This window comes from Natator depressus, chromosome 27, assembly GCF_965152275.1.
Source record: "Natator depressus isolate rNatDep1 chromosome 27, rNatDep2.hap1, whole genome shotgun sequence".
NCBI lineage: Eukaryota > Metazoa > Chordata > Testudines > Cheloniidae > Natator > Natator depressus.
The window spans coordinates 5,545,656-5,617,244 of NC_134260.1; the positions used below are offsets into that span (position 1 = coordinate 5,545,656).

Sequence of the window (71,589 nt, forward strand, 5' to 3'; positions counted from 1 at the left end):
AGTAGGGACTGTCTCCCTTTGTTCTGTGTTTGTACAGCACCTTGCACGCTGGGGCCCTGCTCCCTGACTGAGACTAGCTGCTACCACAATGCAAATAGTAAATAATAATAAAGGGGCATTTCTCGCCCTGGAATAAATCCTGCCTGCCTGCTGGCTGCAGCACAGATGTAAAGAGAAAAAAACCTCAATTCACTGGATTTGCTTCATGCCTAAAGCATGTGTGTGAATTTCAGAGGGGTGAAATCCTGGGCCACACCTGGGCCACACCATTCACCTGAAGTTAATGGTGAAACTCCCCTTGGCTTCAGTGGGGCCAGGATCTCATCCTGGGATGTTAGAAAGCCCCCAAAGGAAATGTATTGCAAAGCCAGCTGACTTAGCTCACCTCAAACCCCTCTGATCAGCTCTGTCCTCTTTTCACCCCCAGGAGCTGAGTCCGGGGGGGGGGCCACCCACCAGTGGTCCCCACAGCCACCACCTCCGGAACCTCACCAAGTGGGTCACAACAACCAGCTCAGCACAGAACACCTGGGCCGAGGGAGCCGGCGGGACAAGGTCTCCTGCTCCGTTGCACAACGGAGCCTGTGCAGTTCAATACGTTGAGCTGGACCCCACTTTTGTCTTTAAGGCAGGAAGCAACACCAGGAGTTGATGCAGAGGAAGGGGCATTTTGTTGCAGGGATAGGGTGTCAAGATGGGCAGGGAAAAGGGGAGACAGAGGCTGGGCAGGGGGGAGATGGAGGCAAGACACTTCCTGTCCTGAGCTAACCGCATGAGCTGCTGCAGTTTGAGCTAAAGCTAGCTAGCTGTGTCTGTAACAGGTACCCCGCTTCTCCGGCACGGGCACCCTCGCCAGTATGTTACACCCGCACCTTCCTGCAGGTTACTCATGCCCCTGCTTCTGAACTTGGACTCCCCCATTCCAGACAACCCCTCCTAAAGCTGATTCCCCAAGGGGCTGAAACCCTCCCCCCGGGACAGCATTAACCACGGGAACTCAGTGTTCTGGTTTATCACCCTGGGTGCTGTGGTAATAAGGGTGTGCCCTGAAAAAGCCATAACACTTTGCACGGCTTGAGCTGGCTTGAGGATTGGGCCAAAAGAAATCTGATGAGGTTCAACAAGGACAAGTGCAGAGTCCTGCACTTAGGACGGAAGAATCCCATGCACCGCTACAGACTAGGGACCGAATGGCTCAGCAGCAGTTCTGCAGAAAAGGACCTAGGGTTACAGTGGACAAGAAGCTGGATATGAGTCAACAGTGTGCCCTTGTTGCCAAGAAGGCCAATGGCATTTGGGGATGTATAAGTAGGGGCATTGCCAGCAGATCGAGGGACGTGATCGCTCCCCTCTATTCGACATTGGTGAGGCCTCATCTGGAGTACTGTGTCCAGTTTTGGGCCCCACACTACAAGAAGGATGTGGAAAAATTGGAAAGCATCCAGTGGAGGGCAACAAAAATGATTAGGGGACTGGAACACATGACTTATGAGGAGAGGCTGAGGGAACTGGGATTATTTAGTCTGCAGAAGAGAAGAATGAGGGGGGATTTGATAGCTGCTTTCAACTACCTGAAGAGGGGTTCCAAAGAGGATGGATCTAGACTGTTCTCAGGGGTAGCAGATGACAGAACGAGGAATAATGGTCTCAAGTGTCAGTGGGGGAGGTTTAGGTTGGATATTAGGAAAAACTTTTTTACTAGGAGGGTGGTGAAGCCCTGGAATGGGTTACCTAGGGAGGTGGTAGAATCTCCTTCCTTTGAGGTTTTCAAGGTCAGGCTTGACAAAGCCCTGGCTGGGATGATTTAATTGGGGATTGGTCCTGCTTTGAGCAGGGGGTTGGACTAGATGACCTCCTGAGGTCCCTTCCACCCCTGATATTCTATGATTCTATGAGCCCCTCCAATCCAAGGATCTCAGAGCACTTTACAAGAACAGGCCAGCGAGGTGCTGTAGGTATTAGCTTCTCTGCCTTGCAGACAGAAACCTGAGACTCGAGGGCCCAGCTCCTCAAATATTTAGGCACCCAACTCCCATTGACATCAGTGGGAGCTAGGGGCCGAAATACCTTTTCAGCTCTGGGACTAGGAGTTTAAGTGACTGGCCCAAGGTCACATGCAGCGTCAGCGACAGAGCCGGCAAGAGAATGCCGGAGTCCTGTTATGTAGTCCCTTGTGCAAACCACACTCTCTGATGAGAGTAGTTCATGGAGGCAAATGGCACCGGAAACCTCTGCACCGGAGAGCGCACACCAGGGCAGAAGGTACCTGACTGTCCAAGTGAGCCAGCCTCCCCCCGCACACACACCATACAGTCCCTTGCAACCAGGAAATGCCTCCTACCCTGCAGGCTGGGAGCCGTGATAGACACATATCACAGCAGTTCACAGCAAGTCACACTGTCTCGCAAGGATCTACCTAGGCTACCCACATGGCCCCCAGTACCCCTCTGCAATGTAACACTCCGAACACCCTGGGAGGCAGGCAGCATCTTTAGCTGGACATAGAAACTTTTAACATTAGATATCCCAATGTAGTGTGATAATAAGGCAGATCTTTAGACCCATGGAAAAAAAACCCCAGCAGATTCAATTATTTTTCTAGCAACTGGCAAATCCAGAAGGAAACCAGCCAGGCCTGTCAAATACTGGCCAGATGGTAACCCTACCATCAGAGCACAAACCCAGCCCTCTCTGGAGGGCGCCTGCCTTATCCGCTGCACAAAGCTTTTTACGGCAGCCCCATAGACTGTGTATTATAGGCAGTAGGGGTGAAAACCCAAGACTTAAGCGCTGCCTCGGGCCTGCGCTCTGACTCTGTGCAAGGGGGAATTTCACCCTAAATTAAGTGTCACCAATAAGGAGCTCCTCTGTGACACACCCCATCAGAAGGCTCCCCTGCCCACTCAGGGCTCAGGGCACCAACAAGCTCCCTTGTAACGACGGCCCATGCTGTAGCAAGCGCTCCAGAATGATACACACAGCCCATCGCCAGCTCTGTCTTGGGGGCAACCAGCCACTGCTTTAGAAACTCTCTGCTGTGGCTTGATTTCCTCACCCAGCAGCCCAGCTGTTGCTGTCCCAGCTGATTGACCGAGGAGGGTGGCCATGAGGAATGAGGAGGCAGCTGCTGATCAGACCCCTGCTGTTGATTTGTGAGGGGGATTTGAAAAGCATGGGGCAGAGTTACCTTCTTTGTTTCCAAACCTTTCCATGGGTGTGGCCAGACGACCTCCTGGATCCGCCCCATTTTTCTCCCCACCCATCTACCAGGAGTTTTAGTAGTGGGGGGTTAGCTTTGCAGGCCAGAAGGCTGGGGAAAGGGCCTTGCAAAAGCCTATGTCTTGTTATACAGAAGCAGTTGGGAACTAATAAAGAGTGTCTCTTTCAAGCACCGAACACCACACTAACTTCCTCCCTGCCTCAGTCTCCCCAGTGATAGTGTGAGCACTTTCTCCTCTACAGCTTCTGCTGTTCGGAACCATTTCTCTTCCCCCCTGACTCTCCATGTGCTTTCCGATCTCACTTGCAAACCTCTCTCTTTCCCAACTGCTGTGGTAGTGGCCTGATGAGTTATTGCTTTCATTTATTCCCCAAAAGCTGCCTTTCCCATCCTGTATTCCGTAATTCATACCATTCGCCATCTGCTGCCTTTTATTATTTAACTATGTACAGTGCTTTGGGGACAGTTTGCATAAAGAACGCCAGGCAGCCCTCTGCTGGGTATGTTTGCTGGGCTGTTCTCAGTTGTTCATAAGGTCTGCTTGCTGGAGAAGTGGGTAGTTTGTGGGGATTCACTAGACAGCCATAGGACTAGAGAGACAACTGCCTAGTATGCGCATGTGTGCTCGCACGTTTTCACACTCGTGCACCAGTATTATCTACTGGATGGGAACGGGAACGGCTGACCTGGACCCCTAAGAGGCAGCGGAGGTTTTGCTTTAGCTACCCTGGGAGGGATGGGTGTTTGAGGACCTGCTGTTGCCATGAGGTCGCGGCGGATGTGGTGTGCAGCGTATGGACAATGGCTGCGACAGCAGGAAGGATGGGGTAGTGGTCAGGGGACTAGCCTGGGACTTGGCAGACCCAGGTGCAATTCTCTGCTTCCTCAAACAATTCCTCTGTGACCTTGATCAAGACCCTTAGCATCTTCAGCTGTGTAATGGGTTGAACAGCGCTGCCGCACAGGGTGCCAGGGGGTTAAACACACTAAAGGGTCTGACATGTTCTGACACTACATCAATGGGGGCCAGATAAGCCTCAGTGCTAGCTCTTAGTGGCCATGTCCTTATTACACAACCTTCCCATGATGCAACTTTTGTGCCTGGGAGGGGACAGCAGGGCAGTACCGGCTGAATCAGCAATTTGCCCCACATGTGAGGTTAGCTAGGCAGGTGCCTCACACTCCTTGAGTCTCAATCAACTCTTCTCAGTAAACCAGGGAGACCAGTAGACGTCTCGGTAGGTGCATTGTCTAGGCAGTTTTCTCTCTAGTCCTATGGGGAAACAGAGAATAAGCGTGCCTCGGAAAGTCTCCTCGTCTTCCTCCCACGCAAAGGAGAGGCTGGGGAGCAACAGGGCAGGGAGCTGATCAAGGGAATATTAAAGAACAGATTTGAAGGAAGAGATTGTTTTCCCTCTGGTGTTTCTGCATTGAAAAGACCTCTCCTGCCCTCTAGCGTCTCAACCCACCCCTGCTGCTCTTGGAAGGAAAGCTACTTGGGGTGTTTATAAAAGTATGAAGAAAAAGACCTCAATGGTTTGCGTTTTTTTTTCCTGGACTTTCTCTGTGCTTCTTTGCTCCCAAACAACGGTGAAAGTTCTGAGCCATTGTCACTTTGAAACACGTTGAGAGTGAATGATTCGAATCTGGCTGGGAACAGGATCATCTAGTCTGACCTCCTGCAAACCCAGGCCAGGGAACGTCCCCTAGAGAGATTCCTGCATCAACTCCATAACTTGGGCTTGAACCAAAGCAGGTCATTTAGAAAGACAGCCATACTGGATTTAAAGGCTCCAAGTGTGGAGAATCTACTACACGCTTTGGTAAATTATTTCAGTGGTTAATGACCCTCACTACTAAATACGTACACTTTATTTCCTGGTTGTGTTTGTCAGCCTTCAGGCTCCAGCCACAGATCTTGTTCTGCCTTTGTCTGCTAGACTGAAGACCTCGCCCCACATATTTCAGATGTCTTCACCCCACATAGGTGCTTGCAGACTGTAATGAAGTCCCTACTGAACCATCTTTTCGATATGGCCAATTGACTGCGCTTCTTGAGTCTCTCACTGTACGACAGGTTTTCAAGATCATGCTCTTCTCTGAAACGTCTATAATTTTATAACAGCCATTTCAAAGTGAGGACAGCAGAACTGGCCACGAGTCCAATAACGGTCTCACCGGTGCTGGATTCAGAGATAATATCACCTCCCTCTCCTCCTCAATATTCCTTCGCTTTAAGCCCTTTTTGCCACACATCACACTGGGAGCTCAAGTTCAGGTGGTTATCTACAATGACCTCTGTTGGAAGGCCTTTCCAGAGTCACTGCTTTCCAAGATACAGTCCCTACTCCTGTAAATGTGACCTGCATCCATTGTTCCTAGATGCATGACCTTGCAGTTGGCTGTATTAAAACACAAGTTGTATTAAAACCCAATTTACCAAGCGATCCAGACCCTCTGTATCAGAGATCTGCCCTCAACATTATTATTTTAAAGAATCCTTATTGAGATTACAGGGACAAACCATCCTGATGTGTAGAAAGAATAGTAAATATGGCAGGCGACCAGCTTGGCTTAACAGTGAAATCTTTGCTGATCTTAAACACAAAAAAGAAGCTTACAAGAAGTGGAAGATTGGACAAATGACCAGGGAAGAGTGTAAATATATTGCTCGGGCATGCAGGAGTGAAATCAGGAAAGCCAAATCACACCTGGAGTTGCAACTAGCAAGAGATGTTAAGAGTAACAAGAAGGGTTTCTTCAGGTATGTTAGCAACAAGAAGAAAGTCAAGGAAAGTGTGGGCCCCTTCCTGAATGAGGGAGGCAACCTAGTGACAGAGGATGTGAAAAAGCTAATGTACTCAATGCTTTTTTTGCCTCTGTCTTCACGAACAAGGTCAGCTCCCAGACTACTGCACTGGGCAGCACAGCATTGGGAGGAGGTGACCAGCCCTCTGTGGAGAAAGAAGTGGTTCGGGACTATTTAGAAAAGCTGAACGTGCACAAGTCCATGGGGCCAGATGCGCTGCATCTTAGAGTGCTAAAGAAGTTGGTGGATGTGATTGCAGAGCCATTAGCCGTTATCTTTGAAAACTCATGGCAATCGGGGGAGGTCCCAGGCGACTGGAAAAAGGCTAAAAAAGGGAAGAAGGAGGATCCTGTAGAAGGAACTACAGGCCAGTCAGCCTCACCTCGGTCCCTGGAAAAATCGTGGAGCAGATCCTCAAGGAATCAATTCTGAAGCACTTAGAAGAGAGGAAAGTGATCAGGAACAGTCAGCATGGATTCACCAAGGGCAAGTCATGCCTGACTAATCTAATTGCCATCTATGACGAGATAACTGGCTCTGTGAATGAGGGGAAAGCAGTGGATGTGTTGTTCCTTGACTTTAGCAAAGCTTTTGACACGGTCTCCCATACTATTCTTGCCAGCAAGTTAAAGAAGTATGGGCTGGATGAATGGACTATAAGGTGGATAGAAAGTTGGCTAGATTGTTGGGCTCAACGGGTAGTGATCAATGGCTCCATGTCTAGTTGGCAGCTGGTATCAAGTGGAGTGTCCCAAGCAGTGGTGAGCTGGAGCCGGTTCGCACCGGTTCACTAGAACTGGTTGTTAAATTTAGAAGCCCTTTTAGAACCGGTTGTTCCGCGATGGAGAACTGGTTCTAAAAGGGCTTCTAAATTTAACCGGCCCAAAGTGGCGCCTTAGGCGCTGACTCCACGGGTGCTCCAGCCCTGGCGCACCCAAGGGGAAAATTTTGTGGGTGCAGAGCACCCACTGGCAGCTCCCCGCCCCACCCCCGACTCCAGCTCACCTCACCTCCGCTCCGCCACCACCTCCTCCCCTGAACGCACCGCCACACTCTGCTTCTCCGCCCCCCCAGGCTTCCCGCGAATCAGCTGTTCATGCGGAGCGATGCGTTCAGGGGAGGAGGCGGAGCAGAGGTGAGCTGGGGCCGGGCGCGGAGCAGGGTGGGGAGCTGCCGGTGGGGGCTCTGCACCCACCAATTTTCCCCATAGGTGCTCCAGCCCCGGAGCACCCAGGAAGTTGGCACCTAAGGCGCCACTTTTGATGTGATCGGTGGGGGGAGCGGCTGCTCCCCCTGCTCCCCCCCAGCTACGCTCCCCCGTCCCTAGGAGCCAGAGGGACCTGCTGGATGCTTCCTGGGAGCTGCCCCAGGTCAGCACCACCGGGACTCCCCACCTCGCCCCCCGGCAGGTGCCTCTGGCTCTTAGGGGTGGGGTGGGCACGCAGTACGGTGGCCCACGAGACCCTCCTGCCTGGTTCTGGGGGCAGTTAGGGGACAGGGGAGGGGGTTGGATAGGGCAGGAGTCCTGGGGGCGGGGGTGGGCAACGACCCCCTCGTGGGGTGAGGAGGGAACCCGTTGTTAAGATTTTGGCAGCTCATCACTGGTCCCAAGGGTCGGTCCTGGGACTGGTTTTGTTCAATATCTTCATTAATGATCTGGAGGATGGTGTGGATTGCACCCTCAGCAAGTTTGCAGATGACACTAAACTGGGAGGAGAGGTAGATACGCTGGAGGGTAAGGATAGGATACAGAGGGCCCTAGATAAATTAGAGGATTGGGCCAAAAGAAATCTGATGAGGTTCAACAAGGACAAGTGCAGAGTTCTGCAGTTAGGACGGAAGAATCCCATGCACCGCTACAGACTAGGGACCGAATGGCTCGGCAGCAATTCTGCAGACAAGGACCTAGGGGTTACAGTGGACGAGAAGCTGGATATGAGTCAGCAGTGTGCCCTTGTTGCCAAGAAGGCCAATGGCATTTTGGGATGGATAAGTAGGGGCATTGCCAGCAGATCGAGGGACGTGATCATTCCCCTCTATTTGACATTGGTGAGGCCTCCTCTGGAGTACTGTGTCCAGTTTTGGGCCCCACACTACAAGAAGGATGTGGAAAAATTGGAAAGCATCCAGCGGAGGGCAACAAAAATGATTAGGGGTCTGGAACACATGACTTACGAGGAGAGGCTGAGGGAACTGGGATTGTTTAGTCTGCAAAAGAGAAGAATGAGGGGGGATTTGATAGCTGCTTTCAACTACCTGAAGAGGGGTTCCAAAGAGGATGGATCTAGAGTTTTCTCAGTGGTAGCAGATGACAGAACGAGGAATAATGGTCTCAAGTTGCAGTGGGGGAGGTTTAGGTTGGATATTAGGAAAAACTTTTTCACTAGGAGGGTGGTGAAACACTGGAATGGGTTACCTAGGGAGGTGGTGGAATCTCTTTCCTTAGAAGTTTTTAAGGTAAGGCTTGACAAAGCCCTGGCTGGGATGATTTAGTTGGGGATTGGTCCTGCTTTGAGCAGAGGGTTGGACTAGATGACCTCCTGAGATCTCTTCCAACCCTGATATTCTATGATTATTTACCAGCCCCGATCTTAGTTGTGGGCCCTACGTGTTACTAGTAATACAGATAATAAATCCTATATTGTTACAAGGACATCACAGGTGTTCTTTTTGCTGGCATTTCTGCAGAGTCCAAGGACTGAGTGGCTCCTGGCAAGGATCTCTCCTATTCCTAGCATGGGTGTCCCCCTGCCCAGAGCAAAGTTAATAAATATGGTGAACCCCAGATGAATAACGGGACCCCAGAGCACCAAGGGAACACTGCTGCTGTCGTCCAGAAGTGAGTCCTCTAATGGCTTAGTGTAATATGCCAGGAAGAACCAATTCCAGAAGAGGTGACCTGAATTATTTGCTCAGGATTAATCTAGGTATCTAAACACGTTTGGAGATCGGGGTGTCAGTCTCTCTACTACCAGTTAGCGCCAGCGGTGGTGCCCATTTTGGTGTCATTCACCCTTGTCCACTCAGAGCTGGACTGAGGGTCCCCCAAACTCATGTCACCTACAGACACCCAACAGCCTTCAGGCAGCATTGCCGCTCAACCCGGTGCCCTAGAGGTGACAGAATCTTTATAACTCAGTGTCATTCCCGTCCCTGCATTTTTATGAGCCTATGTATGTGTGGGAGAAAGATTTAACCAATTCAAACGCCAGTAGATCTACCAGGCCATTTCATTCCATCCAAACGTAGCAAGCGGCAATTTCTCACGCTACACTGTATTGATTAGCTTCCTGCAGCTGCACTTGGCTACTGTCGTTTATTTCAATGTTCGTACATCAGCGGGGAATCATTTCAATGCACATCTAGGAAAGGCAGCTAATGGGACAGAGCTTTATTTAAAGAAGGCCTGCAATCCCCAGCTCCTGAGCAGTTCAGGGCTGTATTTTATGGGGACAGTTTTAAGAGAAGATGCCATCATATGACATGATTAGATCTGCCACTGTGCAATCAGGGTGGTGAAAAACAACAGGCAAAGCCCATTGCAGACCTGCCGAGTTTAGTGTCTAGTGATTAGACCAGAGGTCTGGACATAAGAAGTCCTGGGATCTGTTTGCTCCTCTATCTCTGAATATTGGGGGGCAATTAATTTAGGCCCTGCTCCTCAAAGACATGTAGGTGCCTATCTCCAATTGATTTCAATCAGGATTAGACACTTCAATCCCTTGGAGGATCTGTGCCTTAGACAGTCTGCTCTGCAGTTTCCCCAGTCTATTGAAAGGGGCTAATAGCCCCTTCTCAAAAGGGGGACTGCAAGGGTTAATTAATGCTGGTTCAAGGGTGTGAAGACCTGCCCCTGAAGCTGCTAGACTGCATTACAGGGTTGACTCTGCTGCGGAGAGGCACTGCCTAGGCTGATGGAACCGAGCATCTCGCTAATTCCTTTCTCCATAGAATTTTCACTTTGAGTTTTTAGCGGATTTAGAGCTGCTGGAAAGTGCCAGGTTCACAGGCCGGGAGAAGGAAATTCTGTCTTCTCAGAAGCAGTCCAGCACAGGCCTATCCCAATACATCTAAAGAGAGATTGCATCTCCGTGAGTCATTTTGTCCTTGCCCTCTCAGTTGAGACTTCAGCAAAGGAGGCCTCTGAGTGCAATGAACAGCTGTGGTTACTCTAATGTTACTAGTATTGATCATTTGTGTTACCGTCACACCTGGGAGCCCTCATCATGGACCAGGTCCCCATTGGCCCGGGTGCTGTACAAAAAAAGAACAAAGAGACAATGAAGACTTGTCCCCTGGCAATTGGACTGAGCCCCCGCCAGCCTGTTTGCGGAGTCCACCAAACAGCCATCAGAGAGATGGTAAAGTTTGGGGTCATTAATAATCACAAACAAATGATCTAGCTGTGAAAGGCTCTGCATCCCGCTACGAAGCCCCTGAGCCATCAGGAGCTCTATCATCCTTCCTTTGGCTATAGAATCATAGAATATCAGGGTTGGAAGGGACCTCAGGAGGTCATCTAGTCCAACCCCCGGCTCAAAGCAGGACCAGTCCCCAACTAAATCTGCATATTGAACAAATGTGTCTGCTACAGAGCTGAGCAAATAACTGAGTTTTCAGGTCAGTGGTAAAAAAAATCCTATTCAGTTCAAATTGATTCTGATATTTGTCTGAATTTTCAATGTCCATTTTGAAGCTGGTTCAGAGCAAAGATTTGCACCTGGACTCCCAGACCCCTGGTGACCCCCCTAACTACTGGGATGAAGGCTATCGGGGCATGGGGGCAGTGCCACCACCTCTGCTGGACGGTTTGGAAATGGCTGAAATGATCTATGATGATTCTTCACACAATACACAGTCAACCTGTGGCACTCTTTGCCAGAGGATGTTGTGAAGGCCAAGACTACAATAGGGTTCAAAAGAGAACTAGATAAGTTCCTGGAGGATAGGTCCATCAATGGCTATTAGCCAGGATGGGCAGGGATGATGTCCCTAGCCTCTGTTTGCCAGAATTTGGGAATGGGCAACAGAGGATGGATCACTTGATGATGACCTGTTCTGTTCATTCTCTCTGGGGCACCTGGCATTGGCCACTGTTGGAAGAAAGGAGACTGGGCTAGATGGACCTTTGGTCTGACCCAGTATGGCCATTCTTATGTGTCAAATTTGTGAATAGTTTCAGGTCAACCAAAATTAATTTTTTTGTGGAATAAAACTAGACATGGAAGGATTCCATTTTATTCAGTAAATGTTGGTAAACATCAATTTCAAGGCGCACACATAAACCAATGAAAAACTATCTCCATCAGCAATAATCGTAACCTACAGACAGGCACAGTAAGAAATATGCTGCTTGAGAATTTATTCGAATGAGATTGAAGGATATTTACGTTGTATGTTTTGCCATGTGACGGTGACAGTTTGCTGAACCATTATAAAGCTTTAACATTTTGAAATCAGCATATCCTGTCATTAAATAATTAGTCTGATCCCCCCCACCATGAATTCCCACAGCTGCGAAAATTAAAATAGATTAAGAAGTGCTTTAAACATAAATCTGTATATTATCCATCCAAATTAGAAAATCAGAACTCTGCCAAGCTGAAATAAACAATTAACTATGAATCCAAAAAGTTACACCCTGCTCTACATCTGCTGTTCTGACTGGGTAGCATTTCACGCCCCAGCAGCCTGGAATGGGCTGAAGGATCCCTGCCCATCCCATGGCTGGGAGAGGTAAATGAGGAAGGGGACACTGGCTCCGGAGGACAAGTCAGTGTCCTCTTCCCCCAGCTGGTGGAGGCAGGGAAAAGCTTCTGGGAACTGTCGCCCCTTGGCCATGCTCATTGGCTCCCCTTCCTTGGCTGGGGGAGACAGAGCGAAGATTTCATTCCTGCTTCATGCAAGTGTGAAGGAGTCACTTCACAAGGGGCCAGGTGGGGAAAGGTCGGGGCCTATAGGGGTCATTTCTAGGCTATTGAAGGGTTGGAGCAATGTTTAAAAGATTCTTTTCCTTGAATTAACTTTAAAATCGACCCCTCCAAAGACCTTCTCTTACAGCAGAGTGTGTGTAAAAAGCATCCAGAGTCATGCCAGAGCCCATCATTGTAGTGTCAGATCTTCTCCCAGACAACAAGAGCCATCTCGCACACGCTGCTTCCCTGCCTGGAGGAGATTGCCTAGTTAGCTTATTGTGGGAGGGGGTTGTTTGTTTTTGGTTGTTTGTGTGCATGTGGGTGGGTGGGTGCTGTGCATGCGTGAGTGGGCGGGTGTGCTTTGTGCGTGTGCAAAGCTGACAGCAGCTGGCACTCTCCCATATATATCTGAATTCTTTCCATTCCAGCAATGGACGGGGTTAACAACACAGGTGCTTCCAGCTATCCTGTCAGTGCCCTTTGAATAGTAGCACTTCCATTCATTGACATTAATTCCCAGAGCGAGTTTCTCTTTCCATTCTGAAGACAAGGCAGTGGAGGGGCTATCTTTGATTGGACAAACTTCTGTTAGTGGACGGGACAAGATTTTGAGTGCTACCGAGCTCTTCTTTGGGTCTGGGGAAGGTGACGAGGGTGGAACATATACCACGTTAACACATGGTGCAAGAACTGGGGAGGGATAGCTCAGTGGTTTGAGCATTGGCCTTCTAAACCCAAGGTTGTGAGTTCAATCCTTGAGGGGGCCATTTAGGGATCTGGGCCAAAAATTGGGGAGTGGTCCCCCTTTGAGCAGAGGGTTGGACTAGATGACCTCCTGAGGTCCCTTCCAACCCTGATATTCTATGATTCTAAGAGACCAGAGTTAACACCTCTGCAGGCATAGGACAAAGGAGGGATAGTGGGTTACAGATTGTTGCAAAGAGCCATCAATCCAGTGTCTTGATTAAGTCTGGCCTGGAAGGCGGTACATGGCTGATGTACCATGCTCAGTGGCACTGCCAGAGAGGTCTAAAAGACCCTCACCCAGACAGGCACATGAAAGCTTGGCCATTTCACCTCCATTCTTTCCCATTAAAAACCCAAATTGATTATTCAGTATGAAAAATGTCCTGGGTATTTCAGTGTGACTATGGCAAGGGACACAATAGGCCAAGTCGGGATTCCCAGGAGGAGCAATATGAGCATGTTCACTGTCAAAGCAAACTAGTGCTCACACCCCCAGTTCAGATAGAGCAAGGAATTCACTGGGTTTGGAGGAAATCTGGGCGACAAACTGGGAAGGGCATGAAAATCAAACCATTTCCACCCTGGGTTTCAAAGGACAACAAAAGAAATATGGCCCCAATTATCTAAACCTAGTAAATATCCCAGCTTGGAGCACAGGGGCAGCACCAGATAGCATCCCGGATGCTCCCTATGGTCCATCAGCCCCCAGACGCGACACTGCATTGTTCAACAGCTGTTCTTGGTACATCCCTGTCCTTGCTCCTCAGGGCATCTCGCTCAATCCCATCTCTTGGGTGGTGCTCTCAGCCTTGGATTGCAGGTTGCGCTCAGCCTTTGGTCCCTCCTGCAGCATGGTCAGCCACTGGCGGAAGCCGCTGCCTGTTGGGGCCAGTACCAGCTCATTGAGAATGGCCGCAGCCAGACCCCCGCCAAGTGGGCCCAGCCAGAAGACCTGCACAGAGAGCCGGAGCACAGATGTTAATGAGAGTGGGCAACTCTGGGCCTGCCTGGGCTGGGTTGCTTGCAGGGGCACCAGAACGGGGGGATAGGGCTATGCCCTCCCACTTTTTACCAGCCATAAGGGCAAGCAACGAGGGAAGGGGAGGAGAGGAGTGAGCAGGGGGCAGGGCCTTGGGGGGGGAAGAGGCAGTGCTGGGGCGGGGCCTTGGAGAGAATGGGCAGTACAGAGGCAGGGCCTCAGGGAGAAGGGGTGGTGTGGCACGGGGGGCAGGGTCACAGTTCAGGCACCTGTGGCCCCCACAACTTTTAGGGCACTTCCGCTGCTCCTGGTTGCTTGCCTGGAGCAAACTGTCCAGGTTGCTAAAGCAACCTCTTTCTCTGGGAGCAAACTGGTGTAGGATATTCTCAAATGCATTGACAGTTCAAACTCATTCACAATAGAATCTTAGTGGATAACTCATGGTCTGCAGCAGAGCTGCATGAATAAAAGACGTTTTGATTTGCTGGCAATTCTGAAAAATTGGGGAAAAAAACCTCAACCCCTTGTTTCAGGTCGAACAGAAAACAAATCTTTTTCAAAATTTTGGTCAAATCAAAAGGGAAAAAAAATTCATTTGGGGTCAAAATGAAATGTTTTGTTTGATCCAGAATCCAACATTGCGGTTTGATTGCAAGCATTTTTAAATGTTGTTGAGTTTTTCATTTAAATAAAATGAAATGCAATTTTGAAAGAAAAATCTTTTCAAACTGGAAAATTGAAATGTTTCATTTCAAAAATGTCAAAATGAAATATTTCAGTTTTTCAGAATTTTCTTTTTTGTTGGGTTTTTTTCAATTAAAACAATTTTGTGAAACCAACAGAAAATTGCTAACAGTCTCAGTGTCAGTGAATCTCTCTATTCACCAAACATTTGTTTGGTATGAAAAATGTCACCCCTCTCTCAAAGGTGCTGGAGCTAAGGGTGCTGGGGGCTGCTGCACCCCGTGGCTTGAAGTGGTTTTCACCGTATACAGGGTTTACAGTTTGGTTCAATGGCTCTCAGCACCCCCACTATAAAAAATTGTTCCAGCCCCTCTGCCATCTCTAGACCACAGCCAGGCACTGAGAAGATTGGGACTCAGAAATCCAAGCAGTGGTGTCTCGTTTGGATTGAACCTACCCATCTATATTAGAGGCAGAGATGCTAGCAGTGCCTATAGTTAAGGTTGTCTGACACTTTCCATTATAAGACCCTTTAGTGGTTACTGTTGCTTATATCTTTACCAAACATTAACTGTTCATGCTGACATTCCCCATGTAGGACGGCTGCCTCAAGCTGAATTTTTGGGGGAAGTTTCAGCAAAAATGGTTCAGCCCTTTCTAAGAATGAGATTAGGGGAAAACACATTGCTCGGACCACGTTAAAACAATTCCCAGCACCGTCTCATTGAGAAGCTCCAGCGCCTCCATGCTTTGGAGCAGGGGCTTGAAATGGGCACCATTTAATGTCCTTTTAACATAGATTTCTGTGTGTAATTGTGGCTCCTACAAAGGCCACAGTCGCCATTGAGGTAGCACCCAGAACCATCAGCACTGAAAACACGAAGCAAGATCCCCAGCCAGTGTAGATTAGCCCAGCTCCGTGAAAACAAATGCAGAGGTGTCTATTTGCATGGGCTGAGGCTGCAGCCCCCAGGCATCTACCACTTTAGCAGACGGAATTGCTCTGTTTCTCCCATTAAGTAAAATTGCTCTGTTTCTCTCATTGTAGTTGTTTGGGCCAACTCCTAGTGGGAAGTATAATCACACCCACAGGTCACTTTGTGAGGTGTTCCCCAGCTCTGGAAGTTCCTTCACCTGTCCCCGACTCAAAAACATTGTCAATAACAAAACTCCCATGGACCCATGGAAAAGAAGCCCTTGAGGAATTCCACCATGATTTCAGCAATTTCCATCCCACCATCAACCTCAGCCTGGACCAGTCCACACAAGAGATCCACTTCCTGGACACGACTGTGCTAATAAGCGGTGGTCACATAAACACCACACTATACCGGAAACCTACTGACCGCTATACTTACCTACATGCCTCCAGCTTTCATCCAGACCACACCACATGATCCATTGTCTACAGCCAAGCTCTACAATACAACCGCATTTGCTCCAACCCCTCAGACAGAGACAAACACCTACAAGATCTCTATCAAGCATTCTTGCAACTACAATACCCACCTGCTGAAGTGAAGAAAGAGATTGATAGAGCCAGAAGAGTACCCAGAAGTCACCTACTACAGGACAGGCCCAACAAAGAAAATATCAGAACGCCACTAGCTGTCACCTTCAGCTCCCAACTAAAACCTCTGCAGTGCATCATCAAGGATCTCCAACCTATCCTGAAGGACGACCCATCACTCTCACAGATCTTGGGAGACAGGCCAGTCCTTGCTTACAGACAGCCCCCCAACCTGAAGCAAATACCAGCAACCACACACCATACAACAGAACCACTAACCCAGGAACCTATCCTTGCAACAAAGCCTGTTGCCAACTGCGTCCACATATGTATTCAGGGGACACCATCATAGGGCCTAATCACGTCAGCCACACTATCAGAGGCTCGTTCACCTGCACATCTACCAATGTGATATATGCCATCATGTGCCAGCAATGCCCCTCTGCCATGTACATTGGTAAAACTGGACAGTCGCTACGTAAAAGAATAAAAGGACACAAATCAGACGTCAAGAATTATAACATTCAAAAACCAGTTGGAGAACACTTCAATCTCTTTGGTCACTCGATTACAGACCTAAAAGTGGCAATTCTTCAACAAAAAAACTTCAAAAACAGACTCCAACGAGGAGTCTGAATTGGAATTAATTTGCAAACTGGACACGATTAAATTAGGCTTGAATAAAGACTGGGAGTGGATGGGTCATTACACAAAGTAGAACTCTTTCCCTATGTTTATTCCCCTCCCCCCCGGCCCACTGTTCCTCACATGTTCTTGTCAACTGCTGGAAATGGCCCACCTTGATCATGACTACAAAAGGTTTTTTTTGTTTTGTTTTCGTTTTTTTCCTCTCCTGCTGGTAATAGCTCACCTTTCCTGATCACTCTCATTACAGTGTGTATGGTAACACCCATTGTTTCATGTTCTCTGTGTATATAAAATCTCCCCACTGTATTTTCCACTGCATGCATCCAGTGAAGTGGGCTGTAGCTCACGAAAGCTTATGCTCAAATAAATTTGTTAGTCTCTAAGGTCCACAAGTACTCCTTTTCTTTGTGTGGATACAGACTAACACGGCTGCTACTCTGAAAACTCTCCTTGAGTCCAGTGGGGTCAGGATCTGAGATTCTCCGAAAAAAGACAATGAGATTCGCAACAATTGGGTCTTTTGCTTTTTTTTTTTTTTTCTAATCCCTCCAATGCCATTACAAGTTGAGTCTCTTTATGGAGACATGAATAACCGGGGAAGCCTGCACAGGATTGTGCTCTGCACGTATCCTGATTGAGAGCTTTAATAACCTGCCATGCGGGATGTACTTTCTGTTGCACTCATAAAGCAAAGAAGGAAATTGGCATCATCAGTCTCAAACAGAGGAAGAAAAGGCAGAATTGTCAGCAGTGGTACTAAAAACGCCAGGCTTTGCCCCAAGCAGTGGCAATGTAAACACAATCCTCGCTGAAACCAGCTGGCATTTCATCTCCCAGGGAGCTGGGGCCTGATTATAAATCAGGCATAACCCATTGGACTAAGTGGAGTGACACTGGTATGGAACTGGTGTGAGATCAGAATCAGGCTCTGCGCTGAAGTTCCAGCTGTGGTTATTCTCTCCAATGGACTTGATTCTGCCACCCCGCCCCCCTCACACAGAGCACGCTGTCTGCTGAAAGTGGTAAGATTGCTCTTTACTCCTGTTAGCGCTGCAGAAGCCAGGACAGCTATGTGGAAGTGAGCCAGCCCGAGTCTGTTCCAGCTTGTGCATCACCAACAGGATTGGTTGCTAATTACCTATGTTACAAATGTGCCATTGAAGGCCATGGGCTGCACAGGGTGTCAATGGAAGCAGAAACTGGTCTTCAGGACCTTTATTACTGGGGATAATGCATGAAAAGGAGAGGGCCAAGCTTGACCCTCAGATCCCAGGAGGATCTAGCAATTCTGGTAGCTAGAAATTACCTACCATTGTACTTGGAACATGGGCACACTTGATCTGAGTAGGCAATAAACCCAGAGACCCCACAATGCCATTTGTACAGTCGCTTGCTGGAAAAGAACCACACTTGAAGCATTACACAGTCTAAACCAGGCTTGGAAAGAGCTCACTTACCCAGTGATTAGCAAATTCAAAAGTAATCAAAGCAGGGCCCAGTGACCGGGCAGGATTCATGCTGCATCCGGTGTAACCGATCTGAAGAGAAAGAGTGACAGAGACACAAGATAAACAGGGAGGCTGCAGAAGTTGTCAAAGGGGGGAAGCGTAGGGATCCCAAGTAGCAGGATAACTTCTGCAGATGCATCAGCCCGACTCCCTAGGGTATGTCTACAATGCACTTAACCCCCGCAGCAGGCCTGCGTCTGCTGACTCAGGCTTGGACTGCAGGGCTGTAAATTGTGATCTAGACCTTCGGGCTCAAGCTGGAGCCCAAGCTCTGGGCCCCATGTGAGCGGGGAGGGTCACAGAGCCTGGGCCCCAATGTCTACATGGCAGTTTTACAGCCCTGAAGCATGAGCTCTGAGAGTCCAAATCCAAAGACTCCCAAAAGAGTTCTGCCCAAGGGCAGCCTCCAGGACCAGGCTTCCTGAAAGGGATGAGCTGCTGCTAGCTTGATGTGACCAAAGTACTCACGGCAACCAGGTGCCCCAGCATGACAGAGAGCCCGATGACCAGGTGCCTGCCCTTGGAAGGGTCTCTCTTGCTCCCGGACGTGGCGAGGATGCAGAGGACCAGCTGGAAGGAGATGATCACCTCTATGCTGAGGGCTTGCAGGAGCGTGACCCCCGGAGCCAGCTGTGCTTTCAGAAGCAGAGACAAAACAACAGCGTTACAAGGTGGAAAGGTTCCGCGGGGGCCAGGACCTGGCCTCTGCTGGGCTATGGGGAATGGCATGCACCAAGTGCAGATAATGCCTCGGGAGCGTTCCCGGCTCCGGAGCAGGGCTGGATTACTCAATAGGCAGACTAAGCACATGCTTGGGCACCAGCAAAGCAGGGGGCACCAAAAAAAAAGATTTTTTTTGAAAAAATATGATTTGATATTTCAAAAAAAGCATCGAAGTAGTCATGATGGGAAAAATCAGAACTTTGTTAGTCTTCCTTACACTCCACTCCACACTCTTCCCCCGTTTTTCTGTTCTCTTTTTATTACTTATCCCCACCTAAACTAGGGGGGCATCCTACTAACGTGGATCAAAATAATGCAAGGAAATCAGATCCTGTCATGTATTGCAATAAATTTATGTTTTATTATTGATATAGTCTTCTGAGTTATATATACTTGTATCATACTTATCCAAGACAATATGTGATGAACTCATTGGTCTAATGAGTGACAATGTTCGTTCAGCTATTGTGGATGAAATAAGTACTGCTGGGTACTTCAGTTTATCTGTTGACTCTACACCTGATCTTTCACATATTGATCAATTGAGCATTGTACTAAGATGTGTCTCCCACAGATGGAAAACCAGTTGAACGATTTATAACATTCCTCAATTTGAAAAGCTACACTGGTGAAGAAATGGCAAATCAAGTACTGCATTATCTGTGCCAAGTTTGCAAAATAGATTTCTCAAAGCGCAGAGGTCAATCTTATGACAACGCTGCCAACACGTCAGGGCGTTAGCAAGGAATGCAGAAGCAGCTTTTAGAACAGAATAAACATGCCATATTCATACCATGTGCTGCACACTCTCTCAATCTTGTTGGCCGCAGTGCTGTCGATTGTTGTCCGGTGGCAGTAAGTTTTTTCTCAACAGCCCAGTTCCTTTCTCGGCCTCAACACACCGATGGGCAGTTCTTAAAACATATTTGGGCAATGATCGTGTGTGTTGAAATCTCTTTTTAATACTCACTAGCAGGCACATGCAGTGGCAACAAGTGCAATTCTGGAGTCCTACTCAAAGATTGTGGATGCATTAGAAAGTATAGCTGAAGACCAATCACAAAAAGGAGAAACTATATGAGAGGCAGAAAACATTGCAAACAAGACGCAAGAACTAGAGTTTGTATTCATGTTGACCATGTGGAATGAAATTTTACAACACTTTGACCACACAAGTCAAGCTCTCCAAGAAAAAGAATTGGATTTGAAAACATGCGCAGACCTCTGTCAACCATTAGCAGACCATTTACACACTTTGAGGAATGATTTCGAAAGATTTGAAGACATCAAAAGACATCTTGCCTGATACTTACTACAAAGAAGCCCAGTCCCGCAAGCGAATCAGGATAAAACAAGCAAATGATTGCAGTGCAACAGAAACAGCATTGAATCCTAGAGACAAATTTCACGCATCTACTTACTACGCTATAATCGACACACTTGAAGCTCATACGAAGAGGAGAGCTGAAGTGTACAAAGTAGCATCAAGTAGATTTTCTTTTCTAAACGATATGGCCTTATCTGACGAACAATATTCACAAGGTTCCCAAAAGCTAGTTGACTCATACACTGTTGACTTGAACATGAATCTCTGTGGAGAAGTACGGCAGTTCCATTGTTATATGTGTGCAAAGTTTAATGAAACAGGAAAAATGAAATTCAGTCACATTGAGCTTCATGACACAATATTGAAAGACGGAATACGATGCGTATTTCCAAATGTAGAGATCGCACTATGGATTTTTCTAACATTGATGATTACTAACTGCTCCGCAGAATGCTCTTTTTCTCAGCTGAAAAGAATAAAAAACCCTCAGAGAAGAACAATGTGTCAGGACAGGCTTGATTCACTTTCCCTAGTGTGTATGGAAGCGGACATGCTTCGTCGAGTCAGCTTCGATGAACTTGTCCAGAATTTTGCAATCAGAAAATCTACAAAGATGCTATTTTAATTTCAGCATACATATAAGTTGTGTCATTTCAAAAACTAAAATTTTATTTTACGGGATAGTATTGTTTTTATTTTGAATTACATATGGGGGGGCACCATAATCTTTTCAGTGCTTACGGCCTCTAAAGGTCTTAATCCTGCCCTGCTCAGAGGTGTTCACAGCACAGGAGGACAAGGCAGGCTACCACAGCACAGGCAGCTGCTGGGCAGAGGAATTTCACTGGTGGTTCCATTAAGGCCAAAGTCCTTCATGCCCTGGGAGCAATGGTGGGATGTGGCTTACTGTCACTCTTTTCTTCCACCATCATTTACAAACAGGGGCGAGGGCACTGGACTGGCACGCAGAGTTCAGTTCCCTGCATGGCCACTGCCACCCTTCAGCAAGTCACTTCGCTGTTCTGTGCCTCAGTTTCCCCATCTGTACAATGGGGATAATGATACAGACCTCCTTGTAAAGGGCTTTAAGCTGTACTAATGGAAAGCCCTAGGTATTATTATTATTAATTATTATTATTATACCCAGAGAGGTTTGGCAACCTGCACCTATGTGTGAACACACACACACACAAACCTGCTTACAAGTGTGCAATCACATAACACCTCCCCTCCATATACTGCAGTTCCACACTCACTGGCCCCATGCTCTGACACACAGGCACATACACACCCTCAGCCATGCACACACCCAGCCACACACACACACACCACTACCCCCAAATTCACACACACACGCACCCCAGCTCTTCGCCCAGAACTGTATGGGCACACTAGGCCAGCACCTTTCCTTGCACCTGATCACAAACACACCACATTCTCTATCCCTCCCCTTTTTTAAATTCTTACTCATGTTTATCTCATCAGTGCCTAAGGACATGTGTAATGCTGACAGACCCTGGTCGTTGGCAGGCAGGATCGAACCGGGGACCTCTGGAGCTAAGTGCATGAGCCTCTACCGCATGAGCTAAAAGCCAATAGGCTGATAGCTAAGGCTGTAGAGCAGACTCATTTTATCTCTCTCCCTCTAAGTGGTCTCGGTGCCACTAGATGGGACAGAACACCACACCCAGGAGGTGTGTGGGTTACACATGAGAACGGCCAAACTCGGTCAGACCAAAGGTCCATCCAGCCCAGTATCCTGTCTTCTGATAGTGGCCAATGCCAGGTGCCCCAGAGGCAATGAACAGAACAGGTAATCATCAAGTGATCCATCCCCTGTTGCCCATTCCCAGCTTCTGGCAAACAGAGGCTAGGGACACCATCCCTGCCCATCCTGGCTAATAGCCATTGATGGATCTATCCTCCATGAATTTTTCTAGGGTTTTTATTGATCCCCGTTATAGTCTTGGCCTTCACAACATCCTCTGGCAAAGAGTTCCACAGGTTGACTGTGCATTGTGTGAAGAAAGACTTCCTTTTGTTTTAAACCTAATGCCTATTAATTTCATTTGGTGACCCCTAGTTCTTGTGTTATGAGAAGGAGTAACTAACACTTCCTTATTTACTTTCTCCACACCAGTCATGATTTTATAGACCTCTATCATATCCCCCCTTAGTCATCTTTTGTCCAAGCTGAAAAGTCCCAGTCTTATTAATCTCTCTTCTGACAGAAGCTGTTCCATACCCCTCATCATATTTGTTTCCCTTTTCTGAACCTTTTCCAATTCCAACATAACTTTTTTGAGCGGGGCGACCACATCTGCACGCAGGATTCAAGCTGTGGGCGTACCAGGGATTTATATGGCGGCAATATGATATTTTCTGTCTTACTATCGATCCCTTTCCTAATGATGCCCAACATTCCCTTAGCTTTTTTGACGGCTGCACATTGAGTGGATGTTTTCAGAGAACTATCCACAATGATTCCAAGATCTTTCCTGAGTGGTAACAGCTAATTTAAACCCCAACATTTTTTATGTATAGTAGGGATTATGTTTTCCAATGTGCATTACTTTGCATTTATCAACATTGAATTTCATCTGCCATTTTGTTGCCCAGTCACCCAATTTTGTGAGGTCCCTTTGTAACTCTTCTCAGTCTGCCTGGGACTTAACTATCTTGAGCAGTCTTGTACCATCTGCAAATTTTGCCACCTCACTGTTCACCCGTTTTTCCAGATCATTTATGAATACGTTGAACAGTACTGATCCCAGTACAGATGCCTGGGGGACAACACTATTTACCTCTCTTCATTCTGAAAACTGACCATTTATTCCTACTTTTTGTTTCCTAGCTTTTAACCAGTTACTGAACCATAAGAGGACCTTCCCTCTTATCTCTTATTTTGCTTAACAGCCTTTGGTAAGGGACCTTGTCAAAGGCTTTCTGAAAATCTAAGTGCACTGTATCCCCCTTTTCCACATGCTTGTTGTCTCCCTCAAAGAATTCTAGTAAATTGGTGAGGCATGATTTCCCTTTGCAAAAACCATGCTGACTCTTCCCCAGCAAGTTATGTTCATCTCTGTGTCTGATAATTCTGTTCTTTACTATTGTTTCAACCAATTTGCCAAGTACTGAAGTCAGGCTTACCGGCCTGTAATTGCCAGGATCATCTCTAGAGTCCTTTTTAAAAACTGGCATCGCATTAGCTATCCTCGAGTCATTTGGTACAGAAGCTGATTTAAATGACACGTTATAGATGACAGTTAGTAGTTCTGCAATTTCATGTTTGAGTTCCTTCAGAACTCTTGGTGAATACCATCTGGTTCTGGTGATTTATTACTGTTTAGTTTATCAATTTGTTCCAAAAATCCTTCTAATGACACCTCAATCTGGGACAGTTCCTCAGATTTTTCACCTAAAACAGAAGAGCTCAAGTTGGGGAATCTCCCTCACATCCTCAGCCATGAAGACGATGCAAAGAATTCATTTAGTTTCTCCACAATGGCCTTAACATCCTTGAGTGCTCCTTTAGCATCTTGATCATCCAGTGGTCCGAGTGGTCGTTTAGCAGGCTTCCTGCTTCTGATGTACTTAAAGAAAATTTTGCTGTTACTTTCTGAGTCTTTGCTAGTTGCTCTTAAAATTCTTTTTTGGCCTTCCTAACTATATTTTTACACTTCACTTGCCAGAGTTTATGCTCCTTTCTATTTTCCTCAATACGATTTAAATTCCTTTAAAAAGGCCTTTTTGCCTCTCACTGCTTCTTTTACTTTGTTGTTTAGCCATGGTAGCTCTTTTTTGGTCCTTTTACTGTTTTTTTTAATTTCTGGTATATATTTAATCTGAGCCACTATTATAGTGTCTTTAAAAAGTTTCCATGCAGCTTGTAGGGATTTCACTTTTGCAGCTGTACCTTTTAATTTCTGTTTAACCAGCTTCCTCATTTTTGTGTAGTTCCCCTTTCTGAAATTAAATGCTACTGTAGTGGGATACTGTGGTATTCCCCCCCGCCACCCCCGAGAGGTTAAATTTGATTAGGTTATGGTCACTATTACCAAGCCATCCAGCTATATTCACCTCTTGAACCAGAGGACTAAATCAAGAATTGTGGGTTCTATGGGGGGGAGGGATAGCTCAGTGGTTTGAACATTGACCTGCTAAACCCAGGGTTGTGAGTTCAATCCTTGAGGGGGCCATTTGGGATCTAGGGCAAAAATTGGGGATTGGTCCTGCTTTAAGCAGGGGGTTGGACTAGATGACCTCCTGAGGTCCCTCCACTCAGGGCATGACTGCAGCCTATTTCCCTGCAGCCTTTCCAGCAGCAGACCCCTAAACATGCCTCCCTCATCCAGAAAGTGATTACCCCTTTTTCAGCAGCAAAGCCCCTACCTGCAGCCAGCTACCTGGCTTTATACAAGCCCTGCCTGTTCGTGCACAGGTGAGTCTACTCCTATTCTGTCCTTTCTTCCACAGGACTGAAGTGACTTTGTCTGTACAAAGTGCAAGCTGGTATCCATATTGGAAGAGAAGATTGAAGGTCTGGAGCAACAGATATCGACCCTGCGTTGCATATGAGAATCTGAGGATTTCCTGGACAAAAATCAGGATATGCTTCTACGGGCACAAAGCTCTAAAGATTTAGAGCAGGTTGCACGGCGGAGCCAAGAGGCCAGTGAAGAAGCTTGGCAACATGTGACCTCCAGAAGAAAAAGGGGGAATGTCCGGGTACCAGCAACGCAGACACAGGTAAGTAACCGTTTTCATGTTCTCTTCACAGGTACCATTGCGGAGAGTGGACCAGATGATACGTCTGGGGGGAGAAAGCAGAAGGAGACTCCGCTGGTTGGAAGGCATGAGATGCGCTGTCCTGATGTTGGGGGTTCCACGACCACCACTCCCAAGAGAAGGAGGTGGGTGGTGGTGGTCGGGGACTCTCTCCTCAGGGGGACTGAGTCATCTATCTGCTGCCCTGACCGGGAAAACCGAGAAGTCTGCTGCTTGCCAGGGGCTAAGATTCGCGATGTGACGGAGAGACTGCCGAGACTCATCAAGCCCTCGGATCGCTACCCCTTCCTGCTTCTCCACGTGGGCACCAATGATACTGCCAAGAATGACCTTGAGCGGATCACTGCGGACTACGTGGCTCTGGGAAGAAGGATAAAGGAGTTTGAGGCGCAAGTGGTGTTCTCGTCTATCCTCCCCATGGAAGGAAAAGGCCGGGGTAGGGACCGTCGAATCGTGGAAGTCAACGAATGGCTACACAGGTGGTGTCGGAGAGAAGGCTTTGGATTCTTTGACCATGGGATGGTGTTCCATGAAGGAGGAGTGCTGGGCAGAGACGGGCTCCACCTAACGAAGAGAGGGAAGAGCATCTTTGCGAGCAGGCTGGCTAACCTAGTGAGGAGGGCTTTAAACTAGGTTCACCAGGGGAAGGAGACCAAAGCCCTGAGGTAAGTGGGCAAGTGGGATACCGGGAGGAAGCACAGGCTGGAACGTCTGGGAGGGGAGGGCTCCTACCTCATACTGAGAATGAGGGGCGATCAGCAGGTTATCTCAAGTGCCTATATACAAATGCACAAAGCCTTGGAAACAAGCCGGGAGAACTGGAGGTCCTGGTGAAGTCAAGGAATTATGACATGATTGGAATAACAGAGACTTAGTGGGATAACTCACATGACTGGAGTACTGTCATGGATGGTTATAAACTGTTCAGGAAGGACAGGAAGGGCAGAAAAGGTGGGGGAGTAGCACTGTATGTAAGGGAGCAGTATGACTGCTCAGAGCTCCGGTATGAAACTGCAGAAAAACCTGAGTGTCTCTGGATTAAGTTTAGAAGTGTGAGCAACAAGAGTGATGTAGTGGTGGGAGTCTGCTATAGACCACCGGACCAGGGGGATGAGGTGGACGAGGCTTTCTTCCAGCAACTCGCAGAAGCTACTAGATCGCACGCCCTGGTTCTCATGGGTGACTTTAATCATCCTGATATCTGCTGGGAGAACACTACAGCGGTGCACAGACAACCCAGGAAGTTTTTGGAAAATGTAGGGGACAATTTCCTGGTGCAAGTGCTGGAGGAGCCAACTAGGGGGAGAGCTTTTCTTGACCTGCTGCTCACAAACCGGGAAGAATTAGTAGGGGAAGCAAAAGTGGATGGGAATCTGGGAGAAAGTGACCATGAGTTGGTCGAGTTCAGGATCCTGACACAGGGAAGAAAGGTAAGCAGCAGAATACGGACCCTGGACTTCAGGAAAGCAGACTTCGACTCCCTCAGGGAACTGATGGGCAGGATCCCCTGGGAGAATAACATGAGGGGGAAAGGAGTCCAGGAGAGCTGGCTGTATTTCAAAGAATCCCTATTGAGGTTACGGGGACAAACCATCCCGATGTGTCAAAAGAATAGTAAATATGGTAGGCGACCAGCTTGGCTTAACAGTGAAATCCTTGTGAATCTTAAACATAAAAAAGAAGCTTACAAGAAGTGGAAGATTGGACAAATGACCAGGGAAGAGTATAAAAATATTGCTTGGGCATGCAGGAGTGAAATCAGGAGGGCCAAATCACACCTGGAACTGCAGCTAGCAAGGGATGATAAGAGTAACAAGAAGGGTTTCTTCAGGTATGTTGGCAACAAGAAGAAAGCCAAGGAAAGTGTGGGCCCCTTACTGAATGAGGGAGGCAACCTAGTGACAGAGGATGTGGAAAAAGCTAATATACTCAATGCTTTTTTTGCCTCTGTCTTCACGAACAAGGTCAGCTCCCAGACTGCTGCGCTGGGCAACACAGCATGGGGAGGAGGTGACCAGCCCTCTGTGGAGAAAGAAGTGGTTAGGGACTATTTAGAAAAGCTGGGCGTGCACAAGTCCATGGGGCCGGATGCTTTGCATCTGAGAGTGCTAAAGGAGTTGGCGGCTGTGATTGCAGAGCCATTGGCCATTATCTTTGAAAAATCATGGCGATCTGGGGAAGTCCCGGACGACTGGAAAAAGGCTAATGTAGTGCCCATCTTTAAAAAAGGGAAGAAGGAGGATCCTGGGAACTACAGGCCAGTCAGCCTCACCTCAGTCCCCGGAAAAATCATGGAGCAGGTCCTCAAGGAATCAATCCTGAAGCACTTAGAGGAGAGGAAAGTGATCAGGAACAGTCAGCATGGATTCACCAAGGGAAGGTCATGCCTGACTAATCTAATTGCCTTCTATGATGAGATTACTGGTTCTGTGGATGAAGGGAAAGCAGTGGATGTATTGTTTCTTGACTTTAGAAAAGCTTTTGACACGGTCTCCCACAGTATTCTTGTCAGCAAGTTAAAGAAGTATGGGCTGGATGAATGGACTATAAGGTGGGTAGAAAGTTGGCTAGATTGTTGGGCTCAAAGGGTAGTGATCAATGGCTCCATGTCTAGTTGGCAGCCGGTATCAAGTGGAGTGCCCCAAGGGTCGGTCCTGGGGCCGGTTTTGTTCAATATCTTCATAAATGATCTGGAGGATGGTGTGGATTGCACTCTCAGCAAATTTGCGGATGATACTAAACTAGGAGGAGTGGTAGATACGGTGGCAGGTAGGGATAGGATACAGAGGGACCTAGACAAATTGGAGGATTGGGCCAAAAGAAATCCGATGAGGTTCAGCAAGGATAAGTGCAGGGTCCTGCACTTAGGACAGAAGAACCCAATGCACCGCTACAGACTAGGGACCGAATGGCTAGGCAGCAGTTCTGCGGAAAAGGACCTAGGGGTGACAGTGGACGAGAAGCTGGATATGAGTCAACAGTGTGCCCTTGTTGCCAAGAAGGCCAATGGCATTTTGGGATGTATAAGTAGGGGTATAGCCAGCAGATCGAGGGACATGATCATTCCCCTCTATTCGACATTGGTGAGGCCTCATCTGGAGTCCTGTGTCCAGTTTTGGGCCCCACACTACAAGAAGGATGTGGAAAAATTGGAGAGAGTCCAGCGAAGGGCAACAAAAATGATTAGGGGTCTGGAACACATGAATTATGAGGAGAGGCTGAGGGAACTGGGATTGTTTAGTCTGCAGAAGAGAAGAATGAGGGGGGATTTGATAGCTGCTTTCAACTACCTGAGAGGTGGTTCCAAAGAGGATGGTTCTAGACTATTCTCAGTGGTAGAAGGTGACAGGACAAGGAGTAATGGTCTCAAGTTGCAGTGGGGGAGGTTTAGTTTGGATATTAGGAAAAACTTTTTCACTAGGAGGGTGGTGAAACACTGGAATGCGTTACCTAGGGAGGTGGTAGAATCTCCTTCCTTAGAAGTTTTTAACATCAGGCTTGACAAAGCCCTGGCTGGGATGATTTAATTGGGGATTGGTCCTGCTTTGAGCAGGGGGTTGGACTAGATGACCTCCTTAGGTCCCTTCCAACCCTGATATTCTATGATTCTATGATTCTATGATTCTAATCAGCTGCCTCCAGCCTAAAGCTCCCTTTGTTTGCAGTCTCATTAGCTGATTGGGCCCAGTTGGCCTAAGTCAGATCTTGCTGGGCTAGTGTGGGGGAGTTCAGCCATCACAAACTGGGGGGTGAATGAGAGTTATTTACAAGCTGAAAGCAGGTAAACACACACACACACACACACACACACACACACACCAATGAGTTACAGGTTTATGTTCCAAAAGGTGATAGTAGCGGCTGTGTATGTGCTTTAGGGCTAACCTAAACTAACCAGCTTAGCGATCCCTCACTTATGCTTGGAAATATTGCCCTCTGCAAATCCCAAGCATCATTGTGATGATAATTTCTCTTTAACAGGCATTTTTATTCCCTTTCCCCAGCTTTCAGGCTGTGATCGGATGAGATCTTGTGCACAAACTCTCTTCATGGATGTGTGTGTGTGGGAAATCAACAAAGTCTTTTATCCCCTGATGTTCCACAGTGGTTTGTCTGGTGTCTCTAGGCCTTCGTTTGTTGGGGAGGAGATGACACCTCTTGTGGTGAACTCGCATTTCACACTCACTGATGCTTCTCTCCTGACTGTGGGGTTTTACAGTTATAGCAAACACTTTCCTAGTTGCAGAGCAAACACTTAAATATTACCTAGCAGCATGGGATACAGCTCGATTAATACATGTAGCATCCTACAAGCATTTCATAAAGTCTAAACATTAAACATATTCTTATAACTCTGTCAATTTTAACAATACTAACAGACAGGCGAGCCAGACTGGTTTCCAGCTATGCTCAGCAAGGCCCAGGGACCTTGGCATCAGCTGGTCTGCCAAGGTCACAATGTTTACTCTACAAGCGCTGCAGTGGCACATGCCACCTCTAGGGGTTTTACTTCCTGTTGTTGGGGACACTGGGGCATGGCCACTAGGTAACTCGAGGGGATGGAAGACCACGAGTGTCGATGAAGCCCCCTCGCACTAGGCCCAAGTGTCCTTGGCCCTCCGGCCTGGAGGCACTCGCAGCAGTTATGCTGAGGATCTGCAACAATATGTTGCAGAGTCAGACTGCCTGAAACTAAAGAAGGCCAAACAGGGCAGATATGGAAGAAAAATGCTGAATAAAGCAGCTTTATGTATGGTTTAACAAATGATACAGAGAACAAGGGAACTAGCTGGGAACTGGATTGGCTGGCTATATGGATACTTAGGGCAGCTTGCTATTGGATAAGTATGCTGAAGAAAGGATGTATAAAAGCCTGTGTAACTTCCTGCTCTGGGTGCAGGATTTGAGATTCTATTTTCCCTGTACCTTTTTGCAGCTGCAAATAAAATTTTCTGCTTCTCCACCCCGTCGTGATTATTGGGTGAAGCACACCGGGTAGCCAACCAACCCCTGCTGTTGTTTTGCCTCTCGGCACTGGGTGCCGGCAACAGCTTTTGGCGTCCATGGGTGGGCGACGAGGCTGCTATTTAGCCTTACCCAGACCCCTCCTGGAGGTCGAGGATTGCAGCGAGAACCGACGCCCAGTGCGCACCGGTGAGTTCACCGGGGCCTCGGAGGAGATACAATTTGATCGACCCCGGAGGGCACAACGGTGCAACGCACCCATATAGTGGAGAAGCAGCTGTGGGCAACGGTGAGGAACTGGTCCCTTAGACATGGGGGAGGAGCAGCTGTGGACGACGGTGAGGAACCGGTCCCTTGGATAAGGTAGGAACATTTTGAAATCTGGATTGTATGCTCTGTTGGAACCTGGGGACGCCCAGAGTTACCCTGTAGGTATGGGACAGGGACAGAGCTCAGGGGTTAGGGCACAGTGTACGCCCCTAGAGTGCATTCTAGCAAACTGGAAGGTATTTGGTGCGGATCCGATGACTAAGAGCCAATTAAAACGATTCTGTACAGTTGACTGTCCTCAATATCAACTAGAGGACCAGGAGTGGTGGCCAACAGGAGGGTCAATTAATTACAACACGATCCTTCAGTTACTCCTGCTCTGTCAGAGAACAAGGAAATGGAATGAACATATGTATGCGCATTTGTTTCTGACTTTATGTACTCGACCAGATATTTTACAGCGCTGTAATCTGATTCCGACTGGTTCGGTAGCAGCTAATGTTAGTCCCCAGACCCCCACCCCCACTGTAATGGCAGAGCCGGTGTCCCCTTCGCCCCCTACACCCACACCTTGTAAGTCCCCAATGGTTGGCCTATACCCCTTAATCACCGAAACTAAAGTCGCCCGGTCTGGATCGGACAGGCGTCCGGCCACGACTATGCAGGTTTATACTCATGTGCCCTTTAATCCTGTGGATTTGGCTGCTTTCAAAGCACAGGCAGGAGAGTTTTCCACCAACCCAAGCAGGTTTATATCAGTCTTTGAGGGGTGCCTCAGTAGTCACAAGCCGGACTGGGATGATTGTAACATCCTCCTGCGAACCCTATTGTCTGAGGTTGAAAGACAACAGGTTGTGTCCAAAGCAAGGGAGGAGGCGCAGAAATTGTACGACCGGGATCGTATTAATGTCCCTGACCCGGATGCACAAGTCCCCCAAGCAGACCCCAGGTGGGATCCAAATGATCATGGGGATATGACCCGCCTTACTTCCTATAAGGAGTTGCTTTTGCATGGACTCCGTCACTCAGCTGTCCGACATAATAATTGGGCAAAGCCATATGAAGTAATGCAGGATTTAAAAGAAAGCCCAGGGGCCTTTCTACAGCATATTTGGGACACAATTTGACAGAACACTAATGCAGACCTCGATGATCAGGCAACTGAGTCAATTATTAAGGGAATTTTTACAAGCAGAGCAGCCCCTGGTATTAAGAGAAAGTTACAAAAAAAGGAGGATTTAATGGGCATGACCATGGCACAAATCTTAGAGACTGCAAACCGAGCTTATAGTCTGAGAGAGACAGAGAAGGAGAGAAAGCAAGTGAGACTGATGGTAACAGCGGTACTGGCCGGCACTAAGGGAAGTGGCTGGGGAGGAAGGGGCCATGGACACTAACGTCCGGGCTCGCAGGAGAGACGACTGGGTCGCAACCAGTGTGCCTTGTGTCGACAAGAGGGACACTGGAAAAATGAGTGCCCAAAGAGGAAAGAAAAGGGGGGGAGCCTCTATGATGGCAATGGCGGAGCAGGAATAGGGGAGACGGACCACCCTACCCCCGGAACCCCGAGTAAAGATGCGGGTGGGAAGCTCAGAAATAGATTTTTTAGTGGACTCTGGAGTGGCACGAACTGCTGTAAATTGACCCCTTCAGTTGCCAGTAGCAGATTCCCTTACTGTGGTGGGAGCCGCAAGCAGGGACACCAAGTGCCCAGTGTATGCCCCAGCGGAATGCGCTTTGGGAAACAGGACTATATCCCACAAGCTGGTATACCTCCCTGAGAGTCCAACACCTCTGCTGGGACGGGATCTGCTTTGTCGCCTCGGTGCCACCCTGCATTTTACTGAGGACGAAATAACCCTTACCTTACCCCCTGAGAACGCATGGATCATGACCCTTGCAGTTGAGCCCTCAGCCATGCAAGCCCCAGAATGGAGCCCGTGGGAAGACCAGGTGTACCCCCTCGTATGGGCATCAGGGATTTCAGGAAAGGCCACCCACCAGACCCCCATTACTATTCAGCTCATACCAGGGAAAGGCCCAGTGCAAGTAAAACAGTATCCAATCAAGAGGGAAGCCAGAGAAGGTTTACAGGAAACTATAAATCGATTCCTAATGTATGGTATTCTCCGGGAATGTCAGTCAGCCTGGAACACTCCCATTCTACCCGTACAGAAGCCTGATGGCACGTATCGGCTGGTACAGGACCTAAGGGCAGTCAATGAACGGGTTAAGACTTTGCACCCTCTTGTCCCTAACCCGTATACCTTATTGGCTTCTATAGCGGGACAGTATACCCATTTTTCAGTCCTCGATCTGAAAGATGCTTTCTTTACCATCCCAGTTGCCACCCCGTCACAGGAGATCTTCTCCTTCAAGTGGGAGGTCCGAAAAAGGGTTAAAAAGCAACTTTGCTGGACAGTGTTGGCCCAAGGATTTAAAAACTCCCCCACCCTCTTTGGCCAGGCTCTGGCCAGGGACCTAGAGGAGTGGGATAATGAGGAGGCCCTCCTTCTGCAGTTTGTAGATGATTTGTTAATTGCCACTGTGGGCCAAACCCCCTGCCTTAAAGCCACCGTGAGCCTCCTGAATTTTATTGGACTCCAGGGATATCGGGTAGCACGGAGTAAGGCTCAAATCGCCCTCCCAGAGGTACGGTACCTCGGGTTTCACATACGGCAGGGGGAGCGTCAGCTTTCAAGCGAAAGAAAGGAAGCTATCTGTCAAGTTCCTACCCCAAGTAATCGTATGCGGCTCAGGTCATTTCTGGGTATGGCAGGCTTTTGCAGGATATGGATCCCAGAGTTTGAACTGTGGGCTAAACCCCTGTACAACTGTGTAAAAGGAGCAGATCATGACCCCTTCTATTGGACCCCAGAGGCTGACAGGGCATTTAAAATCCTGAAAAGAAAACTGATGGAAGCCCCGGCTCTGGGCCTGCCGGATCTCTCTAAGCCGTTTGAGTTGTATGTACATGAACGAAAGGGGGTGGCCCTAGGAGTGCTCACACAGCTGTTAGGAGCATGGAGATGTCCCGTGGCTTATTTTTCTAAGCAACTGGATCAGGTTGCAAAGGGTTGGCCGGCATGTTTACGGGCAGTCGCAGCTACTGCCCTAGTGCTAGAGGAAGCCGAGAAGCTAACATTGGGAGGGGTTATGCAAATCTATACTCCCTATATGGTCCGAGCCTTATTGGATGCAAAGGGAGGGCTTTGGCTCACCCAGGCTTGGATTGCTCGGTACCAGGCTAAGCTGTTAGAGAACTCTGAAGTCACCTTACAGCCTTGCCCCTCCCTTAACCCAGCCACTCTCTTGCCAGAAACAGAGGAACAAAAACATGACTGTTTAGAGATCATAGATGCCCAGTACTCCAGCCGTCCGGATTTAAAGGATGTACCCCTCCCAATTGCAGATTATGAGTGGTACACTGATGGTAGCAGTACTGTAATAGATGGGCAAAGGAGGGCGGGTTATGCTGTTGTGACCCTCCATGACACTGTGGAAGCTGAAGGTTTGCCTGCTGGGACCTCTGCCCAGCTTGCTGAACTAATAGCCCGGACCCGTGCACTTGAACTGTCAAAAGGAAAGCGGGTCAACATTTTTACTGATTCAAAATATGCTGGGGTGCTACATGCTCATGCTGGCCTATGGAAGCAGAGGGGAATGCTGACAGCCCAAGGCTCCCCAGTCAAGTATGGGCCCCAAATCCTCCGGCTCCTAGAAGCCGTACAACTTCCCTCGGAAGTGGCGGTGGTACGCTGTAATGGCTCCATTCTCCAGAAGGGAAGGTCCTCTTACCAAAGGGCCTGATCCGGCCAGTGCTGCAGAAACTACATCAAACCACTCATGCTGGCAGGGAAGCACTTATCCAGCTAACGGGAAAATACTTTATCCCTTCCGGACTCCGACTCCTGGCTGCCCAGGTACAAGCGGACTGCTTAGTCTGCCAAAAGAATAACCCCCGACCGGGACATCCTGTGCCACCAGCTGCACTAGAACCCACTCCGGGCCCCGGACAAGTGTGGCAAATAGACTTTACTGAGTTTCCCCAGACCCAAGGTTCAAATATCTCCTTGTCATAGTGGATCGGTTCAGCGGATGGCCAGAAGCCTTCCCATGCCATAATTGCACTGCCAGAACCGTGGCCCTCAAGTTTGTTAAGGAGATCATTCCTCACTTTGGACTCCCCTTGTGGATGGAATCTGACAACGGGACACATTTCATGTCAAAAATCATTCAAAGCATCTCACATGCCTTACAGATCCCCTGGAAACTCCATACGCCCTGGAGACTGCAAGCCAGTGGGGTAGTGGAGCGTACCAATCAGACCCTTAAACGGCATCTCTCAAAAGTGTGCCAAGAAGCCTCACTGCGATGGCCCGATGCTTTGCCCCTCGTCCTACTTCGTATCCGCGTTCTCCCTAAGGGTAGATTAGGGCTTGGTCCCTTTGAAATTATGTTTGGAAGGGCATGGCCTATGAATGGCACCCCGGTTCTGTCAGGGGAATGGGAGCTGGGTAATGGTTTTTTGTCACAGTATATGTGTTCCCTGTCTGCTGTTCTCTTGTCTCTTCACAGGTATACCAAGGATTCCCAGCCTCTCCCCTTGGACTCCCCTGCCCACTCCTTGCAGCCCGGTGACTCTGTGCTTGTTCATACCTGGAAAGAGGAGCCTCTCCAGGAAAAGTGGAGAGGACCTTATACCATCCTGCTGGTCTCCCATACAGCGGCAAAGATCAGGGAAACAAGAACTGGATCCATCACTCTCGTCTGAAAGCAGTACCCGCCCCCTCGTCAGCAGAACAGTGGACCGTCCAACCTGCTGACTCCTCATCTAGTGACGATCTCAGGCTAAAGCTACTGTTTAAAAGACACAAATAGCGGGCACCTTTACGCTAAAATGGGCCCACCCAGGTACTGGAGACCCTGGGTTGGGAAGACTCTGGTGATAATTAATTGGGTAACATTGTTATTCTCTGTATTGGTATTTCCAAACTGTGCATATCGGGAGCATAACTCCTTTCTTTTGCTTGCGCACCATGTTGCTACTTTAACAAACCAGACTGATTGTTGGGTGTGTGCTCCAACTCCACTATCCCCCAAACAGGAATGCCCCTTGACATGCTGCCCCTGACCCTGGCAGAATTAGCCGCCACCAAAGAGCAGGAAAGAACGGACTCGCCGTTCTGGGACAAGACCTCTTTACAGCAGGCCACCTATCAGGACCAGGCGTATTCAGTTGCAGTACTCACTGAGGGAGTGTTATGTTTTACCCGAAACCAATCTGATCACTGTGGGCGTCCTGTGGGAAAAAGCTCCTGTGTTATCACACAGTGGGCTGATGGGTGTTGGATAAAGACCGAAAGGGGAGGCCAACAGTGCGGGTGTAATGGTTCCTCCCCTTTTAGGGAAACTCTTACAAATAATCTTACCACAAAAAAAAAAAGGGTTTGGAAATATAACTTGCCGTCCAGTTAATATCTCCAATGTAGCAAGCCAATGGTGGGTTTGTAGTGGTCCCTATGGCGAGTGTAATTTGAATGGAACAATTAGAAACGCCCCCACTTGTACCCAATCAGGAGGATGGGATGCCCCCTTAGGGGCATATGAACTGTTTGGAAAAGCAGCCAAGGCAGCCTTAAATATCCTAGGAATCCCCTTAAGAAACAGTCCTTACTGGGCCCTACAGGGTCACTATTTTGTATGTGGCCAAAAGGCTTACAAGGTGCTGCCAGCCAACTGGACAGGTAGCTGTTATATAGCTCATGGAGTTCCTCATCTTTCCATAACTGCCACACTGCCCAAAGGAAAGATTAGAAATGCCCGAGACACCTCTGTTGAGTCACAAGAAAAGACCCTGCGGCGACTGACTATGGCATTGGAGGGCAATATGAAGAATTCCCTCACAACCGAGAAGCTTGTAGGGTGCTCTGTACTGGAAATAGCGCCACTGTTTACCGGGCCAGCCATGGCATGCATAGGCCGTTATACTGTAAGGCTGCAAATGGTACTTGAGAAAGTTGCCTTAGAGTTGGAGGACTCGGTTAGTGATTTAGGGTCAGCAGTAAAAACGTTAAATAAAGAGGTACAGCAGCTCAGGACGTTTTCCCTCCAAAACAGGCTGGCTTTGGACTATCTCTTGGCATCCCAAGGAGGGGTTTGTGCCCTCATCAGGTCCCGATGTTGTGTATATGTAAATGATGGCAGTTATGAAATCTATGAAAAGGTGGTACAGGCTGAGGCCCATGCCCGAACTGGAGCACAGGCTGCCTATACTGCCCCAGAGAGCGATTGGTTGCAAACCTTGTTTTCAGGCTGGGGTTTGTCGTCTTGGCTTGGTGGTTTATTTAGCCTGTTATTGAAACTTCTCTTTCTTGTATTGCTTGTATTAATGGTATTATGCTGTGCAGTATCATGTGTTAGGGCCCTTTTGCAAAAGTTAATAAGTCATTCTCTTCAGGGCTACCACAAAATGCTTATGCAAAGTCCTATTGTAAAGAAATAAGTAGCCCAAGTGAGAAAACTCAGAGCCAAGGCTGTTGAGTGTTCTCAAAGGAGGGAGTTGTTGGGGACACTGGGGCATGGCCACTAGGTAACTCGAGGGGATGGAAGACCATGAGTGTTGATGAAGCCCCCTCGCACTAGGCCCAAGTGTCCTTGGCCCCTCCCCTCCCGCCTGGAGGCACTCACAGCAGCTCTGCGTACTAGGCCCAAGTGTCCTTGGCCCCCCCACCTGGAGGCACTCGCAGCAGTTATGCTGAGGATCTGCAACAATATGTTGCAAAGTCAGACTGCCTGAAACTAAACAAGACCAAACAGGGCAGATATGGAAGAAAAATGCTGAATAAAGCAGCTTTATGTATAGTTTAACAAATGATACAGAGAACAAGGGAACTAGCTGGGAACTGGATTGGCTGGCTATATGGATACTTAGGGCAGCTTGCTATTGGATAAGTATGCTGGAGAAAGGATGTATAAAAGCCTGTGTAACTTCCTGCTCTGGGTGCAGGATTTGAGATTCTATTCTCCCTGTACCTTTTTGCAGCTGCAAATAAACTTTTCTGCTTCTCCACCCCGTTGTGATTATTGGGTGAAGCACACCGGGTAGCGAACCAACCCCTGCTGTTGTTTTGCCTCTCGGCACTGGGTGCCGGCAACAGCTTTGCTCTTAACTTTAGGGCCTTTTTGACTAACCTTCTCATTGTATTGCAATCTTCCTTCCGTACGGATCAGAGCTCGGTTTCTGACGTGTGTTAGCAACTAGTCTTCTGACCACATGGTGGATTCCTCTCTCAGTAAGACACATGTTGCGACAGCCCCTTGCTCCCACTGTGATGATGTAGGCAGGAACTCTGCATTTTAAACACAGGGCCAACCTAGCAGAAGTAGGCCAGCCACCTGCCTGCTGCAGGAAGGACCAACCAAGCTTGAGGCCCCATTGTCTTATGTGCTGTACAGAGTAGTAGATGGGCCCTGCCCTGAATATCTTAGAATCTAAACAGACATGCCAGGCACAGGATGAGGGAAAGAGGCAGATCACTGGCTTCACCGCCTTCTCCCACTCTCATTCACCCCGATGCACTGGGTGCTCTGCGGCTGGTCATTATCACTAGTAGCTAACGCCACCGTCACTGAGAGCTCAGTGCCAAGTGGTAGCAGAATCAGGGTGCTGTCACGGAGCAGCAAACTCATGCAGTGCATGTCAGTCAGCACCATGGGCTCCCCCATTCAAATCCTTGACTAAGCCTCATTCACTTCACTGGGAGTTTGACCTGGGTCAGGACCTCAGATCTGGGCCCTTGAGCTGGAAAAGTTCTGCTGGATCAACAAGTCCATCCTGCCCAGCCCCGCAAGGCATCAGCTCAGGATTAAAACTGGATGACAGTTTTTGGACAAACCCTTTCTTAGCCCCGCCCCCCCAAAATGCAGATTCAGATTGACTGAAACATTTAGTGAACTCGTGTCAATTTCACGGAATTGGAAAAAAATCCGAAACAATCAAACCACTTTGGGTTTTTTATTCAAAGCAACTTTTGGTTTTGAACTTTATTTTAACTTTATATTTTAAAAGGTTAAAAAAAAACTCACGTGAAACACAACAATTTTTTCCCCTGACTTTTTTGGTTCACCAAAAAAATGCAAGAAACCAAAAATCATTTCCAGGTTGATTTTTTTTCAGATTTGTTGGTTTATACCATGAACCAAAAGAAATGTTTATTCACACAGCTCTATTCAGGCTTGTCCCTTACAGTGCATTTAGTTTCAAGGGCAGACAAGACCACCAGTCTGAGATGGCTGGGAAGTCCTGCCCCATTGAAGTCACTGGGAAAAAACTCCCATTGACTTCAGTAAGCCAGGGTTTCACTGGATGTATTACCTGGCAGGACCAATGCTCTGGGAGCTATTCCAGTTCGTCCCTTTCCCTATCCTGGAGATGGATATTAATCCCTAGATCCACAAAGAGTCTCGTATCAATCCCTTGTTATGTGGTGATTAATGTAAAGGTCATTACAGCTTTACAGAAATGCTAAAAACAAGCAGATTACGTCAGTGGCACTCAGGCTCATGGGGCTATTGGGAGCCTGGAGCAGACTTCACGCATGTCACTCTCTACGCGAACCCCTACTTTCTTTCCAAAGTGTTTGGTCTCAATTTTGGAGATTTTCGTGAAAGGGGTTTGCTGCACTGGTGAGATGAGCATCCTATCGCTAGGATGACCAGAGGTCCTGTTTTGGCTGGGACAGTCCCTTTTTTAAGCCCTGTCCCGGCCGTCCCGACCTTTTTGGCAAAGGTGGGCGTTTGTCCCGTTGACTCTTGCCAACTCGATCAAAATGTTTTTTGTCAAAAAGTGGGATGTGGCGGAAGATGCTGGGGCGGGGCGGTGTCGAGCGGAGATGCCAGCCCTGCGTGGGGGGCGGAGGGGGAGGCAGGGCTCGGGCGGGTGGCAGGCAGGGCTCAAGCGACGCCAGCCCCAACCTCATGGGGGAGCCCAGGCAGGGCTTGGGCGAGCAGCAACACCAGCCCCCTGGGACGGGGGCTCAGGTGAGTGGCTGGGGCCAGTCCCATTGCGGGGGTGTGGCTCAGGCAAGTGGCTCCGGACAACCCTGCGTGTTGGGGCGGGGGGGGGAGGGAGGCTCAGGCTAGCCCCAGGTGGGGGTGGGGAGGCCTCGGGCTAGCCCCTTTGGGAAATCTCCTCACCCTACTTATTGCAGTCCCAACACCTCCACATTTCTGCTAACGTGCCTCTCTCCTGGCCTGCGAAACCCCCTGCAATTCAGGTGGGGACCCACCTCTGCCGATGCACCTGAATCCTGATCTGCAGCTCCCCCTGCCCATGCCAGTCTTGAGTCCCTGTGTCCCCTCCCCCGCCCCTTGCCAAACACCTCAGTTCTGGCCTGTCCCTGGTGATGGGGGCTGCTGGTGGTAGCAAATTGTGACTGGGTAGCAAAACACAGCACCTAGGTGTCAGTAACAGCTGCTGGTAGGGGATTAGGACAGGGAGCGCTTTGGATCTCTGCACTGGCAGGCTGCTGTATTAATCTGCTTGGCTGGGGGAGCAGAAAGAAGAAGGGTGCCAGGGGCCCCAGTGCACAGGAGTCCCCCCGGAATGGGCTCTGTACTCAGGCAGGTAGCTTGGCAGGGCAGGCGATGAGGGAACGGGAGCTGCTTTCACAGCCTTGGGACCTGCCCTGGCATCAGGAGTAATGTGGAGGGGAACGGTAGGGGGGGCGGGGCTGGGCGGAGGGAGGGGACAGTGTGGCACCTTGCGACATGGCACATGTGTGAGGAAGAGATGGACCAGGCAGTGGGGGTTAGTGAGGGAGGTATCTGTGCCCTGGGAGGGGATTCTGGTGGGTTGGAGGAGGGGGCATTTTGTAACAAGATGTGCAGAGCAACTAAGGAGCTACCCAGCCCCTCAGCTTCTGACCCCGTCTGCCATCACTCTCACATTAGGAGACTAGGGCAGGGATTGTCTCTTCCCATAGATGCCCCCAGCAATAAGAGGTTCCCCCATGCAAACCCAGAGCCTTCTAGCAAATGGAGGACAGAACCTGCCTGTAAACCTAGAGGCAACACCAATGACTGCTGACATATCTGCTCTAGGGCACTTCCTCTGGCCTGTGTTGGGCAGGGATCAGACTGGATGATCGCAGTGGTCCCTTCTCACCTAGGAATCTACGAATAGCCCCCTCTGCCTGTCTGGTCCTCAGCCTTTTCCCTGTGTGGTGCCTAGTCTGTCTTGGGCCCTTTCTCTCTGGCATTATGCTTCCCTCAGCATTATCCCAAGTCCGCGCTGAGCTGTGACTGATGGATGGACTGACACAGCCTGGCAACACTAAGGCCAGGTATATTTCCCCCATCCTTTTCCACACTCAAGGGGTCCAAACCAGGGGGACAAAAATGCATCCAATTAGAGTGACAGGCCATATCACAAGAGTTGTTACTGGAACTGGCTACAACACCCCCAGAACACAGGCAGCGCCATGGCAGGAGACCCCCCTCTGGCTCCCCAGCCCAGTTTCCTGCCCCAACCCGGAACAGATGAATCTTCAGAGGAAGATGCACATGTTTTATTTTTACCCAAACAATTTGGTGAGACTGGCATGAATTTGCAAAATGTTTTGGTGTTGCTGACTCTGCCTTTTTCACTGTAAAAAGGTTTTGGGCAGCCAAAAAATTTTGCCCAGCTGTATCTTAGCCCTGGTCTACACTACAAAATTACTTCAGGATAACTACATCATGCAGGGATGCGAATCCATGTAGTTATATGAACCTAAGCGCCAGCGTAGACAGCGGGTGGATTAACTAAACTAACGGGAGAAGTTCTCTCCTGTCGGCTTACAGCGTCTTCATTAAAAGCGCAACAGCAGTGCAGCTGTGTGCTAATGCATCCCTTTAAGTGCAGACCTGCCCCAACCCCAGTTTTTGTTCTGCACTCTTTGGGGCTTTCCTGTCTGCAGTGATAGGCATACCGTATGTGCTGAATTCAGTGCAGACTCTCACCCCAGACACACACACCGTGCTCTCTCCCCTGGAGTCGTTAATTTCTGATTGGTTTCCTTAATCTAAAATTCTTTTCATCTGGAACTGAAAGTAACTGGCTTGTTCTTTGTGTCTGGACAAGAACACACTAGAGCTGAGCAAAGGATTAATTTTTTTCGGTTTGGTCACCAAACCAAAAAATCTGGAAAAAAAATATTTGTTTTGAACTGAAACTGGATTTTTTCTGTTTCTCTGATTGAAACAACAAATAAACAAACAAAAACAACAACAAAAATTCTTTTCAGACTGAAAAACACCTGAAACAAGATGGAAAAAAGGAAACCAAACTATTTTTTTCAGCTTTTGCATTCCACTTTGGGTGTTTTTCAGCCTCTGGTTTTTTGACTGGGTCGGTTGGTTTATAAATTGAATTAAATTTCAAAATGAAACCTTGTTTTGAAATGAAAAGCCAAAATGTGCCATTTTGAAAGAGTCAGAACAAACTGCTTCGGACACAAAGTTCAGAGCCCCCCCTCCCACCAAGTCCAGAACCACACAGAGTTGGATTTGATCCAGGCCCATCTCTAATGTACATGGCCCATCTCCTGCTTGGGGACCTCTCTGAGAAGAACCAACTCCCCAGGGCCCTTGAGCTCTTTACTCACCTTGTTGACACCCATCTCCCCCAGGGCGTGTTCTGGAGTCAGCCCGTAGAGAAGTGCCGAGGCGGTGATGCCCCCAAGCAGCTGCGCCAGGATGTAGCACATGGCCCAGGCTGGCCTCACTTTTACAGCCACTAGCATGGAGACGGTCACCGCCGGGTTTAGGTGACCGCCGCTCAGGGGCAACGCACAGTACGACATGACAGCCACCGAGCTCCCGAAGGCCAGGGACACGTGGAGCGGGTTGGGGGAGGCCAAGCTGCAAGGAGCTTGCGTCCCCACATCCCCCAGGCTGAGGGTGGCAGCAGCAGCTGGTGGGGCTGAGTACTCGGTGCCGCTCGGCTCAGAACCAGCCCCGGAGGACTGGCTCTGGGCAGTGATGCCCAGATTCCCTGAGTCAACTGCAGGCTGAGTCCAAGGAGTGATGGAGGCCAAGCCGGTGAAGAGAAAGATCCCAGTGCCCATAAACTCAGCCAGCAAAGCTTTGAGAAGACAAACGTCCCAAGCTCTGCAGGCCACCCGGGGCAGCTCCATCCTAAAACGCGGCGAAGGATCCCAGGGCACGAGCAACGCTCTAGGGCTCAGTTCTGTCCCCTTTGCATTTATAGCATCGCCCCCTCCCTCTCCCCTTCTGGAGCAGGTGCTACACAGACGTCAGCAGAAGGCGGGGACTGGCTTGCAAAGGTATTGAGGCCGGCAGGCTATACAGAAACAGGACCCAAAGTGGTGCAGTGTCAAGACCCACCACTAGGGGCCTTGGCCAGAGCATGGCTGAGGCTGATTCGACCTGCCTTGGGCAGGGTGGCAGAGGTTGGCGGGGGGGGGCATGGTGCCTCCTGCAGATTGCAGCGTCCTGCTGACCAACCAGGAGGGATGCAGGATTCCCTTCGGCCAGCTCTCCTTATGGATAGGGGATGATCCGGCCTCCAGCTCTTGTGTGGGGAAGAACCTCCTTCCATCTTCCCTCTCCCACGCTGCACAGGGCAGCACCCATCCAAGGGCAATGAAAATATCTACCTGCCTAGTGTACAGAGCTGTCGGGGGGGGCTAAGGGCTGAGCTCTGCCAGCACTCCCAGGCAGAGCGTTTACCCTATGAGCACTCCCGTTGACCTCAGCCGTCTGCAGGCTCCACTGCTCATTCCATCCTGTGCAAATGTCTCAAGTGAGGGATAAACTCTGCTCCCTCCTACCCTTCTGCCAACTGGGAGGGACCCCACAGAATTCCAGGGAGCTAATCTCCACTTGCTCCGGCCCTGCATGATGTTATTATGCTGGCAACCACTTAACAGAGCAACCGAGGGGAGATTTGATCTGGTTTGCCAGCCCCGCTGCATGGAGCAAATACCAGAACCCAGCTGGGAGGGATCCAGCTGCAGTGGGAAAATCCACCAGGGTCAGAGGCTTTTCTAACCCAAACTTGAACTCTGATCATTTTACGGCTTCCCCATCACATCACTCTCTTCGTCCAGCCCCCCACCATGTGACGAGGGACGCCCCTGGGGTTAAACCCCCCTTTGTCTCCATCCCACATGGGTCTCAGGGGACCTCACGCTCATGACTGTGTGCTATGGAGGTAACAAAGGATGACTCCTGAAGCTGAGCAAATACACCACAGGCCTGATGCCCTGAGGCCATATGTTACTGCTAGCAGGTTAGTTCAAATGGCAGGGACTTGATCTTTTAGAGTTGCAGGAGGTGAATTCTCTATCTGCTTAACTTCTGAGCCACGGTGGTGTCTGTTGGTGGTGATTGACACGTCCCAGGCTTCTTAAAAATAGCCGGGCTTTGAGCACTTTTTCATGAAATGGACTTGCAAGGGAGGGGAGGGGGATAATCAATTTGTCAACAGGATCTCATGCATCCAGCGAAACCCCCTCCAACCCCAGCTGTGGGACTGTATGCAAGACAGGTTGGACCCTGAAAGGTCATCCTAGAACAAAGAGGGTACAGAGACTGGATCAGATTAGAAATGGAAAAACAGAAACATAAGCCAGGGAAAATGTAAAGTATTTAATCAAAATTATTAATCACAGGGTGAGTTGTTGAAATGAACCTGCCCAAAATACTGACGGCTTCTAATATACCTCTGTGTATTTTATCTAAAATCCAAAACCTACAAATACAACAGAGATCAAGTCTCAGGCCTCGCTGGTTGGGGAGAGGATTAATTAGTTTGGGCTCTGTCGCAGGGCCTCAGCATGTGCAGAGAAGGCCAGGTGTACGGAGGTAGTTTTAAACCAGGCATTGCCAGTTGAGGTACATCCACAATGAAATTCACAGAATCAGAAGCAGGTTCTGTCCCATTGAATTCCCAGGGCCGCTGTCCAGACCCATGTAAAATGGCATTCACCAGGGGGCATTGACATAGGATTTGAAGTTTCTTTTATTGCAATAAATATCCTTGGCTTTCTATAGGAGAGGAAAAAATGCCCTATAATCAGACATTCAAAGAACTGTGTCATGTGCAAGTGTCAGCCTATTCAGCAGGACAGAAGGCGGTCTCGGCATCACTGTTCCCAAACATAGCAATGCTCTCTCAGGGCCACCTGGGTATTATCCATGCCCACTTTGCAGTCACAGCAATTTCTCCCCCTCTCCTACTGCCAAGGCAAGAATCCAGCAACTGGCATTGTGGCTTCCTTGTCTACCTGGTTTTGCATAAGGCTTTTTTTTAACTTTTAACCATGGGATCCGTAAACAGGACTGAGCTAATATTGTTGCATCTGGTCTTCTCAATCCCGGGCGGTGGAAATAGCGAAAAGCCCAGATCTTGTGTTATTTCAAGACCATAAAAGGATTGTTCAGGCAAGATCTGGCCCATGAACAAACCATAAATAAGCATCAGTCCTGAGCCATTTAGATTCCAGAGTCCATATGTGAATCTATCGCATTGCTGATCAGGGCCATCCACACAGCCCTGAAAAACAAGGAGCTTGGGGGAGTGTTTATTCATTCAACTTTGCAATTGTTTGTGTGAATGTGAATCCTGATCCTAACAATCATCTGTACTTATCTGGCCCCATCACCATGGTATCAGTCTTTAATGTCTTTATCCTCATAGCACCCCTGTGAGGCAGGGCAGGGCTATTAGCCCCATTCTACAGAGGGGAAACTGAGTCACAGAGCCGGGGTAAAACGTTCCAAAGTGCCTAAGTCTCATTTTCAAAACTGATCAAGAGAGGTAGGCACCTAGGTGCCAGTGAGAGTTAGGCGCTTCCTCAGTGCCGAAGTCACCTTTGGAAATCGCATTTTAAGTGACTTGCTCACGGGCACACAGAAAGTCTGCAGCGGAGGTGTGGGGGTCTCCTCGGTGTCCAGCCATCCCCCTAACCCCTGCACCACCTTACTCTCTGCCCCACTGAAGTCAAAAGGGACTCGACGGGTCACTCCCCCGGCACAGTATCAGGCCCTTCATGCTGACAAAGGTCTCTGCTTCGTGCCCAGCAAGCACAGGGCAAACAGCAGCAGCCTCAACTGCTGTGACACCACGTGCCTCACCTCCGATCAGGAGAGAGCCCCCTTACGGGTGACAGTTGATTTTTCCATGTGCACACTCAGAAACCGCCCCAGAGCAGGCGTGTGAGTGCTGTGGGCTCCCCCTGCTGTCTCTGGAGTAGCAGCTCCTAGCAGAGCCTGTTCCGGTTAGTTTCTCTGTGAGCGAATGCAGGGTAGAACTCAAGGCAAGCCAGCCCAGTTTCATGAACTCACAGGCTATTGCTCCCCAGGTTATAAGCCATTTCGGAGCCTGGTTCATCCCAGACGGCCAGCGAAACAGACGCTCAATAGGAGCTGGCTTTATCTGCAGCCTGCAAAGGGCTGTGGTTGGTGACATTCTGCCCCTGAAACCCAGCAAACAGATTCCCTTCTGCTTTCCCTTGGGCAGGCGCTTTCTGAGATTCGATAATAGACAGCGTCTAATTAAACCCAGTGGAAGCCAAAGTGTTTTGGTTGCAGCCACTGAAAGCCGACGCATTTCTCATGATGCCAACTCATCTGGGAACAGTCTTGGCTTATTTGCACCAGTTTGACTTCTGATTAATTCTGTCTGACCCCCAATGACGGAGCTGGCCCTAAGGAGCGGAGTGGGGAGGGAACCAACACTTCGTAGGCCAAGTTTCTGGGCTTCAAATGTTTCTGCCTGATTCATCTCTGGGGTTTGTTCGCCTTTGCTTGGGACTGGCAAAGCACTCTGCACCCAGCCCCCATAGATTGGTCTAGCGCCATACAGGCCTTGTGAGCTTGATCAGACACCCCACACCCTACAAGAGAGCCCCATGACGATGAACTGATCCCCATATCCGCTCCCCAGGGGAATCACAGCACCTGCTGGATGCATCTTGCCTGTTCTCGCCCGCTGGATGCCGCTCTCAGCCAAGGGGCGGGGGATGGGCATGAGGACCGTATTGATTAGAGCTGGTTGGGAATTTTCTGACGAGACTTTTTTCATTGGAAAATGTCAATTTGTCAGAACCAAACCTGTTTGCAAGAGAAGATTGCTCTGGACCAGTTTCCCCACTGGAATTTAGAGGTTTCAGAGTTGTCCCAACTCTCCATGCTGACATTTTCTCAATGAAAAAAGTCTCATTTTTTTTATTTGAAACAGTTTTCCATTTTGAAATTTCAGTTACGTCATACCTCAAAAAAAAAAGGTTAATTTTTGTTCAGTGTCACCGTTGAAACAAAATGCTCTGACTGACTCACTCCATACCCTCCTCCCCCATTATTAGTTTGTGAACGTTTTCAAGATTTTTGACTTTTCATCAATGTTGGGACAGGGAAAGTTTTTGAAATCTTGAAAGCTCTTGCAGGACAGGAAAAACATTTCCCACCCAGCGCCAGTATTGATCAGCAATAATCAACACTGGGATTCCCCCCAAAGACACACGCAGACCCTGTCACAGTGAGCAACCATCCCCTTCCTACACACTGGCCCTTGCCCGGGTTCAGCAGCCTCTGCTGGGCTTCTCCACGATGTGGAGGAAGAGGGATGCATGCTGCAGACCTGACAATGCAGCCCCTTCCATGCACCCCTACCTAGAATTAGCACTCTGTATCTCTTCTACCAGAGTCACTTATTTGTGTGCATCTCTCTGTGCCAGCCTCTGAGTCTACCCCTTCTCTGCAGCTGGCTGGCATTTCGCAGCGGACAAGACACGGAGCAAAAAGGTCAGCAGTTTTCTGGCATGCCAGGATGCATTAAAAACCAGAAACAGCAGAGTCGAGTCCCATCCCATCTGCGGTGAGACCCAGGTTAGCTCCTCCTCAAACTCAGTTCCTGGGACTCAACGGGCAGAACAGCTACAGAATGGGATGCTTCCAAACCTTATTGCTGTGTGTAGTTAGAATCCTGCGGTTCCTGTTGCTTTCTATATGCAGCACCTTGAATTGCCTAACTACTCTCCCTGCATGCAAAGTTCAGCAGCCATGCTGTTCCCTGAGCTGATGCAGGGGAACTATAGGGGAAATGTACACACAGTGCTGTCTCCTGGGAACTTTACTTTTAGCCTTTCTTGTTGTTCTTTAAATAATGTTACACATTTTTAGCCCCAGCACTTGGCAGATATTGGAGGTCTTGTGGATTGTTTATGTTGAGAGAAGAAATGGATGATGGAGTCAGATGTATTTTGATGCAACCCTGTTTATTTACAAGGACTGCTGTACACAAAGGCCCTGCCTAGAGGAGGAATCAAACAACATGGGGCAGATTCTTTGCTCAGAATTTCGAGCCTCTTTCCAGCCAGCACTCTTCCCAAAAGACACTCTCTTGGTTTTCTCTGAGTATCATCTTACTAATGAGTCTTGTTGCTGTCTCCTGGCAAGCAATTGAACCCAGATTGCCAAAGTCCTAGGCTCAGTGCTAGAGTACCAGTGGTCTACCTGATTTCCTGATTTTGGCTGTGACATACACACACACACACACGCACACCTCCCTCCCTCCCTCCAACTGTGTTTTCCCAGCTCCTTTCTCCAGCCTTGCCATGCTGGTTTGTGATTTGGGCAGTGGCTTCTATCAGTTCATCTGTCACCAAACAAAATGAGCATTTAGATGCTCCTTCATATAGCCTGCATGGAAGATGGCTAACATGCCATCAGCTTCAGTGAAGTTGGTGACTGCCTGCCCATCGATCAAAGAAACACTCCCTGGAAGCCAGCCTCCAGCATAACAATCAAATAAAGTTTGTCATGAGAAGCTCATTTTAGTTGTCCAGCAAATTTAACCTTTTTTTTTCTCTCCCAGTGACTCATTCTTGAACCGATCCTGATTCCTATGGGCAAGTTCTTTACTTGTGTTTGCTACAATTTCCAGCCACAGAGCTGGTCACAAATGTTTGCGTTGACTCTATGTGATGTGTAGTATGCAGTAGACCCCCCAAATCACATGACATTGTTCCAGCTCCCTGTATGGAAGAAACACATTAAGAGAACAAAGAATGAGGCAGCGTCTGCACTGCAGAGCCTATGCTGGCATAGCTATGTTTGTCCATGGTGTGGAAAACACCGTGAGCAACGTAGTTATGCCAACATCCCCTCCCGTGCATATGTAGTTATGCTGACAGAAGCGTGGTCTGTCAGCATAGCTAATGTTCAGGGAGATGGTGTTACTCTGTTGACAGAAAAACTCCTTTTGACGTACACTGTGACTACCCTGGGGCTAAGCTGGCATAGGCTCTGCAGTGTAGACACAGAGGAAGAGAGTCCCTGTGCTCACCTGTAGCCGTGGAATGGATGAGCTTACGTAACCCACCTATCAGTGTGTGTTTGGGGTCTCTCTCTTTGCCCGATCCAGAGAGTATGTATGTCTGTTCTAGCCCCAGCTGGAGAGAGACTCATGACTTCAGCTCTGATGGCTCCCTGCTTCAGTCTCAGGTGTGGGCCGAGAGGACAAGCCTCATGCTTGTTTTTCATGGCTGGAGAAACAGAACGTGCTCCAGACAAACACTCCTTTGGCATCGCCCGTTTTCTCCTTCCCGGAGCATTCTAAGGACGGGGTTTACTGGCAGCACGCATGCAGGAAAAAGCCAAGAATACGAGAACAGAAGTGCTTTGGAAGCATCTGTATTCACACCAGCAACCCAACAGGGAGTGCTGTGAATGGACAGGGCTGGGATGTGGGCTGCCCCCCTGGCCTTGCACGGCTCAGCGTCGCCCGTGGGAGCAGAGTCTGTGCAGGAGTGTTTGGAGAACATCTCTTCACCTTCCTTGGTCACGTTCCAATTGGGTGATTTGCTCTTCATTATTCATCTGGGTTTCAGCCATCCAGCCAGGGAACCCCAGCAACATCCCGCGACGTAGGAAACCACCACCCGCCCTTTATAGGGAATGGGCAGCGTGAACCTTTAGCCCTGCAACCAGAGAGGGGTCCGGCGAGTATTCAGGAGTGATGACCGTATCTGTAGGAATCTGGGCCAGTTTGGGAATGATTCCTGGAGAGCAGAGGCGGATTTACAATGAAACACACAGTGCCCTGGCACGGGCCCCCCAACTACAGGGAGGGAGCCATTTAAGAGCCATGCTGGAGGCACACATGCAGTGCGCTCTCCCAGCCGGTGAGCCGCACTCCTGCTGGCTCCCGGGACTCCTGCTGCAGGCATGTTTTTTTTAGAAAGTGCTCTTATCCAAAGCACTTTTTAATAGTGAGCTAACGGTACAAACAATATTTGGAAAGACCATTAAGTGGTCCGCCAAGACCCCCAGCGATTTTCAAGTGGTCTGTGAAAAAAAAGTTAGACTACAAAAACAATCCAGGTACCTCACTTTATTTTCATTTAATTCCTATTACTTATAATATAGGAGGAGGATGAAGAAAAAAGAATGAAAAACAGGGATGGGGGAGATACGAGAGAATGTTCTTTTTCTTGGCTGGGTCCCGAAGCGGGGCCCCAAAAATGAAGCTGAACACAGGGCCCCACTCACTCTAAAACCACCACTTCTGGAGATAGAGAGGAAGAAAGGAGCAAAATTCACTAGATAATTTACTGGGGACCAATCATTCAACCGGCTCCAACGGTGATTTTTAAGCAACATTGACAAGAATAAATAAGTGCAGTTCCAATGTTTTTTCACTAGATGGTGGTGTAGGCTAAGAAAAGGGGACGGCATTGCTTTCTGGGGGGCTGGGTGTAGTAACCCAGCATTGTGAGCTGGGGAAGTAGGGTGACCAGACAGCAAGTGTGAAAAATCGGGACAGAGGGTGGGGGGTAATAGGAGCCTATATAAGAAAAAACCCCAAATATCGGGACTGTCCCTATACAATCGGGACATCTGGTCACCTGAGGGGAGAATGGGGTACAGAGCCTTGCATCTCTAGGTCACTGGGCCAGCAATAGGTCTGGGATGTTGGGCTATGAGTGGCAGCCCTGGCCCACTTGTTCGTGGGTGCGAATTCACATCACCTGGAGGCAGGAGGCCCGGACCAGGCGGGCTCAGCAGAGAGGCCAGAACTGAGCAAGGATGGAGACAGACCAGCCCCTGGAAGTGGGCCCTGCAGGACTGGGTGGAGGCGCGTAGCCGAAGCAGCGTGAGAAAGCCCATGCCCTCCCCACGCCGCACCCGACCTCTGGCAGAGGAGTGACGCTGTCTGGGATGTCGACCCAGCACTGTTCTTCACATTGGGACCTCAAGCCCAGCATGGGTACATGCCGCTCAGAAAAGTGTCGGGGCATTAACAGTGCAGAGCCTGGAAACGGCAGGGGTGGACTCCAGCGGGCCACCCCCAGGCACAGATGGTGCCAACCCTGTAGTTACCCTCAGTGCCCAGTCAAAGCGGTGGCAGCTTTACCCGAGCCAGTGCCTGAATGCTCTCAACACCACTCACTTCTTCCCTAGGAGCAGCTCATGGGGTCAGGCCCTGAACTCCAACCCCACGGGAGCTTTTCCCGAGGCTCTTTCATGCCGCACCCCAGGGCTGGCATGGGGTTTTCTTGCATGCTGCAGGCAGCCGAGCCCGGAGTGCCATCGGGAAGCTCTGTGTACCCTCCCTGTGCTGGGCAGAAAGGAAGCCATGCTGGCAGCTTGCCTGCTCTCGCTTGTAGCTTCTCCAGGTATTTTCCCTCTGTGTTTTGCCCAAATTAAATCCTCCTCTCCTCACCAGTGAAGAAGCAATGGGCTTAAATTACAGCAAGGGCAATTTAGGTTGGACATTAGGTAAAACTTCCTGACTGTCAGGGTAGTTAAGCACTGGAATAAATTGCCCAGGGAGGTTGTGTAATCTGTCAGAGAGAGAGAGAGTGTGTTAGGAACAGGTTAGACAAACACCAGTCAGGGATGGTCTAATTATTACTAGAATTCAACCCAACCATGGCCCACACACCCAAATATTAAGAGCTTATATGTACAAACCAAATAGGGCACTCCCTAGGCATTACTGTAATACACCTAATAAATAACATATCGCGCCTAGCACACTGGGGCCCTGGTCCATGACTCGATGCCTAGGTGTTACCGTAATGCACCTAATAAATAATATTGGCTCACTTGAGAGACCAGACTGGCCTTTAAAGAGGAGCTGTGTTCCCCTGCGTGCTCCCAGGAACTCACTGCTGGGCACCAATGAACCTCAACGCCACCTCCTGGTCTGAAGGAGTCGGGTGAGCTGTGCACTCTCCTCCCAAACCTGTAAGTCCGGTAACTGACTGCACAGGGCTGGCCATGGAGCTGTCATCAAGGGCGCCAGCTCCCAGCCGGGCTGCAGGTAGACACTGCTCGATCTGAGAATGAGTCTTCAATGTTCCATTAATCTCACCTTGGAGACGGGAGATGGGGGGCAGGGTCCATTTCCTTCCAGTCAAAGAGCCCAGTGGAGAGCAGAGATCGGCACTCTTATTATCACACCAGAGGAGGCTCTGTTTCACCCCACCGGTCAGGGTCCGCATGTACTAGGGTTCAGCTGCTTGGAGATGGTTTTTGCGCAGGACCTATGAGCTCCTCCCCTCTCAGCCAGCAAATGGGATCTGTAAGAAGCAATTTCGATCCATTAAAATCTCACTTTTCTCCATCAAAGGCCTGGTTCTCCCCCTGCCTTTCCCCTTGTGTTGTCAGTTACACTCGTGCAAAGCACATGGGAAACCCTAAGGCTGTAAGAGCTCAGGGTCCTACCTACAAAATGGTAAGGGGGGGGATGTTCTTAAGCATCTGGCTACAGAAAGAGTTTGGGGCCTGGGATCAGTGATTTTCTGGTGCCCGGCAGCGAGAAGACCAGGGTAAACTGTATCCAGAGAACATCCTACACGGAGCATCAGTGACGCTCTAGGGGTTGATTTTCAAAGGCACAGCTCGCACTTAGGTGCCTTGTTCCCAGGCACTTCGGTGGACCCCTTTGAAAATCCACCCCACCGTCTGAATTCTTTTGCATTGTACAGACAATGAAGCCAGCTGGTGTTTTCTTTCAGCTGCCTGCATGAACCAGCGAGAATTGTTTCCTTCCAGAATGGAACAACATCCACCTCCGCCCAATTGAGATTGTCAGGATTAGCGATTTGCTGTACATGGAACGAAGGGTCCAGGAATCTGTCTCTTTCATAGAAATGTATAGAAACAGGCCAATAGCCTACAAACTCTTCCTCCCACTTCCCCTATAGGGGGTCAGCAATACAGGAAACCCAGGAGATGAATTTTAGAACTAACCCAAAGGCTGAGAATGATTGGAACGCACGGTTATGGCCGTGCACAGAACCTTAACGCTGCCTCTAGACCCCTTTAGACAAACGTATCCAGACGAACCAAATGATTTCATCTCATCAGTGGCCGCAACCCCTAGGCTGCTCTCCTCGGACGCACACTGCGGCTGTGTCATCTCTGGCAGTTCTGCGGTGATCTGCTGCCCAGAGAAAAGGTGTACTTCATAAAGGCCTGGTTAGGCAAACAGCAGTCTGAAGGCCAGTGTTCTCCTGACTCCGTGGGCCAGACTTGCAAAGATATTCCTGTGCCTGAAGATGCTGCTAAGGGGATTTGCAAAAATGCCTAAACAGGTTCAAAGTCAATGGAAGTTTGGTGCCTAACTCACTTAGGTTCCCTCAAGGGGGAAGCTACCTATCAGAGGCAGATGTGCTGTGCCTCTGTCCCTATATAAGGCAGTTAACCCATTCCCATAGGGAGCACAGCTGCTGATTGAAAGACAGCTGCGAGCAGGAAAGCAGCAGACAGTTAAATGAAATGAGCCAAGGTCTGAATGAGTGAGCACATCCAGCCAAAGCACCTACCCAGAGGGCTCTTTATCTGTCTCCGTCTACTCAAGCTCCCACCCCGCCCCTCGGCCTGTCTAGCCTAAGTTTTTCTACAGCATCTTTAATCTAAAAATGGTTAAAAGACAGGGGGGAAAAACCAAGAATGGGAGCAAATGGTCTGTCTTCACCCTGGCAAAATGGTTACCAGCAGATGCCTCGAGGTTCTGTGCTAGCACCGACATTGCTTTGTGTTACAGAAATGCCACTTGCGGTCCCAGCATTGTTGAGTTTTATACAGAAGGCCGGGATTCCACCACAGAGCGATGGGTACAGTGTCCCCTGCCCAGAATTACAGCCCCCGCTCTCAGACCGGAAGACGAGCTCTGGGTGCCTCAAAAGCTTGTCTCTCTCACCAACAGCAGTTGGTCCAATAAAAGATATTCCCTCACCCACCTTGTCCTGTAGAGCTTGCTCTTGGAATGCTGAATTAGTTCCCTGAGAACTGACAAGCTAATGTGTTAATTAGTTGATGAGTTTAAATGAATGAAAAGATGGGGCTTTAAGATATTGAGCCCCCAGTGTCAGACCTTGTCCAGCTTCTGTAGAAGACCTGGCTGTGGTTTAACCTCAGGGTGCCAGAAGATCACGGACACAGCAGTGAGGCCAGCACCACAGAGGCACAGAGGAGAGGTCACCACATCCTGAGAAGCCACGGAGGGATGAAAGCCTCCCTCCCTGCATGGCCTCTTCTGGGGGAATATGCAGAAGTCCTGGAGCTATCCTCAGCTGCGGAAATGGCCATTGCTCCACTGACAGAGCAGATGGCTCCCAAAGAGAGTCCCATGCCCTGCTCAGCTGGGATCTGTGGGCGAGCCTATTGTTACTCATGGGCCATTTGAGTCCCTCGGCCCAGCTCCTGGCATCCACCCGAGCCCCCATTTACTATGGCTTTCAGTCTCAGGCAGCTCCCCGATCCCAGCTGGGTGGGGATGTCAGGCCCAGCTCAGGGGCTCAGCTACCACTCCTGGGGCTAAAGCTCTTTGTTTGGATCAGGCGGGAGGGGAGGAGGATTAGAAATTAACATGACCTTAAATTAAGCTCCAGTCCTGGTGCCACTTTATGATTCTGCTCCCTTCCCTCCCTGGAGGTGGGTAGAAACAGGAGCAGAATAATAAGGTGAAACCGCCCCTTCCCCAGCGCAGCAAGGCCTACATCCCTCCTCTCCCCCCGGCACTCCCGCCTAGCCCTCTTCCCCTGCTGACCCCTGCTGGGGGGACCCACCAGAGCACCTCTCCACAGAGCCACAGGGGACCCCGTCCACCACGTCCCCAAGCCCACCCCACCCTGACCAACAGGGGGAACTCATGGGCCCACCCTGCAAACCCCAGGTGGCTCAGTGGGAATGGAAGCCTCTGCAGTAGTAAAAAGAAAAGGAGGACTTGTGGCACCTTAGAGACTAACAAATTTATTTGAGCATAAGCTTTCATGAGCTACAGCTCACTTCATCGGACGCATTCAGTGGAAAATACAGTGGGGAGATTTATATACACAGAGAACATGAAACAATGGGTGTTACCATACACACTGTAACCAGAGTCATCACTTAAGGTGAGCTATTACCAGCAGGAGAGTGGGGGGAGGAGGGGGGGAGGGACACCTTTTGTAGTGATAATCAAGGTGATCCATTTCCAGCAGTTGACAAGAACGTCTGAGGAACGGTGGGGGGTGGGGAATAAACACACCACACTATCAGAGGCTCGTTCACCTGCACATCTACCAATGTGATCTATGCCATCATGTGCCAGCAATGCCCCTCTGCCATGTACATTGGTCAAACTGGACAGTCTCTATGTAAAAGAATAAATGGACACAAATCAGACGTCAAGAATTATAACATTCAAAAACCAGTCGGAGAACACTTCAGTCTCTCTGGTCACTCAATTACAGACCTAAAAGTTGCAATTCTTCAACAAAAAAAACTTCAAAAACAGACTCCAAGGAGAGACTGCTGAATTGGAATTAATTTGCAAACTGGACACCATTAAATTAGGATTGAATAGAGACTGGGAGTGGATGGGTCATTACACAAAGTAAAACTATTTCCCCATGTTTATTCCTTCCCCCCCAACCCCCCCACCCCACCCCGGCTGTTCCTCAGACGTTCTTGTCAACTGCTGGAAATGGACCACCTTGATTATCACTGCAAAAGGTGTCCCTCCCCCCCCCCCCCCCCCCGCCGCCCGCTCTCCTGCTGGTAATAGCTCACCTTAAGTGATGACTCTGGTTACAGTGTGTATGGTAACACCCATTGTTTCATGTTCTCTGTGTATATAAATCTCCCCACTGTATTTTCCACTCAGTGCATCCGATGAAGTGAGCTGTAGCTCACAAAAGCTTATGCTCCAATAAATTGGTTAGACTCTAAGGTGCCACAAGTCCTCCTGTTCTTTTTGCAAATACAGACTTACACGGCTGCTACTCTGAAATCTGCAGTAGGAGTTTTGTATCGGCCCAGCAGAGGGCGCTCTCAGCCTGTCTCAGACAAGCCGCAGGTGAGGGCTTCATTCCTACAGGGCAGTTGGACCCAAAGAGCTTTGGGGGGGTGGGGATGTTGAACCAGCTTTTCCGTGTATCCATCAAGCCGCATCCAGCCCCCGTCTCTGCAGAATCGGAGCCCCTTGCAAACACTGATGGACTTTAACGTTGGTATTTATCTGTATTGTGGCAGTGCCTCCTTGCCCCAGGCTTGGCCCAGGACCCCACCACGCTAGATGTTGCCCAGACACACAACAACAAGATGGCTCCTGCTATCCATGAACTGGGGGAGCTGGGAAACGGAGACATTTCAGACCTGCATCTTCAAAAGCAGCCTCTAATGGGGATTTGGGTGCCTGGCTTTGGACACCTGAAGCCAGATGCTTTTAGTGTGTAGAGCACTCCCAGCCCCCGGGAGCTCAGCAGCGACGGGGGCTCAGAACTAGAGCTGGTGGAAGTTTCCCAGTGGAACGTGCCTGCCTCCCCGGCATCCCACCTGGAGGCTTGAGCCATGGCTCAGGACTTCGAGCTCCCTGCTCCTCGGCAGGGAGCCTGGCCACCCTACCAACGGGTCCGCAGGATGAAGATGGCTCCCCACCAAATCAGCCATGCCTGACAGATGCCGCCTGACAGATGTGCTCCTAGGCGTGTTTGCAAGCTGCCGGGTTTTGCATTCACGCCACTGGCTGGGGCAGGGAACGATTTGCTCAGTGCTAGTAAAACTGAAATGGGACTTGGCCGAGCTTTTCAGAGCCAGGATCCGAGAGGTCAAGTTACCGAGGGCTGAGTGACCGGCCGGGAGAAGATCAGAGACGACGGCAGGAGTGAGCGCGCGCTGTGCCTCTGACAAAGAGACGGCCTGTTCCAGATGGGAGGCTGAAACCGTGAGGACAGAGAGAGGAAGATGTGGACTTTGCTCTCTTCACCTGGAGTCAAGCGAGAAGCACAAGGTACAGGCCAGACTGAGCTGCTTTGGAAAGGCCTTTCCCATGCACTCCCCCAAGTCTACTCTGACTGGTCCCTCCCGTACATACCCGTCCGTTCACACACCCCTCTGTGCACACTCCCCAGCCCCTCCTGTGCATGTACCCACCGCGTGCACACACCCCTGGCCACGCTCACTGGCCTTTCAGGCACTCCTCACTGGTACTGTATGATCTGGGCAGCCGTGGGGGCGGGGGGCTGCAGGAACTTCCAGCCTCACCTGTTCGGGTTCCTGCGTCTTCCTGAGTTCTTTGGACCCTTGACATTTTTCTGTGTTTACAGGAAAGCTCCCTCCCCCAACTCCCCCCCACCCCTTCCTCCCCCCAAGACTAAGGAAAAATCCCGTTCCAGCTTTAATCGAGACGCACCATCTCCAAGCCCCAGCCCTGCTCCAGCTCGGCCAGTGCAATTGGAGCCTTGGTGCCTGGACGCATCCAGCCCGCCAGGGCTCTGAGCTCCATGCTGCCGGGACGCAGGTCGAATGCTAATGCTCCCAACGGCCCCTGGGCCGCTCTAATGCAGCCAGGAAACCAAGCAGCCACCACCAGGGCCTGCAAAGCCCTTTTACTCTCTTAGCAGCCGGGCTGGATTACACTACGCACCGCCGCTGGGAGGTGCCAGGCCCTCGCTGAACATTAACGAGAGATTTTCGCAACAGGATTCGTCGGAAAGAACAGTTTACCCACGGCACGCTGGTGAGCGGCGCAGGATCTGTGCGAGGCGGGGGGCAATCAGGCTGCGCTGGGCGTGAGGGTTTACTTGTCCTGCCTGTATCGGGAAGGACTGGCAAAGAGCACACGCATACAACTGATTATACCCAAATCCCCTCTGACGTGGGGGACAAGACAAAACCGCCGACTGGTCTGTCTAACCCAGAGCTGGGGGCTCTGCGGCTGCTGTGCAGCCAGACATTCCGGCTGCTCCCACGGGGAGCTGGGCAGCAGGTTTGACAAATTACTTTTTTTCCGAAAAATGCATTTTTTAGGGCCCAAATGCAGCCCATTTTCTTTTCTGTTGGGGGAAAAATATTCAAAAGGGGCAAAATGTTTCACCTCAACTTTTCAATGGGAAACGGTGCCCTGCTTTCAAATGCCCTTGTTTAAACAAATGCCCTGTTTCAAATGCCCCCATAACAAGGGTGAAAACACCCAACCTGGCCGATTCAAAATAAAAAACCGCAAAACCGTTCTGTTTGACTCAAACCCTTTCTGTCAGCTGGACACAGAACGTTCTGGAGGGTTTTGGTTCAGGGAAAAGAAACTGTTTGAGTTCAAATCGGATTTTTCACTTTGCACCCCAAGCCGGCAATTCTAAGTACTCAGCACTGCCTAGGAGCCTGCAGTCTAGGGCAGCGCTTAACTTGCAACATGCACCTAAATCCCATTGACTTCAGTGGGATGTAAGCACATGGAGATGTGGTTAAGTGCTGCCCTGACTAGGGATTGGAGCCAGCCAATAATTTTCCTCTTTAACACTTTTTGAAAGGTTCCCTTTCTAGTCACTGCAACCAAAGCCTGTCTCTTGACTAGTACAAGAGGTCACACCAACTACCTCTGGACACCCCTCAGGGTGCCGTGAGAAGGCACATGGCCAAAGCGGAGTGACTTTCCCCCAGGGGTGCAAAATCAGGCTGCCAGGCTCCCACATAACCAGTTTCAGTGACAAGAGTTACTTCAAACCAAAAATTAGCCCAGCATCTTTTTTTAATGGCAATATTTCAAACATGAGCATGGCCGGCAAATCTGGCGAAGGCACAGGATCTTCCAGGAAATGACACCTTCAAGCCCTTCTGGATTGATGCAACTGCTTCGTGGGCTTGTGCATTTCAGGTTACATAGACTCTGCCACTGTGTTTTCAAAGGGCTGGGATACTGCTATGGAAGCCGAGAGAGAAGAAACCTTGCAGCACTCGGATGCGGAGGTGATGGACACCTCACACCTAATAGAGACAAATAACCAGCTCACAGGCTTCAGGGCGGCAGCTGTTTGCTGCAGAGATAAAATCAGAGCTTTCCCCCACGTGCACCACCGCATGGAAGGGCTGGTTTAAACCCAAAGTAACCCCACTGAAGTTTATTAATTATTCGTTGTTATTTGTATTGTAGTAACACCTCGGAGCCTCAGTCCACAACCAGGACCCCACTGGGCTAGGTTCTGAAATGGAGTTACACCAAATCTGCATCAAGGTCACTGAGCTCCAAAGCCAGCCCATAATTCAGAAATTGATACCAGGGATTGGAATTGCATCTTTTTCTAGGCTGTCCTGCCAATTTTTGCTGCCATTTTTTTTTTTTTTTGAACGAGAGCCAGTTGTTATTTAATATGTATTTAATACTGCCAGTAAGGGCATCGTCTGCCAGCCCCACCTGAAACATGCTGTCTGGGAACCTCCCATTGTGGCCGTGCAATGGAATTTACGGGTTAAAGTCAAGGAAGCAGCCAGAGGTCTGTGTATCCATTGGTCAATGCGCATGGGTGGATGTCCCTGACAGAACTCAGGCACCGTATAGTATGTTTTATCCTAGATAGCTTGATTGCAGTATAGTCACTCAATGTCTCCCCCTAGTGACTGATGCCAGTCGCTATAACAGACAGCTACATATTCACGCTGATATGCTGTTCTTTCAGCTCGAGAGGCTGTGAGTTGGGTCACAGGTTCAGTCCCCATGGCAAGCGTGGCCTGTTTATATAGGTGAGCTCAGTTTGTCAGCCATGCATTGGGAACCCTTCCCCACCCTCTTGCTCTGTCCGTGGCACTCTAATTTGGATAACAGCTACCATCAGCCGGATGGATTGGAGTTAAATATTGGCCCTACTTGGTCACCGTTTCGAGGTGAAGTTTGAGTGACGTCACCTAAAAGCTTTTCAATGAGCCCAGACCAGAAAGTCCCCCATGTTCCAATCCACATTCACAGAAGGGAACACTTATTATAGTAATGATAACCCTGAGCTTGCTAGGGTTAATGTAAGCAGCCATACCAGCTTTGGGGATCTATCGGAGCAAATGCATCGCAGCTCCTGGGACACCTGTTACATTGCAATGTTCTGCAAGTACCTTTATTCAGAGACTCAGAGCTTAAACTCAGGAGGGACCATTAGATAGGCTAGATCATAGGTGCTGGAACTAGGGGGGCTGCCACACCCCCTGGCTTGAAGTGATTTCCATTACATACAGCGTTTACCGTTTGGTTCAATGGCTCTCAGCGCCCCCACTATACACATTGTTCCAGCACTTCTGGGCTAGAGCATCTAGTCTGACCTCCTGCATAGCCCAGGCCAGAGAATTTCATCCAGTTACTCCTGCACTGAGCCCAAAATCTTATGTTTGGCTAAAGCGTCTTCCGAAAGGAAGTTGAAAATCCATCACTTGCCTTGGAAATTTGTTCCAATGGTTAATCCCCCTCCCTGACTAATTTCTAATTTGAATTTGTCTGGCTACAGTTTCTAGCCGTTGGCTCTTCTGCTTCCTTTCTTCGCTAGATTAAAGAGCTGGTGTATTTTCACCCTGGGAAGGCGTCTGTGTATTTTTCCCCGTGAAGGTAGCTGTGATTAGCTGGCACAAGGAGATCTTAGGTGTCTCAAGTTAGAACATTTACAGTGAGTCAATATTCACACACACATGCAAATAAAACAAACAGAAATGCCTAATTAATGCAAAGCCCTTGTGTGAAGAGAAAGCCCAGTGTTCGTCATCTATCTATGCCTGCTGGCTCAGTAGTTTTGTATGAATTTGCCACCACCAGGCTTTTTATAATCACAATTGCTAGTGCTGTCCAAAGATCCAAAGACCTGAGGGTCAGCTCATGTTAGCATCCAGCAGCTTGGACATTTCTCCACCGCTTACTACACAAGCTAAGCAGTTTTAGGCTGGGTTGCTAAATGGATGAGAGCTCGTCTGGGAATGCTGATGAGTGGTGAAGGCAGTAGGACACGTCTTTCCCTCTGACTCGGTAAAAGCTAGCTGCCCCGGCGTAGAGTTCTGGTGCTGCCACGGTGAAGTGAGATGTCAAACTGAAGCCCCGGCTATTTGTGGTTCTTCAAGATCTGGTGGCACTTTTTGTACAAGTTTGGGGTATTAAATCCTGACCAAATTCACACTTGAATGATTACATTCTGCTGACCTAAGCTCCTATGGAGGTTGCAAATGGATATGGGATTCTTTGTCACTTCCTCCCCTAGCCTGGTGTGCCATGTTGCTATGTGCTGTTAAATAGGGGCTAGCTCTCCATAGGTCTGGTGGTCCATTCAAGGAGATAGGACAGGCCATGGCAGGGGTTGGGGCCGAGCATTGTCCAGGTCCTTGCAGTGACTCTGCAGACATTCCTCCCAGAGAGATAACACAGTCTCCACCCTCCCTCTGCACTCAGGATCCCTCAGGGAGCTGCTTCCTGCTGCAGAAGCCCTGAATGCAGCTTCCATCGGCATTGGGAACAAGGGGATTGCTGGGCTTCCAGAACCAGCCTGAAGGCCCAAGGCCTCCCATGGAACCTGGGTTAAATCTGAACCCAATGCAAATATTAGTTTCTGAAAAGCACAATACGTTCCAGCTGTGCATCATAGCCCCTATACTGACAACCAATAAAGGAGATTCTCCACTACCTCAAGCGTGAAGATCTGTGCCTTACTTCTGAGTCCTAACCCTGCAGTTGCTGTGATATTCAGAATGGAGCTGGTTGGGAATTTTTCAATGAATTGTTTTTTCATCAAAAAATACAAATTCATCAAAGCCAAAACTGCTGGTGAACCAGGGTCTGTTTGATGAATTTCCCAACTCAAAAAAAAAAAAATTCAAGGAAGTTTCAAACTATTCCAAATGTATTGTTTTGACTTTTTTAAAACAAAAAATTCCAGTTTTCCAGTTCAAAGCGATTTTTCATTTTGAAATTTAAGCTCGCTAGGCTGAAAAAAGGTTTCCATTTCAATCTTCTTAAAACAAAACAAAACCTCTGAAATGATCTAAACAAGATGTTTAGTTTGCCCTGAAATGGGGGGGAAAAATCAAGTTTCCAGTTTGCGACTACTCTTGAGATTTCGACGGCTCGTCCCGATTTGACACAGGGAAAAATGTTGAACTCCTGCAAATATTCACAAGACGGGAAAACTCTTTGCAACCCAGCTCCCGATGTGAGTGTCCAGCGCACAACGTAGTGCCAGCTGGGGAATCACAGGGGGCTCCAGATTGCTGCCAGAGTATTGTGAGACATTTGGGATTGTGCACGGCTGACCGAGAACCCCTCCAAGTCTTTTAGGTCATTGTAGAAGGGTGGACTCGCTGCTGGCACGCCTCCTGGTGGCTGGGCATGGCATGGCAGGCTTTCCTAATTTAGCAGCCTCCTGCCAACAGTTGCGATGACCTCTCTCTTTTCATGACTCAGACCTTCATCCGGATCACCTTTCCATCCCACCGTTCTGGGCGCACTGAAAGTCCAACAGAAACAAATGTGATCCCTCCATCCAGTCTGCTGGCCTCCATTCTGGGCCCACATGCCCTTTCCTCAGGATTTCAGTATCCAAATCTCCATCTTCTCTGGGACTTCACACCACCTCCCCAGTGGCTGGCAGGGACCCCAGGCCCGCCTTGTATGCTGGACTCCAGCCCAGGGACCCCAGGACAGGCAGTCAAAGTTCACTCCACCCGACTCCTCGCTACCACCTCCCTTGACTTCTTCCTACCGAGCCTTTCCCTGGGCTTTCTCTGTCCCCTGCCAGATCCTTCTTGTTCCCTCCAGGTCTCTCCATGTCCCACCACAGGAGAGTGACTGCAGCCCATTCTGTGCCACGCTTCCTCTGGGGATAGCGCCACCCAGACCCTCCCCTGCTGGGTCTCATAATTAATTAGGCCAGTCCCCCTTTCCAGCTGCAATCAGCGGGGATATAATTAGCCACTCTGGCCAACATTAACCCTTCCATCCCCTGTGGGGTAAGCGCCCCATCATAGTTGCTTCCCTAATGACTTCAAGAAGGCCTCTGCTCCCAGCATCACAGGGTACCAGCGACCTCCAAATAGAGCAGATATGGACAAGCCAAGCCTGCAGCTTGGAGTTCCGTTTGCTAACTCTCAAAGATCAGTGCAGTGGATAGAAGTCACTCACTCTGCTCTCAGGGTATGCCTGCACCGCATTTGGAAACCCACGGCAGCCAGGCTCCGAGCCCGGGTCTACAGATTCATAGAATCATAGAATATCAGGGTTGGAAGGGACCTCAGGAGGTCATCTAGTCCAACCCCCTGCTCAAAGCAGGACCAATCCCCAATCAAATCATCCCAGCCAGGGCTTTGTCAAGCCTGACCTTAAAAACTTCCAAGGAAGGAGATTCTACCACCTCCCTAGGTAACGCATTCCAGTGTTTCACCACCCTCCTAGTGAAAAAGTTTTTCCTAATATCCAACCTAAACCTCCCCCACTGCAACTTGAGACCATTACTCCTTGTCCTGTCCTCTTGCAAGGCTCACGCTACGGTGCCATGCCCACACTCGGGCTCGGGCTGGAGCCTGAACGTCTACACAGCTGTTTTTAGCAACAGAGTGCTTGGGCTCTGCAGACCTGGGCTCTGAAATTCACGGCCGTGGGTTGGTAACACGGTGTGTACGTAACACTAGTGAGGGTGGTATGCACCAGGGACCAGTAGAGTTGCTGCCGAAGTAAAAGAGAGAAGAATTTGGCCCTGGAATGTCTGCTCATGCAAGAAGCTCTAGTCAGCTGAGATGGTTTTGCAAACAGACGCTTTTCTTTTGCAGCTAGTTTCCCTCTTATGAAAACTCCCTGCCTGAATACAACTACTTCTTTCATAAAGGGTGTTCCAGCAGACTGTTCTGCAGGTGCTTGTGGAATACAGAACGAAGCATCCGCTCTATCACCTGTTCTTTGTGATGGCTGCAACAGGTTCAACTCAAAATGCCTGGCGAGCTGCATGAGAAAAATACACTCTAACAAGTATTCTCAGGCCCTTCTGCATCACAGCCCCAGGCCCGGGCTCCCAGGAACTTAAGGGAAAGTTTGGATCCAAAGCCAAACTTTGCAGCCTGGTGAAAATGACTGTATGCTCGGCTTCTCGTTGTGCATTTGCTAATTGCTTGGTTAATGGGCCAGGCTAAATGCAAGCGGCAGGGACCCCCTCTGAAACGGATGGTGTTTACAGAGCCTAGCCCCGCACCTCGGATCGGGAGCCACACTGGCTGCTGAGAACGAGGAAAGTGTGCGGCTGGGAAAACGAGGCAGTGGAATGGCAAGTGGAATATCAGGCAGGGGTGTAATTGACTAGCGATCAGTGAGGCGCGGGCGTGCGGGGGAGAGGGAATCTGGGAGAGAGGAACGTGGCTGTGCTGCCAAACACAGTCCCAGGGCGATGATTAAATTACGCCGAGGCGGTGCAGCATCTGTATGCAGAGGCGGGCTCCAGCCCTCTCCATCACCTTCCAATTTATGTCCCTGCTAAGCCCTGCATAGGCCTCTTGGCTGGCATTTTATCTGCCTAGCTACCAGTCGCACGCTCGGCTCAAGCTGAGGGAGAACAGCCACAGACAACGGACTCCACAGGGCTCTCTCCTGGCTCTTTGTCTCGTTCGGAGCCAGCCTCCCAGAACGGCTTTGCCCAAGGCCCTGGCAGAGCTTCCCTTTGCTTCGCCTCCCTCCAAAGCTGCCCTCTCAGTCCTCCACCGCCCCCCAAAAGGAGCTGGGGTTCGCCCGGTTCTATAAGACGGGCACACAGACAAAGGGAGCTAAAGAAGTGCGACTGGCAGCTTTGCAAAGTAACGACTTGTGTCCTTGTCTGCACACAGTGGCATCCACAGGTGTTACGACTGCTCTGGCCAACACTCTGGGGGCTTCCCAACTGAAAACAGGAGCCCTGTAGCTTGAACGGAAGCTTTCCAGCCTGGGGCTACAACGGACTCAAATCCTCCGTGGCTCAGCACAGAGGGGGGGCCCATTACACACTCACCACATGTTCACCCACCACCGGACCCAGCTCCTCCCTCGCTCCCGTGCACCAGCCTCACACTCCCACCTCCTGATCCCCCCGGGATGCCCTGCAGCATTCATCTCTCTGCAGTGAACTGGGCTGATGTCTAAAGGTGCCTGAGATTCCCTTGGGTGGGATTAACTCCCCTTCACAGAGCATTGGACTCAATCCATCTATCTGGCTCATAGAATCATAGAATATCAGGGGTGGAAGGGAGCTCAGGAGGTCATCTAGTCCAACCCCCTGCTCAAAGCAGGACCAATCCCCAACTAAATCATCCCAGCCAGGGCTTTGTCAAGCCTGACCTTAAAAACTTCTAAGGAAGGAGATTCCACCACCTCCCTAGGTAACGCATTCCAGTGTTTCACCACCCTCTTAGTGAAAAAGTTTTTCCTAATATCCAACTTAAACCTCCCTCACTGCAACCTGAGACCATTACTCCTTGTTCTGTCATCTGCTACCCCTGAGAACAGTCTAGAGCCATCCTCTTTGGAACCCCTTTTCAGGTAGTTGAAAGCAGCTATCAAATCCCCCCTCATTCTTCTCTTCCGTAGACTAAACAATCCCAGTTCCCTCACCCTCTCCTCAAAAGTCATGTGTTCCAGTCCCCTAATCATTTTTGTTGCCCTCCGCTGGATGTTTTCCAATTTTTCCACATCCTTCTTGTAGTGTGGGGCCTAAAACTGGACACAGTACTCCAGATGAGGCCTCACCAATGTCAAATAGAGTGGAACGATCACGTCCCTCGATCTGCTGGCAACATCCCAAAATGCCATTGGCCTTCTTGGCAACAAGGGCACACTGTTGACTCATATCCAGCTTCTCGTCCACTGTAACCCCTAGGTCCTTTTCTGCAGAACTGCTGCCGAGCCATTCGGTCCCTAGTCTGTAGCAGTGCATGGGATTCTTCCGTCCTAAGTGCAGGACTCTGCACTTGTCCTTGTTGAACCTCATCAGATTTCTTTTGGCCCAATCCTCCAATTTGTCTAGGTCCCTCTGTATCCTATCCCTACCCTCCAGCATATCTACCTTATCAGAGTCTGTGGTCATTGGGCGTTCTCTTGGGGTCTGCTGTGTCAGCGATCTGCAGAGCCAGGGAAGCACACAGAGGGAACATACGCACACAGCCGACTCTTATGAACATTGAACAGAGAAGAGCACCACACCGGTGGCATCTGACGACAGCAGCCTGAGCCCAGAAAAGCTCTGCACCCCCACTACGGCCCCAGGGCCGGATGATCTCTCTGCCCACTGCCATGGCTGGAGGAGCTGTCCCATCATCTCTTTTGCTCTAATGAACCCCTGGCTGTCACGGCCAAATGGCTCGGCTCCCCGGGGGTTCGTTATAAAGAGGATAGACTGTATTTCCTCATAACATCGTGTGTTTAACATACCCCTCCAAAAGGGGTCAAATTTAAATTCCTGCGTGCACCCATTTGCATGGCATTTCCAGCACTTCCCACGCTCAGTGTGGGCAGCAGGGGGTATAAAAAGAGTGAAACCTGATTCCCAGTCCTGTCCGCCTCCCAGACCTGGCTCTGCAGAGAGCTCATGGATTCATGGCATTAGGGTCAGAAGGGTCTATGATCATCATCTACTCTGAGCGCCTGCATAACCCAGGCCAGAGAAACTCCCCCAGGGTTTCCTGCATGTTTTCCCTGAGGACATTTACAGACAATTTCCAAAACTCAAGGTAAGTGGCGTTTCCTGTCACTTGCGGGTGCAGATCCACCAACGTGCTGCTCATTGTGTGGGATTGTGGGGCCAGCCACATGTGCTCCTCGCCAGTGCTGCTCCAACTAACCAGCAAGAGGGCAGAGTGATGGTTCACTCAGGTCACATGGCAAGGCTTCTGCTCCTTGATTGTATTGTTAAAACCAGGAGCGGTGCCACCAGACAGCTCCAGGGCATTGAGTCTCTCAGAGCGGCAGTGCGGGGAGATAGATGTAGCAGTGGAATCTGAGCATATTTAAATCAATTCATCTCCTCTTTTGCATAACAATGAGCATGAGATCTGGCTGCCTATGCGGAGCCGACATACAAAAATAGCTGCATACCTCCTTCCCCGATGGAGAGGGAGGAGAAACGCTAAGCCAGGCCTCCCGCTCGGTGCTCCCTCGCCACCTTTCTACCACGCAGCCGAGCACGTTCCAGAGCGAATGTGCTCATTAGGCAGAGAGAGAGAGAGAGCGGCTCTGTGACTAGCCCACCGTCCCTGAAACTCTTATCTCCTGTTGCCTCCATTGAAGTCAATGGGTCACACAGGTGTGAGCCAGGACAAGATTTGCCCCAACAGGTCGGTTGGCGGAGTTAGGAACAGAGCCCGGGTTTTCTGACACCCTATTCGAATCACCGCATGTGTGATGGCCGGCACAGTGGGGAGGGAACGGGGCCTCTGGAGCTAAAAGCGTGGGCCAGTGTAACCCGAGCCGAAGCTACCTAGGTGGGATGAGAAAAAGGCTCAGAACCTCTATGGATTTGGCAGAAAGTGGGGGACCATGGGAGATACGCTCCCCAGTGGGTTATACATCTACTCCCTGCTACCTCCCTCTTCCAGTCTTGGGTCTGTGCATTCAGAAACACCCCAACTTGCATGGCTGTGCAGACAGACAGAGGATTGCTTTGTGGCTAGCAGATTCACCAGGAAAATGCAGAATGTTATCAGGCCAGATGTCCTCCGTGATGCGAATGAATGGAATCCTCTGAATCCAGCCTTCAGGGAACTCCATATCCCACTAGTCTCTGTCACAGAATCATAGAAGATTAGGGTTGGAAGAGACCTCAGGAGGTCATCTCGTCCAACCCCCTGCTCAAAGCAGGACCAACACCAACTAAATCATCCCAGCCAAGGCTTTGTCAAGCTGGGCCTTAAATACCTCTAAGGAAGGAGATTCCACCACCTCCCTAGGTAACCCATTCCAGTGCTTTACCACCCTCCTAGTGAAATAGTGTTTTCTAATATCCAACCGAGACCCCCCGCACTGCAATTTGAGACCATTGCTCCTTGTTCGGTCATCTGCCACCACTGAGAACAGCCAAGCTCTATCCTCTTTGGAACCCCCCTTCAGGTAGTTGAAGGCTGCTGTCAAGGTTCCTTCCCCACTCTGAACTCTAGGGTACAGATGTGGGGACCTGCATGAAAACCTCCTAAGCTTACTTTTACCAGCTTAGGTTAAAACTTCCCCAAGGTACAAAATGATTTTACCCCTGGATTTCCACTGCCACCACCAAACTTTATCAGGGTTTACTGGGAAACATGGTTTGAACACGTCTTTCCCCCCAAAATCCTCCCAACCCTTGCACCCCACTTCCTGGGGAAGGTTTGGTAAAAATCCTCACCAATTTGCATAGGTGACCACAGACCCAAACCCTTGGATCTTAGAACAATGAAAAAGCATTCAGTTTTCTTACAAGAAGACTTTTAATAGAAGTAAAGGAATCACCTCTGTAAAATCAGGATGGTAGATACCTTACAGGGTAATTAGTTTCAAAACATAGAGAATCCCTCTAGGCAAAACCTTAAGTTACAAAAAAGACACACAGACAGTAATAGTCATTCTATTCAGCACAGCTCTTTTCTCAGCCATTTAAAGAAATCATAATCTAACACATACCTAGCTAGATTACTTACTAAAAGTTCTAAGACTCCATTCCTGTTCTGTTCCCGGCAAAAGCAGCATACAGACAGACACAGACCCTTTGTTTTTCTCCCTCCTCCCAGCTTTTGAAAGTATCTTGTCTCCTCATTGGTCATTTTGGTCAGGTGCCAGCGAGGTTACCTTTAGCTTCTTAACCCTTTACAGGTAAGAGGATTTTTCCTCTGGCCAGGAGGGATTTTTAAAGAGGTTTACTCTTCCCTTTATATTTATGACAGCTGCTATCAAATCCCCCCTCACTCTTCTCTTCTGCAGACTAAATAACCCCAGTTCCCTCAGCCTCTTCTCATAAGTCATGTGCCCCAGCCCCCTAATCATTTTTGTTGCCCTCCACTGGACTCTCTCCAACTCATCCACATCCCTTCTGTAGTGGGGGGATCAAAACTGGATGCAATACTCCAGGTATGGCCTCAGAATAGAGGATAATAATCATTTCCCTCAATCTGCTGGTTCAGTGATTAACCAGAGGCTGGTGCAAGGAAACCTGGCATCAAGTGATGGTTGGATGGCACTGCAGGGTTCCCCTATCTTGGCCAAGTCCATTGCACCGAGCAGCAGCTTCTCAAGTGGCAGAGGTCTTTGAAAACCATCTGGTGAGACCTCAGCTGCTGCTTTCATTGTTAGTGGAGCACATGCGAATTGTGCCTCCTTGAGTGGAAAGGAATCTATCCACCCACAAGCTGCTTGGAGACATTCCCAGTGTTTCCCACACATGGAGCCAGATCCACCAAGGCCAAAGATAAGACAGAAGCAGAACTGCTCTGCCCAGTCACACATCGCTCCCGGCACTTGGAAAGGACACAGTGGAGAGCATCGAGGATGCACTGGAGTTGGTAGCAGCTACGAGCCACAATGCAGCGCCCACAGGTGTCATGTTGTGTGCAAGCTGCCTCTTCTCCTAAGTGAGCTCTGAGCTCCACGGTGGTGGAGTCAGGGACAGGCTTTCCTCTGAATCAGTGCTGCAGGAGCCGTCTGTGATTAGGAAAATCCAATGAGCACTTTTTTTTTCTCAACTCCAGATGCCTCCCTGTCCTCTACTGACATAAATACCCCCTGCAGTCTCACTGGAATATAGTGTCTCCTTCACTTCCAGTCCCAACGTCTTGTGCTGCTCTACACTGTTAAACAGCTGCTGTGTTTCACCCCAGGGGTGGCTGCATTTGAGAGGTGGCTAAAGCATCTATAACGTGGACCTATCTTTATTAGGTTGGTGCAGTACGTTGGGATGCCCAGGATGGAGGGAGCTATATCACTGTAAGAGGCCAGAGCCTTGCACTTTTCATGGAAGGTTCACAGAGGGCTTGAAGCTCTAGTTAATTCACGCTCATGACCCCTGCATCGGCAGTGGTCAAGTCTGACGAAGCCCATTTAATGGGCTGAGAAACTGAGGCACACAGAAGCCGCACCATGTGCTGTACGTGACAGCCAGACACTCAGCTCATGGACTCCCAATGTGGACGTTGACCGGTGGCCATGGCCAGAGCATGGAGTCGACACATGTGCCCCCTGTAACAGCCCATGACTCTCAGAATGAGGCTGCCGTGGGGAAGGGCTGAAGACTCCTTGAGGACCAGCCCCAGGTCAGCACCCCTGCCACAGCTGCCCTTCCTGAACGAGCTAAAGGCAACTAGAGCAGGGTTGGCTGTCAGAGCAGCAGCAGGAACTGAATCAATTTCCAGAAGCTTATCAGGCCTCGTGCTTGATAAGTCTCGGCTGGCACATGGCAGGGTCTGGGGCCTCGGATAAGCTAGAGGGGGGCTCAATTCTCCACCCAGCTGCCAGGACCTTCTCTAATCCGTCTGCCCTGGCCGGGGGGCAGGAGCTCATCAGGAGAGCGACTCCGAGACGGGGCGGCTCTGAGTCTTATCGCTCCTTCGGCAGCAGGCCAGGGATGCCAAGGGTGTAATTGTCTCTGCCTATCTCCTCTCCCCACTGCGGAGCAGGCCCGGCGCCACGGCTGGGCAGAGTTCCCCTCTGAGGGGAATGAAAGAGCAAACCTACGGGCTCCTGCTCCGCTCGGGCCAGGAGCCCCTGGCTTCTAACTTTTCTCAGCGACTGCAACGGGGCAGAGCCATTTAACGCTGGGGCAGGAGGTTCACACTAGATCCCTGTGCCAAGGTCCCTCCTTTCCTCCTCCTCATGGCACCGGCTCCAACTGTCCTGGAGGCCTGAGGAGGTGCCACTACAGACCCAGGGCTCCCCAAACAGGGAAGAGCAGATGGCATCAATCCCCTCCCCGTGAACGCTGCACAAAATGGTCCAGCAAGTCAGCCTGGCCAATGCTGCAGTGCCCTGGGTGCTGGAGGGGTCTCTCCCATGGTGGGGGCCCTGAGCCGTACTCTTGGGAAGCTGGGATAGAGCCATAGGAGGCTAGGCGCCAATGAGGAATCACAGGCCCCTTTGCCTCGAGCAGCCCTGGAGATCTCTGTGTGGGGGTCTGCAGGGCTGGGGACTGACCCACGGTTCTCCTGCCAGGGACACTCCCCCTCCCAGGGAATGAACATGGGGAAAGGAACTGGAGAATGAGTATGTGGAGGAGACAGCACTGGGGCATTGTGGGTTCATGTGGGGAGCAAACTGGACTCTAGGTCTACCTGCAGCCCCACCGCTTCCTCTGGGCCCAGCCACCCCTGCCCATTCCTCTTTGCCGTGGGTGTTCCTGGAGATGGGGGCAGCCCAGGTCAGGCATTGCAGATTGCAAAGCACCTGGGGCTCCATGGGGGTGAGACTCGCTGCAGAAAGGGCTGAGCGGGGCCTGCTCAGGGAAGGGGCAGCATCTCTGTTTGCACAGAGGAATGAGCATCCTTCAGGCACAACCAGAGTCCGGACTCCAGGGCATTTCTTATAGTTTCCTCTGTGGCTCCTTGCGTTGTGCTAAGGCACTGAGGGGCTTCAGCAGTGACCTCTCCAGCCTAGTCAGGGAACTCCTCTAAGAGCAATGCATGGTTCCATAGCTCCTGGGAGTTAGCGCAGCGTATGGGGACGTGGGTTCTAGTCCTGGCTCTGCCACAGATCATCTGGGTGGACCTGGGCAAGTCATTTTGCTTCTGTGCCTTGGTTTCCCTCCTTCTGTCACATAAGTAGGGCCCTACCAGATTCATGGTCCTTCTTGGTCAATTTCACGGTCATAGGATTTTAAAAATCATAAACATGATTTTGGTTATTTAAATCTGAAATTTCGCAGTGTTGTAATTGTAGGGGTCCTGTCCCAAAAAGGAGCTGTGGGGGGTCACAAAGTTATTATAGGGGGGATTGCAGGACTGCTACCTTTACTTCTGCGCTGCTGAAGGCAGAGTCGCCGCCCGCAGCAGCGCAGAAATCAGGATGGGGTCTGGTGCTGCCACCCTTACTTCTGCGCTGCTACCTGCAGAGCTGGGCCCGCAGTCAGCACCCGCCACTCTCTGGCCGCCCAGCTCTGCAGGCAGCGCAGAAGTAAGGGTGGCAATACCACGACCCCCCTAAAATAACCTTGTGATGCCCCTGCAACTCCCTTTGGGGTCAGGACCCCCAATTTGAGAAACGCTGATCTCCCTGTGAAAATCTGTATAGTGTAG

The 71,589-nt window shown here is 49.7% G+C and overlaps 1 protein-coding gene across 1 annotated transcript; it reads right to left on the reverse strand.

Moving 5' to 3' along the window:
• Positions 1–13,454: 13,454 nt before the first annotated feature.
• Positions 13,455–42,272, reverse strand: LOC141978520 (aquaporin-5-like). Its single transcript, XM_074940674.1, has 4 exons — positions 41,742–42,272; positions 18,489–18,650; positions 17,970–18,050; positions 13,455–13,643 (listed from the first exon to the last, which is right to left on the reverse strand). Exons 1-4 carry the CDS (start codon positions 42,270–42,272, stop codon positions 13,455–13,457), a joined length of 963 nt encoding a protein of 320 aa, XP_074796775.1.
• Between the last annotated feature and the right edge of the window lie 29,317 nt (positions 42,273–71,589).

Coding starts and splice junctions, on each gene's coding strand:
- LOC141978520 (XM_074940674.1), bottom strand. CDS start 42,272: ATGGAGCTGCCCCGGGTGGCCTGCAGAGCTTGGGACGTTTGTCTTCTC. Junction 18,051..18,488: donor TGCTGGGGCACCTGGTTGCC/GTGAGTACTTTG, acceptor CTTTCTCTTCAG/ATCGGTTACACCGGATGCAG. Junction 13,644..17,969: donor TTGAATTTGCTAATCACTGG/GTAAGTGAGCTC, acceptor CTCTCTGTGCAG/GTCTTCTGGCTGGGCCCACT.